The sequence below is a fragment of the Aegilops tauschii genome, chromosome 1 (assembly GCF_002575655.3).
Source record: "Aegilops tauschii subsp. strangulata cultivar AL8/78 chromosome 1, Aet v6.0, whole genome shotgun sequence".
NCBI classification, from domain to species: Eukaryota; Viridiplantae; Streptophyta; class Magnoliopsida; order Poales; family Poaceae; genus Aegilops; species Aegilops tauschii.
This window is the reverse complement of record NC_053035.3, coordinates 171,441,940-171,514,028: the sequence shown is the minus strand read 5'-3', so window position 1 is coordinate 171,514,028 and position 72,089 is coordinate 171,441,940.

The window sequence follows — 72,089 nt, the reverse complement described above, 5'->3', positions numbered from 1 at the left end:
TGCCCCCTCCGGCGGAGCGTCGGAAAAGGCCCCAAGATGGGATCTCACGGGTACAGAAGGTTGCGGCGGTGGAATTTGGTTTTTGTGGTGCTCCTGGATGGTTTCGGGGTACGTAGGTATATATAGGAGGAAGAAGTAGGTCGGTGGAGCCACGAGGGGCCCACGAGGGTGGACGGCGCGCCCAGGGGGGTAGGCGCGCCCCCCTGCCTCGTGGCCTCCTCGTTAATTGCTTGACATCCACTCCAAGTCCTCTGGATCACTTTTGTTCCAAAAATAACTCTCCCGAAGCTTTCATTCCGCTTGGACTCCATTTGATATTCCTTGTCTACGAAACAGTAAAATAGGCAAAAAAATAGCAATTTGCACTGGGCCTTGGGTTTATAGATTAGTCCCAAAAAAATATAAAAGTGTATAAATAAGCCCATTAAACATCCAAAACAGAATATATAATAGCATGGAGCAATCAAAAATTATAGATACGTTGGAGACGTATCAGTGCGTCGGCTTGCGAGCTCGAACGAGGGTGCCTCGCGAAGACCAGGAAAAACACTCACGAGTGCACCTGTCCAGCCCCCTCGAGGCATGTGAGGGATAGTACGGGCCAAAACAAAGAACCGAGGGAAGAAACAAAGGAAAAAGGCGATCGAACCAAGACGACAAGAAACACCAGAATGCGAACTTCCATTAAAGAGGGGCAAGCTAACTACGGAAAGCAAATGAAAAGCCGCGTCCGGCACCTAGTCTAGTCTTCTCACCAGCGCGGAGCTAAGTGCTGCCACTAGGACGTGGGAGGGAGCCCCCGAGGCCCGAGGGCGGCACTCCTGAGACTCCGGGGCATGTACAGCCCACTCATTATTATGTGAGAGTGTCACGGCGGAGACCTTCACAGGCACGGGGCCTTGCTTCACAGGCACTAGGCCTTGCTTCATGGGTAGAACTTCCGGAGGTGCTGGATGTTCTAGGCATTCTAGATGGGGACCCCGTCCTGCGTCTCCAGGCGCACGGCGCCAGGCCTGGAGACGTGGGCAACCCTAAACGGGCCCTCCCACATGGGCGAGAGCTTATGCGGCCCTTCCCTGGAGAGCACCCGCCTTAGGACGAGGTCGCCCACCTCGAGCGTCCTGGGGTGGACGCTGCGGCAGTGATACCGCCGTAGCGCCTACTGATATCTTGCCGCTCGAAGCGTGGCTTCGCGGCAGCGGTCCTCCCCCAGCACAAGGTCCATCCCCCGCATGGTGTCCTGCTGCGTCTCATCAAACGCTAGGACCCCCATGGAGCGATGCTTGACCTGGTGAGGGAGAACCGCTTCTGCTCCGTAGATGAGGAAGAATAGGGTCTCGCCTGTTGGCTTGGTGGACGTGGTGCGGATGGACCACAACACAGACTGGAGCTCGTCGTGCCAGCCCCTGGCGCAGGCCTCAAGCTTCTTCTTGAAGGTCCTGGTCTTGAGGCCCCTCAGGACTTCCGCGTTGGCGCGTTCGTTTTGACCATTGCTCCTTGGGTGTGCCACCGAAGCGTAGCATATCTGCGTTCCAAGGTTAGCAAAATAAGTCTTGAAGAGATTGGTAGTGAATTGCGAGCCGTTGTCAGTGATGATGCGGTTAGGGACCCCAAACCGGCTCACGAGACCCTTGATGAACTTGACCGACGACCTGGCCGGGATGGTGCAGACAGCTTCTAGCACAGCCCATTTGGTGAACTTGTCGATGGTGACGTAGAGGTAGCGGTAGCCCCCAGGTGCTCGGGGGAACGGGCCTAGGATATCCAGCCCCCAGACAGCAAATGGCCACGAGAGCGGGATGGTCTGGAGGCCCTGAGATGGCTGATGGATCTGCTTGGCGTGGAATTGGCAGGCCTCACAAGACTTCACCAGCTCGGTCGCGTCGTTGAGTGTCGTAGGCCAGTAGAACCCGTTGCGGAACGCCTTGCCGACGAGGGTTCGTGATGACGAGTGGTTCCCGCAGTCCCCGTCGTGTATGTCAGCTAGCAACTCGTTCCCCTGTTCCCTGGAGATGCATCGTAAGGAAACATCATTTGGTCACTTCCTGTATAGCTCAGCGTCCTACCTGCAGTATGCCGTAGCTTGTCGGGCCACGCGTTCCGTGTCCTCCTCTTTCTCCGGCAGTGTCCCTTTTGTCAGGTATTCCTTGAACTCCTTGGTCCAGCACCCCTCCTGAGGCTTGAGCGCCAGGAGTAGGCGCGCTCCTGAAGTCGGGCCGCAGGCCGGGGCTCCCAAGGTAGGTGGTTGGGGGAGTTCCTCCCGAGGCGGCACCGGCTCTTACAGCGGAGGTGCTGCCGGAGGCTTGAAGAGGCGCTCCTCGAAGACGCCAGGCTCTTGGGGTTGGCTCTTGGATGCCCTCTTGGCGATGTCGTCGGCCTCCTTGTTTGTGCCACAGGGTACGTGCTGCAACTCTAGGCCTAAGAACTGCTTTTCCATTTTGCATACCTCCGCGAGGTATGCCTCCATGTGCTCGTCCCTCGGTTCGTATACCATATTGGAGAAGTTGACCAGGAGCTGTGAGTCGCCCCTGATGGTGAGGTGCTTTACCACCAGGGCCACCGCAGCCTTAAGGCCAGCGATGAGGCCTTCATACTCCGCGATGTTGTTGGAGACCTTCTCGCCTTGCTGGAAGCAGAGCTGTACGGCGTAGTAGAGCTTCTCCTAAGTGGGCGAGATGAGCACTGCCCAGCTCCCGCGCCCTGGCGTGCGAACGCGCCATCGAAATACATGACCCAGCCATCTGGTGCTTCACTTCCTGGCGAGAGGGATCGGTCCCCGCCTGCTTCAAGCCCCGGGGTGTCACTCCATTCCGCCACGAAGTCGGTGAGCGCGACTCCCTTGATGAACCTGGTTGTGCTGAACTCTAGCTGAAATGCTTGCAGCTCGATGTTCCATTCGGCGACTCTTCCAGCAGCGTTGGGGTTCCTGAGTACCCTCTCCAGAGGGTAGGCCGAGATGACCTTGATTGGGTGACCTTGGAAGTAGTGACACAGTTTACGCAAGGCCACCAAGAGCGCGAGCAAGAGCTTCTGAGGCATGGGGTATCGTGCTCTTGCATCCCTTAGCACTGTGCTGATGAAGTACACCGGGTGCTCCACAAGCGCGGGAGCGTTGACGGGGTCCGAGGCCTCAAGATGCTGGGACACCTCTTGAGGCGAGGGGTCCTCATGAGCTTGATCACCTATCAGGGCATCCACAGGCCCTGCAGCGCCGTCTTGCGGAGCTTGGTCTTCTGCTGATGTTGTCGTGGCTCTGTTGGGGCTATCCTGGCTCTGTGCTATCTCGTCCGTAGGCGCGGCGTTACGCCGCGCACTCTTGACCTGGCGCTCTTCCCGGACCGCGACCAACGCCACACTCGCCGAGTAGGGCGTGGCGGCCAGGTAAAGCACCAGGGGCTCGAGGGGGCGAGGCGCTACCATTACCGGTGGGCTGGTCAGGTATTTCTTGAGGTCTTGAAACGCTTGGTCAGCCTCCGGGGTCCACTCAAACGGGCCCTTCTTCTTCATCAGCTTGAAGAGTGGCAGGGCACGCTCTCCCAGCTTGGAGATGAAGCGCCCCAGTGGGGTCACGTAGCCTGCAAGCTTCTGCATCTCCTGGAGAGTTTGTGGTGGGCTCATGTCTTCTATCGCCTTGACCTTCTCCGGGTTAGCCTCGATCACCCTGTGGGACACGAGGAAGCCCAGCAGCTTGCTGGAGGGGACACCGAACACGCACTTCTCTGGGTTGAGCCGCAAGTCCACCTGGCGGAGGCTTGCGAAGGTCTCCTGTAGGTCCTGAATCGAAGTTCTTGCCTCCCGAGATTTTACCACGATGTCGTCGACGTAGGCTTCAGCGTTTCTCCCGAGCTACCGACCTAGGGAAATGTGCATCAACCGTTGGAAGGCCGCTCCTGCGTTGCGCAGCCCGAACGGCATACATGTGTAGCAGTACACCCCACACGGGGTCCGAAAGGCCGTCTTCTCCACATCCTCTACTGCCATCTTGATCTGGTGATAGCCTGAGAACGCGTCCACGAAGCACAGCAGGTCGCACTCGGCGGTGGAGTCAACAATCTGGTCGATGCGCGGAAGTGGGAACGGGTCTTGGGGACAGGCCTTGTTGAGGTTGGTGAAGTCGACACACATGCGCTCCTTCCCGCCTTTCTTCGGTACAACGACGGGGTTCGCCAGCCACTCAGGGTACCGAACCTCACGAATGACACCTGCTGCCTCCAGCTTGCGGGTTTCCTGGACGATGAAGGACTACCTCTCCGTGGACTGTCGCCGCGCCTTCTGCTTCACGGGGTGCACATTGGGGCACACCCTCAAATGATGCTCGGTCTGTTGGAAATATGCCCTAGAGGCAATAATAAATTGGTTATTATTATATTTCCTTGTTCACGATAATTGTTTATTATCCATGCTAGAATTGCATTGATAGGAAACTCAGATACATGTGTGGATACATAGACAACACCATGTCCCTAGTAAGCCTCTAGTTGACTAGCTCGTTGATCAATAGATGGTTACGGTTTCCTGACCATGGACATTGGATGTCATTGATAACGAGATCACATCATTAGGAGAATGATGTGATGGACAAGACCCAATCCTAAGCCTAGCACAAGATCGTGTAGTTCGTTTGCTCAGAGCTTTTCTAATGTCAAGTATCATTTCCTTAGACCATGAGATTGTGCAACTCCCGGATACCGTAGGAATGCTTTGGGTGTACCAAACGTCACAACGTAACTGGGTGGCTATAAAGGTGCACTACAGGTATCTCCGAAAGTGTCTGTTGGGTTGGCACGAATCGAGACTGGGATTTTTCACTCCATGTAAATGAAGAGGTATCTCTGGGCCCACTCGGTAGGACATCATCATAATGTGCACAATGTGACCAAGGAGTTGATCACGGGATGATGTGAGTTACGGAACGAGTAAAGAGACTTGCCGGTAACGAGATTGAACAAGGTATAGGGATACCGACGATCGAATCTCGGGCAAGTAACATACCGATAGACAAAGGGAATTGTATACGGGATTGATTGAATCCCCGACATCGTGGTTCATCTGATGAGATCATTGTGGAACATGTGGGAGCCAACATGGGTATCCAGATCCCGCTGTTGGTTATTGACCGGAGAACGTCTCGGTCATGTCTGCATGGTTCCCGAACCCGTAGGGTCTACACACTTAAGGTTCGATGATGCTAGGGTTATAGGAAAAGTATGTACGTGGTTACCGAATGTTGTTCGGAGTCCCGGATGAGATCCCGGACGTCACGAGGAGTTCCGGAATGGTCCGGAGGTAAAGATTTATATATGGGAAGTCCTGTTTTGGTCACCGGAAAAGTTTCAGGTGATATCGGTAATGTACCTGGACCACCGGGAGGGTCCCGGGGGTCCACAAAGTGGGGCCACCAGCCCCAGAAGGCTGCGTGGGCCAAGTGTGGGAGGGGACCAGCCCCAGGTGGGCTGGTGCGCCCCCCCCCCCACCAAGGCCCAAGCGCATGGGAGAGTGGGAGGGGGCAAACCCTAGGTCCAGATGGGCCTTGAGGCCCACCCTAGTGGCGCCCCCCCTCTCCTCCCCTTGGCCGCCCCCCTTGGATGGGATCTAGGGCTGGCCGCCTCCTCTAGGGGTGCGAACCCTAGAGGGGGCGCAGCCCCCTCCCCCCTATATATAGTTGAGGTCTAGGGCTGCCCAACACATGAGTTTTCCGGTCTCTCTTGGCGCAGCCCTACCTCTCTCCCTCCTCCTCTCCCGCGGTGCTTGGCGAAGCCCTGCGGGATTGCCACGCTCCTCCATCACCACCACGCCGTCGTGCTGCTGCTGGACGGAGTCTTCCTCAACCTCTCCCTCTCTCCTTACTGGATCAAGGCGTGGGAGACGCCACCAGGCTGCACGTGTGTTGAACGCGGAGGCACCGTTCTACGGTGCTTAGATCGGAATCAACCGCGATCTGAATCGCTACGAGTACGACTCCCTCATCCATGTTCTTGCAACGCTTCCGCATCGCGATCTACAAGGGTATGTAGATGCACTCCCCTTCCCCTCGTTGCTAGAGTATTCCATAGATTGATCTTGGTGATGCGTACCAAATTTTGAATTTCTGCTACGTTCCCCTACAGTGGCATCATGAGCTAGGTCTATGCGTAGTTTCTATGCACGAGTAGAACACAAAGTAGTTGTGGGCGTCGATTTTTGCCAATTCTTCTTGCCGCTACTAGTCTTATCTTGTTTCGGCGGCATTGTGGGATGAAGCGGCCCGGACCGACCTTACACGTACGCTTACGTGAGACAGGTTCCACCGACTGCGATGCACTAGTTGCATAAGGTGGCTAGCGGGTGTCTGTCTCTCCCACTTTAGTCGGAACGGATTCAATGAAAATGGTCCTTATGAAGGGTAAATAGAAATTGGCATATCACGTTGTGGTTTTACGTAGGTAAGAAACGTTCTTGCTAGAAACCTATACAAGCCACGTAAAAACTTGCAACAACAATTAGTGGACGTCTAACTTGTTTTTGCAGCATGTGCTATGTGATGTGATATGGCCAGAAGATGTGATGAATGATATATGTGATGTATGAGATTGATCATATTCTTGTAATAGGAATCACGACTTGCATGTCGATGAGTATGACAACCGGCAGGAGCCATAGGAGTAGTCTTTATTTTTTGTATGACCTGCGTGTCATTGAATAACGCCATGTAAATTACTTTACTTTATTGCTAAGCGCGTTGGCCATAGAAGTAGAAGTAATCGTTGGCGTGACAACTTCATGAAGACACAATGATGGAGATCATGATGATGGAGATCATGGTGTCATGCCGGTGACAAAGATGATCATGGTGCCCCGAAGATGGAGATCAAAAGAGCAAAATGATATTGGCCATATCATGTCACTATTTGATTGCATGTGATGTTTATCATGTTATCCATCTTATTTGCTTAGAACGACGGTAGTAAGTAAGATGATCCCTTATAATAATTTCAAGAAAGTGTTCCCCCTAACTGTGCACCGTTGTGAAGGTTCGTTGTTTCGAAGCACCACGTGATGATCGGGTGTGATAGATTCTAACGTTCGAATACAACGGGTGTTGACGAGCCTAGCATGTACAGACATGGCCTCGGAACACATGCAAAACACTTAGGTTGACTTGACGAGCCTAGCATGTACAGACATGGCCTCGGAACACAAGAGATCGAAAGATCGAACATGAGTCGTATAGTAGATACGATCAACATGGAGATGTTCACCGATGATGACTAGTCCGTCTCACGTGATGATCGGACACAGCCTAGTTTGACTCGGATCATGTATCACTTAGATGACTAGAGGGATGTCTATCTGAGTGGGAGTTCATAATCAGATGAACTTCATTATCATGAACATAGTCAAAAAGGTCTTTGCAGATTATGTCATAGCTTGCGCTTTAGTTCTACTGGTTAAGATATGTTCCTAGAGAAAATTCAGTTGAAAGTTGGTAGTAGCAATTATGCGGGCTGGGTCCGTAAACTGAGGATTGTCCTCATTGCTGCACAGAAGGCTTATGTCCTTAATGCACCGCTCGGTGTGTTGGCCTCAGCGTGGTCTGTAGATGTTACGAAACATCTGACATACACGTTTTGATGACTACGTGATAGTTCAGTGCGTAATGCTAACGGTTTAGAATTGTGGCACCAGAGACATTTTTGAAACGTCGCAGAACATGTGAGATGTTCCGAAGACTGAAATTGGGATTTCAGACTAGTGCCCACGCCAAGAGGTATGAGACCTCTGACAAGTTTCTTAAGCCTACAAACTAAGGGAGAAAAGCTCAATCGTTGAGCATGTGCTCAGATTGTCTGAGTACTACAATCGCTTGAATCGAGTGGGAGTTAATCTTCCAGATGAGATAGTGATGGTTCTCCATAATCACTACCACCAAGCTATTAGAGCTTCGTGATGAACTATAACATATCAGGGATAGACATGATGATCCTTGAGCAACTCGCGATGTTTGACACCGCGAAAGTAGAAATCAAGAAGGAGCATCAATTGTTGATGGTTAGTAAAACCACTAGTTTCTAGAAGGGCAAGGGCAAAAGGGATACTTCATGAAATAGCAAGTCATTTGCTGCTCTAGTAAAGAATCCCAAGGTTGAACCCAAAACCCGAGACTAAGTGCTTCTGTAATGAGGGGAACGGTCACTGAAGTAGTACTACCCTAGATACTTGGTAGATGAGAAGGTAGGCAAGGTCGACAGAAGTATATTGGATATACATTATATGAATGTGTACTTTACTAGTACTCCCAGCAGCACCAGGGTATTAGATACCGGTTCGGTTGCTAAGTGTTAGTAACTCGAAATAAAAGCTGCGGAATAAATGGAGACTGGATAAAGGTGAGATGACGATGTGCGTTGGAAGTGTTTCCAAAGTTGATGTGATCAAGCATCGCATGCTCCCTCTACTATCGAGATTTGGTGTTTGCATTGAACATGATTGGATTATGTTTATCGCAATACGGTTATTCATTTAAGGAGAATAATGGTTACTCTGTTTATTTGAATAATACCTTCAATGGTCTTGCACCTAAAATGAATCTCGATTGCAATGATACACATGTTCGTGCCAAAAGATATAAAATAGTAATGATAGTACCACATACTTGTGGCACTTCCATTTGAGTCATATTGGTATAGAACGCATGAAGAAGCTCCATGTAGATGGATCTTTGGACTCAGTCGTTTTTGAAAAGATTGAGACATGCGAACCATGTCTATTGGTATATATGCATGAAGAAACTCCATGCAGATGGATCGTTTGGACTCACTTGATTTTCAATCACCTGAGACATGCAAATCATACCACATGGGCAAGATGACTGAAAGGCCTCGTTTTCAGTAAGATGGAACAAGAGAGCAACTTATTGGAAGTAACACATTTTGATGTATGCAGTCCAATGAGTGCTGAGGCATGCAGGATATCGTTATGTTCTTACTTCACAGATGATTTGAGTAGATGCTGAGTGTATTTACTTGATGAAACACAAGTCTGAATTATTGAAAGGTTCAAGTAATTTCAGAGTGAAGTTGAAGATCGTCGTGACAAGAGGATAAAATGTCTGTGATATGATCATAGAGATGAGTATCTGAGTTACGAGTTTGGCACACAATTAAGACATTGTGGAAAGTGTTTCACAATTAATACCGCCTGGAACACCATAGTGTGATGGTGTGTCCGGACATCATAGCTGCACCCTATTGGATATGGTGCATACCATGATGTTTCTTATCGAATTACCACTATCGTTTATGGGTTAGGCATTAGAGACAACCGCATTCACTTTAAATAGGGCATCACGCAATTCCGTTGTTACGACACCGTTTAGAGAAACCTAAGTTGTCGTTTCTTAAAAGTTCGGGGCTGCGATGCTTATGTGAAAAAGTTTCAGGCTGATAAGCTCGAACCCAAAGCGGATAAATGTGTCTTGATAGAATACGCAAAAACAGTTGGGTATACCTCCTATTTCAGATCTGGAAGCAAAAGTAATTGCTTGAAACAGGTCCTTTCTCGAGGAAAAGTTTCTCTCGAAAGAATTGAGTGGGAGGATGGTGGAGACTTGATAAGGTTATTGAACCGTCACTTCAACTAGTGTGTAGCAGGGCACAGGAAGTTGTTCCTATGGCACATACAGCAATTGAAGTGGAAGCTTATGATAGTGATCATGAAACTTCGGATCAAGTCACCACCAAACCTCGTAGGACGACGAGGATGCGTGCTACTTCAGAGTGGTACGTGATCCTGTCTGAGATATCATGTTATTGGACAATACTGAACCTACGAGCTATGGAGAAGCGATGGTGGGCCCATATTCCGACAAATGGTTAGAAGCCATGAAATCCGAGATAAATGGATCTTTGAGAAGAAGACGGACGTGGACAGTAATGTTACCGCTCGACTTGTGGCAAAGAGTATTTCACAAGTTCAAGGAGTTGACTACGATGAGATTTTCTCATCCGTAGCGATGCTTAAGTCCGTCAGAATCATGTTAGCATTAGCTGCATTTATGAAATCTGGCAGATGGATGTCAAAACAAGTTTCCTTACCAGTTTTCGTAAGGAAAGGTTGTATGTGATACAATCAGAAAGGTTTTGTCGATCCTAAGGATGCTAAAATATATGCTAGCTCCAGCGATCCTTCCATGGATTAGAGCAAGCATCTCGGAGTCAGAATATACGCTTTGATGGAGTGATCAAAGTTTTTGGGTTTATACAAAGTTTGTTAGAAACTTGTATTTACAATAAAGTGAGTGGGAGCGCTACAACATTTCGGATAACTATATGTGAATGACATATTGTTGATCCGAAATGATGTAAAATTTCTGGAAAGCATAAAGGGTTGTTTGAAAGGAGTTTTTCAAAGGAAGACCTGGATAAAAGCTGCTTACATATTGGGCATCAAGATCTATAGAGATAGATCAAGACGCCCGATGATACTTTCAAAGAACACACACCTTGACATGATTTTGAAAGATTTCAAAATAGATCAGCAAAGAAGGAGTTCTTGGCTGTGTTACAAGGTGTGAGTATTGAGTAAGACTCAAGACCTGACCACAGCAGAAGAGAGAGAAAGGACGAAGGTCGTCCCCTATGCTTCAGACGTAGGCTCTACAGTATGCTATGCTGTGTACCGCACATGGAGTGTGCCTTGCCATGAGTTGGTCAAGGGGTACAATAGTGATCCGAGAATGGATCACATGACAGCGGTCGAACTTATCCTTAGTATCTAGTGGACTAAGGAATTTTCTCGATTATGGAGGTGAAAAGGAGTTCATCGTAAACGGTTACGTCGATGCGAACTTTGACACTAATCCGGATGACTCTGAGTAGTAAACCGGATTCGTATAGTAGAGCAATTATTTGAAATGGCTCCAAATAGCGTGTGGTAGCATCCACAAGATGACATAGATATTCGTAAAGCACACACGGATCTGAAAGGTTCAGACCCGTTGACTAATAACCTCTCTCACAAGCATAACATGATCAAACCAGAACTCATTGAGTGTTAATCACATAGTGATGTGAACTAGATTGTTGACTCTAGTAAACTCTTTGGATGTTGGTCTCATGGTGATGTGACCTATGAGTGTTAATCACATGGTGATGTGGACTAGATTATTGACTCTAGTGCAAGTGGGAGACTGTTGGAAATATGCCCTAGAGGCAATAATAAATTGGTTTTTATTATATTTCCTTGTTCACGATAATCGTTTATTATCCATGCTAGAATTGTATTGATAGGCAACTCAGATACATGTGTGGATACATAGACAACACCATGTCCCTAGTAAGCCTCTAGTTGACTAGCTCGTTGATCAATAGATGGTTACGGTTTCCTGACCATGGACATTGGATGTCGTTGATAACGGGATCACATCATTAGGAGAATGATGTGATGGACAAGACCCAATCCTAAGCCTAGCACAAGATCGTGTAGTTCGTTTGCTCAGAGCTTTTCTAATGTCAAGTATCATTTCCTTAGACCATCAGATTGTGCAACTCCCGGATACTGTAGGAATGCTTTGGGTGTACCAAACGTCACAACGTAACTGGGTGGCTATTAAGGTGCACTACAGGTATCTCTGAAAGTGTCTGTTGGGTTGGCACGAATCGAGGCTGGGATTTGTCACTCCATGTAAACGAAGAGGTATCTCTGGGCCCACTCGGTAGGACATCATCATAATGTGCACAATGTGACCAAGGAGTTGATCACGGGATGATGTGAGTTACGGAACGAGTAAAGAGACTTGCCGGTAACGAGATTGAACAAGGTATAGGGATACCGACGATCGAATCTCGGGCAAGTAACATACCGATAGACAAAGGGAATTGTATATGGGATTGATTGAATCCCCGACATCGTGGTTCATCCGATGAGATCATCGTGGAACATGGGGGAGCCAACATGGGTATCCAGATCTCGCTGTTGGTTATTGACCGGAGAATGTCTCGGTCATGTCTGCATGGTTCCCGAACCCGTAGGTTCTACACACTTAAGGTTCGATGATGCTAGGGTTATAGGGAAAGTATGTACGTTGTTACCGAATGTTGTTCGGAGTCTCGGATGAGATCCCAGACGTCACGAGGAGTTTCGGAATGGTCCGGAGGTAAAGATTTATATATGGGAAGTCCTGTTTTGGTCACCGGAAAAGTTTCGGGTGATATCGGTAATGTACCGGGACCACCGGGAGGGTCCCGGGGGTCCACCAAGTGGGGCCACCAGCCCCAGAAGGCTGCGTGGGCCAAGTGTGGGAGGGGACCAGCCCCAGGTGGGCTGGTGCGCCCCCCCACCAAGGCCCAAGCGCAAGGGAGAGTGGGAGGGGGCAAACCCTAGGTCCAGATGGGCCTTGAGGCCCACCCTAGTGGCGCCCCCCCTCTCCTCCCATTGGCCGCCCCCCTTGGATGGGATCTAGGGCTGGCTGCCTCCTCTTGGGGTGGGAACCCTAGAGGGGGCACAGCCCCCTCCCCCCCTATATATAGTTGAGGTCTAGGGCTGCCCAACACATGAGTTTTCCGGTCTCTCTTGGCGCAGCCCTACCTCTCTCCCTCCTCCTCCCCCGCGGTGCTTGGCGAAGCCCTGCGGGATTGCCACGCTCCTCCATCACCACCACACCGCCGTGCTGCTGCTGGACGGAGTCTTCCTCAACCTCTCCCTCTCTCCTTGCTGGATCAAGGCGTGGGAGACGTCACCGGGCTGCACGTGTGTTGAACGCGGAGGCACCGTTCTTCGGTGCTTAGATCGGAATCAACCGCGATCTGAATCGCTACGAGTACGACTCCCTCATCCGCATTCTTGCAACGCTTCCGCATCGCGATCTACAAGGGTATGTAGATGCACTCCCCTTCCCCTCGTTGCTAGAGTACTCCATAGATTGATCTTGGTGATGCGTAGAAAATTTTGAATTTCTGCTACGTTCCCCTACACGATCACCCCCCTCGGGACCCCAACTAGCTGCTTGGGTTCCTAGGCGAATACATCCTTGTTCGCGCGCAGGAACCTCACCAATGCCCCCTCTTGATCCGGGTCGAGGTTGGTGCCTATGGTGAAGGTGGATCCTGAGGATCCATCTTCCTCGACCAGCACCTGCGTAGTTTCGGCCCGATCTTGAGTGAACAACTGCTTCTTCTTTGTTGGCGCGGCCTCCTTAGCTCCAGGGTGGCCCCGTCGGCCGGTCGCGCCACCGCGGAGGTTTTGAGGGCAAGCTTGAGCGCCGCCAGTGACTCCTTGGTGTCTCCAACTATGGTGAGGGCTTCCTTGCTCCCGGCCATCTTCATGAGGTTGTATGTCGGGTGGGTCGCCGCCATAAACTGAGCCAGAGCAGGGTACCCGAGGATGGCATTGTACGGAAGGCCGATGCGGGCGACATCGAAGTCGATCAGCTCGGTGCGGTAGTTGTCGCGAGTGCCGAAGGTCACAGGAAGGCGGATCTGCCCCAGAGGGCTGGCGGAGCCGCCGCCAACCCCGGAGAAGGGCTTGCTGGGGCGGAGCCGTTCAAGCGGTGTGTGAAGGAGGCTAAAAGCCTCCACGGAGAGCATGTTGAGGCCGGCACCGCCGTCGATGAGGGTCTTGGTGACGGCTACGTAGTGGATGGTGGGCGTAAAGCATTGGGAGCACTCCCGAGCCAATGGTGGTGACGGGGTGGTCCCCCGAGTCGAAGCTGAGATCGGCCTTGGGCGCCGCCCAACCCGGGAGAGCTCCTTGCTGCACGGAAGTGGCGCCGATCTGGCGGAAGAACTGCTTGGTGTGACGGTCCGAGGGCGGTGCTCGCGAGCCGCCGAGGAGGGCTGCGACGGCGCGAGGCACCGGTGCCGTGAAGCGCGCGACGAAGAGGCCGCGCAGATCCTCCCAAGATGCCACTGAAGATCCTGGGAGGGTGAGCAGCCAAGCGCGGTTCACCAGCAAGGTCCATGGGAAGCCAGCTGGCCATGACCTTGTCGTCGCCCCCAGCCTTCAGGACGGCCTCTTCATATGCCAGCAGGAAAGCCGACAGGTCCGACGCGCCATCGCAACGCAGCGGCATCTCCGGCTTGAACTTGGGCGACCATTGTGCCCGTCAGAAGGCGGGGGCAAAGACTCCGAGCACCCTGGCACCGTCGTGGGCATCCGTCATCCTAGCCGGAGGAGCGACGCCGGCCATGGGGACAAGGCACGGAGGCGGTGGAGCATGAATCGATGAAAGGAAAGCTTCCGCGCACCCCTACCTGGCGCGCCAAATGTTGGATTTCGGGTTCCGGGCACATCGAACTCGCAGAACATAGGACACAGGGTTTATACTGGTTTGGGCCACCGATGTGGTGTAATACCCTACTCCAGTGTGGTGTAGTGGATTGCCTCTCGAGCTGAGGAAGAACTAGTACAAAGGAAGAACAGCCTCGAGAGGAGAGGTGTTCTTGAGCTCGGAGAGCTTGTGTGGTTGAGGATGATCTGAATTATCCAAGATCCGTCCCCTCCTACTGTGCTGGCTAGTCCTATTTATAGAGGCCCTGGTCCTCTCCCCAAATGTAGGCGGGAAGGTATCCAACAATAGCCAAATTTGAAGGTAGACAACCAGTACAAGTTATCCTGACTAAAGGTGGTCTTCGCCTGCCAAAGGCTCTGGTGGTGACACTGTCCTGGGCTCCATTGTGACCTCCATCCTGCTAGTCTTGGTCTCGTTGCAACGATATGGAAACATTTGCCTGATGCCTCGGGACTCCTCGCCTGCACTTGCCTCTTTATCACCAAAGAGGAAACGAGTACACTGCGCGATGGCACCCGCCTGGCGCCCGCATGGCCTCAGTCGTCAGGCTTGCGTCATAGGGACCTTGTGAGGTGCCCCTTGCCTTCATCTCTCCGCCCCTCGCGAGCCAGCCTAGTGAGGCTGCCCCCGAGGAGGTCTTATGTCGTCCGCCTCGCTAGGCTTGGCCCCTCGCGAGGGTCTTGAGTGTTTGCTGATGAAGATGGGTCGTACAGGGCCGCTAGCGGAGCCACGTCGTGGGCCGCAGGCAGGCAAGTCTGGGGACCCCCGTTCCCAGGACGCCGACACTGGTGTACCGCGCGCCTGGCTACTCCACCTGTCGGGATCCTCTGTGGCTTCCTGGGAGGAGCTACGCGACATTTTCATCACAAGCTTCGCCGCCCCAGCACCGGTCTCCGTCGCAGCGCTTCTCGACGGCTCGCAGGCGCCACCCTTAGATCGCCACGTCAAGCAGTTCTTCCACCAGATCGGCTCCGCTTCCGTGCAGCATGGAGCGCCTCTAGGATGGGCGGCTCCCAGGGCCAACCTCACCTTCGACTCATAAGACCACCCCGCTACCACTGCTGGATCAGGCATGCTCCCAATGCTTTGTACGCCCACCATCCGCAACATCACCGTGACCAAGACCCTCATCGATGGCAGAGCTGGCCTCAACGTGCTCTCTGTGGAAGCCTTTGGCTTGCTGCATGTGTCGCACGGCCGGCTCCGCCCCACCAAGCCCTTCTCCGGGGTCAGTACCGGATCCACCAACCCCCTGGGGCAAATACGCCTCCCGGTAACCTTTGGTACAAGGGACAACTACCGCACCGAGCTGATCGACTTCGACAACGCCCGCATCAGCCTCCCATACAATGCCATCCTCGGGTAGCCGGCCCTGGCTCAGTTTATGGCAGCGACCCATCCAGCCTACAACCTCATGAAGATGCCTGGGAGCAACGACGTCCTAACCGTGAGGGGGACACCAAGGAGGCTCAGACGGCTATCAAGCTTGCCTTCAGGGCCGCCGCGGCGGATCGCCCGGCCGGCGAAGCCGCCCAGGAGCTAAGGGGGCCTGATGTGCTTCTTGGGAATGGGGGTAGCTAGTCCTATTTATAGAGGCCCTGTTCCTCTTCACAAATATTGAGGGGGAAGCGATCCCACAACGGCCAAATTCGAAAGGAGACAACTGGTACAAGTTATCCTGACTAAAGGTGGTCTTCGCCTGCCAAAGATCTGGTGGTGACGCCTTCTTGGGCTCCACGGTGACCTCCGTCCTGCTGTCCTCCTGGTCATGGTCTCGTTGCACCAATATGGCAACCTTTGCATGATGCCTCAGGACTCCTCGCCTGCGCTTGCCTCTTTAGCACCAAAGAGGAAACGAGGACACTGCGCGCTGGCGCCCGATTGGCGCCCGCCTGGCTACATTCATCATGCCTTGCGTCACAGGAACCTCGCGAGGTGTCCCTTGCCTTGATGTCTCCGCCCCTTGCAAGCCAGCCTGGTGAGGTCGCCCCCGAGGAGGTCTTGTGTCGTCCGCCTCGCGAGGCTTGGCCCCTCGCGAGGGTCTTGAGTGTTTTCTGGTGAAGATGGGCCGTACAGGGCCGCTAGCAGAGCCACACCATGGGCCGTAGGCAGGCAAGTCTGGGGCCCCCCGGTCCCAGGACGCCGACAGTAGCCCCCGGCCCCAAGGCGCGCTCGGACTTGGCGTCGAGGCGAAGCCAAGGGGTAAGTGCGGAGCACCGTGGGCCTCAACAGCCTGCGGCCCCGCTTGACGCGTGGTGATTGATTGGACGTGGGCATCTCCGCTTCCCCATGCTGTCTCGGCAACTGCCCGACTTGACGAGTCCCTGCTGCATGCAGAGAAAAATCATCATTATTTGCGATCATGGGGATCACTGGTTGGTCTTCTCCCGCTATAAATATGGAGGGGCGGAGCCCCCGTCGCTCATCTCTTCCTACTCCGCTCGCTTCTTCTGCCTTGCTTTATTGCTAGTAGCGACACCCATGGCGCCGATACGGAGGTTCTCGGCCACAGAGAAGGGAACCCCCCCCCCCCCCCCGCGACAAGCCTGGACCACTTCTGCCAAAGAAAAGGCTGGGCCACCGCCGCGACGTAGTCGTGAGGCCAGAGGTGTGGACGCCATGGTGCAAGTGGCCACCTCCCGGGTACCCGCTGCCTCTGTATGCTCAAGCTGAAGGCTCCAGAGGGAGAGGCGGCGAGCGCCGCCGCCCACGCCGTGGCTGTGGTCGCCGTGCCGTGGCGACGCACGCCCCACGAGCCCACGCCGCGGACTCCTCGCGCGAACTTGTGATGTGGGCGGTGATGCCTCCGTGCACTTGGATTCACTTCCCGCAGTTCTTCTCCGTCGAGATGCCGCCAAGGGGCCCCCTCGAGCTTTGGTTGCAGCACGCCGACTACGAGGCCCCGGCGACTGGAGCGAAGGTTGAAGCCGTCTTCCCAGGCAAGATCTTCATGACCTGCGGCTGGGGCGAGGTTGCTCTGGTCTGCCATGCGGAAGGCACCCTCGCCATCCACTTCGAGTACGACGGCGCCTCCACAATGTTCTTCAAGGTCTTCGATGCGGAAGGCTGCCGCTTGGAGTGCTGCCCTGGCGAGGGTCGTGGGGACGGCGCCACGACCAACGCCGAGCCTGCTGCTAGCTTCACCATCAGCTCTTCCAGCAGTAGCGGCGGCGCTTGGGAGTCCAACGACTCTCCCGAGCCCTACGAGACTCCGGAGACGAGCGACGACAGCTACGTTCCGCCGAGCTCTCGCCGGGCCCGGAGCAAGGCCGCAGCATCCGGCCACCGCCGTTGCTGATCTGGATGGGGTTGGCGCCGGCCTCCCGTGGCCCACTGTTGATGATGGTGTCGGCCGAGCTGGCGCGTGTAGGTAGGGCTCCTAGGAGCTCCCTTCTTTTGTTCCCTGCGAGGAATTGAGATGGACCTCGCGGGGGCTTGTAATGGGTCTGTAATGTCTTTTGTTGATATTGTCCTTATTATGCAAATTTGTGAATGCATGTCTTGTTTTGGCTCGGTCTCCCCTTTCCAACCCCGCGGCAGCATGGTGCTCTACGCCGACAGGTCCCGGTCCCCAGGCAGGCTGCAGCCGTCGCTGGTATGCCAGGTCAAGATGCCGTGGTCAAGGCCAAAAGGTGAGCGGCCCGAGGTCCAGTAAGAGCTCCTGAGGCGCGATGCTCAAGAGGTCCACTTTAGCGCGCAAGCAGCCACCGAGAGGTAGGAAAGGGAGGTGACATCGCCGTAACAAGGCTGCGACAAGTAAGGGTCTTATGCCGCAATGTTTTGATCGACCCGGGCGCGAAACTTATCTTGGCAGTCGAGACTCGGTTCCTTGTGCCGCGCCAGACTCGTGCGTCGACAGCTTGCGAGCCTCCCCCTCTTGTCCATGCTCTTCTGTGTTCTCTACGTCCTCAGGTCCCGGCCCTCGAGCGAGCTCAGCCGCCGCTGGTATGCCAGGTCGCGATGCCGTGGTCCAGGCCAGGGGGTGAGGACTAGAGAGCCAGTAAGAGCTCCTGAGTCGTGATGCTCAGGAGCCCCCCTTTTAACGTGCAAGCGAATCGCATGGGGGAAGAGGGAGCCCGTGGTACCGCTTGCTGTCGCCCTCATGAGGCCCTGCACATTAGCGCGAGGAGGGACGCAGATTGCCGGCCTGCCACTGGTCGCTCCGCAGGAGGATGAAGGCACTGAGGGCCTGGTGAGGTGACGTGCGAGGGGCGTGCCACGAGTCAGAGCTTGACCGCTCAGATTTTTCGACGTTGCAGGGGCGGACCCGAGCACAAGCATCGTGCTAGCGTGAGTAGTTCCCGTGGTGGGTGACAATAAAGCAGGTGATAACCATAGATAGATTATGCATGGAAAGCGAACTAACTTAGGTAAATGCGAGAACGATACATGCCACTGGGTCGGACCCGAGCGGCCTGGGGATGATGCAGCCCGAGGGGCGCCCCCAGCAGAATAAGTTAAAGAGGTAAAAGGATACATGCCGCAGGGACAGGCCCACGCGGCCTGGGAATGATGCAGCCCGGGGGGCGCTCCCAGCTAAATAAACTTGGAAAATGTCACCTGGTCCCGTTGTCGAAGGAATGTTGGGGTAGCTGAAGATGCGTGGCAAAGGGGTTGCTCCTCATGAGCCACCGGGCCCTGAGCCTCGGGAGGCTCTGGGGGTCCAGGCGGTTCCTCGAGGACCGTCTCCATCTCCGTCAGGGCTGCGTGATGCCCGGCCTCCTGAGCCGCCAGGACGCTCCGCAGGTTGCGCTGGAAGGCGGCTGCCATGCTCGGCAGGCCGAATGGCATGCGAACATAGCTGTGAGGTGGGCCCTCGCAACGTCCCATGCACGAAGGCCGGAAGAGCTCCTGAGATGCGGCCCTGTTGAGCACTAGGATGTCGATGCAGATGCGCAGCCCACCATCCTCACCTGGATGGGGAGCCACGCTAGGTGGGCGGCGATCGCCGCGCATGGCTCTTGCATCCTGCAGCTCCTGAGTGGTCTTGGCGATGAACTCCTGAGCGCCGGGCGCTCCTCGCCCAGTGTCCTCCTGAGGGAAACGTGCCGCAAAGCACGACTCCATGTGGTGCCCGAGCGCCTCCCTCATGATGTTGGCTAGGTCTGAGGCCCTCCAGAGGAGAGCCCCCGAGCCCTGCCCGAGGAGGGCGCCAGGCGCGCCTTCCTATGCGAGGGAGGGAGGCGGCCCAGGGGCGGGCGCTGATCCTGATGTGGCACCGCCAGAGGCGCCGCTCCCCTGAGGCCCTGTGCGGAGTAGTTGCTTCTTCTTCTTGGGGATGGCCTCAGGAGGGTACTGCGCAGCATTGTTGTCGGGGTCTTCGATTGTTGCGGCTTGGAAGGCGCGCTCGAGGGAGCACACCGCATCTCTCTCTTCACAGGGGACTGTGATGATCCCGCCGCTTCCTGGCATCTTGAGGACGTTGTAGCCGTGGTAGGTTACCGCCATGAACTTGGCTAGGGCCGGATACCCGAGGATGGCATTGTACGACAGACGGATGTGAGCGACGTCGAAGTCGATGAGCTCGGTGCGGTAGTTGTCGCGCTGTCCGAAGGTGGCAGGGAGGCGGACCTGCCCTGTCGGGGTGGTGGAGCCGTCGGTTACTCTGGAGAAGGGCTTGGTGGGCTGAAGCTAATCGTATGGCACTTGGAGGCTGTCGAACGTTTGGACGGACAGGACGTTAAGCCCCGCGCCGCCGTCGATGAGGGTCTTAGTGACTTGTACGTTGCTGATGACGGGTGAGCAGAGCATTGGGGGGGGGCGCCAGCAGCGGCCACGCACTTGAGCTGGTCCGCCGAGCTGAAGGTGATGGCGCACTTGGACCGCTGAGCGGGAGCGTGGCCTCAAGCCTGGGAAGGGCTGCGTTCACCTCGCGAGCAAACTGCTTGAAGATATGCTGAGAGGCTGGGGCCTGAGCTCCGCCCAAGATGCAGGCGATAGCACGTGGCTCCTGGAAGCCCCCAGCCCCCTCGTCCTGATGGTGGTCGTCATTCCTTCTTGGTGGCGGCGGCAGCAGAGGAAGATCAACGTTGCCCTGATGGCGGTCCTCGCGAGGCTGATCCCTCCAGGCGCCCTCACGAGGCTAGTCCTGCCAGCGGTCCTTGCAAGGCCGATCACGCCACTCCTGGCGGGGGCCGTGATCGTCCCAGCGTCCTTCGCCTCGTCCTCCTCCTCGGCCGTAGCTCCGGTCGTTGCGCTCGGGGCGTCGACCGAAGCATCCATCTCGAATGGCCCTGAGCTCTTGACAGTCGTTGGTGTTGTGGCTGTGTACGTTGTGGAAGGCGCAGAATGGTCAGCTTCTCTTGGACGACTCGAGATGGTCCCGGCCATGCTTCGTATCCGCCTCCGCCGCGAGCACGGCTCCTCCCTTGCGCTTCACGTCCTTGGCCTTGGCTTTCTTCTCCTCTCGGTCGGTAGCTGGGAGCTCGAGGAGGGAAAGGCGCCCCTCCGCAGCTCTTGCGCACTAGGTCCCCAGGTTGAACAACTCCAAAGCCGTGCATAGCTCCTCATGGATGGCGAGATCCTCCTTCATCTTTACGTCGCGGACGCCATCGGAAAACGCCGAAATGATGGCGGGATCTTGAGGTGAACGTTGTTGAAGCGCTGGACGTACTACTACAGGGTCTCTCTTGGTTGCTGCTTGATGCGGCGTAGGTCACCTGCGGCCGGAGGGCGGTCGCGAGTGCCCTCGAAGTTGAAGACGAAGCGGTCGCGCATCTCGTCCCAGGAGGAGATCGAGCCCGGGGCAAGTTCAGGAGCCATGAGCGAGCACCATCCTTGAGAGCCATGGGGAACCAGTTCGCCATAACTTTCTCGTCGCCGTTGGCCGCCTCAATGCTTAGCTCGTAGAGCTGCAAGAACTCTGCAGGGTCGGGGGTACCATCGTAGCGAGGAGGCAGGTCTAGCTTGAACTTTGCCCGCCCAGGTGACGCTACGCAGCTCGGGAGTGAAGGCACGACAGCCTGCGGTGGCCACCGGAGCCCTTTCCTGATGCGGAGCCTGCCCTTGATGCCCGCTCACCACCGCCGCAGGCGGCGCACGGTCTTGTCGCGGTGGCACTGGGAGCGCGGGAGCATTCTCTTGCGGCCGGGAACTTCTTGGCAGCTTCCTTCTTCTTGCGTGGGCGCCCGACGCGGTGGGTCGCGCCGGGGAGCCGCGCGCCTTGGCGCCAGAGTGTCGTCTTGGTGCAGAGGTGGTGGAGGTGCCCCGTGAGCCACGTCGCACGCAGTCTGCAAAGGGCGAGGCAGTGAGAGGGATGGCGCGGGGGAGCCCCTTGCGGCACTGACGAGCTCAGTGATGCGGTCCAGCCAGTCCTCGTAGAGGTCGTCGACCGGGCGATAGCGCAGGAGCTCGCGCTCCATGAGCAGCGCGGCCTGCGCGTCTATGGCAGCGTGACGAGCATGAGACGATGAGCCAGCCGGAGTCAGCGACAGGGTGGCGGTGCGGCCGCCCCGCCGCATTGAGGGGTGCAGCGAGGATGCTTGCTGCTCGTTTCCCGCCGGACCGGTGACGGCGTTGGCGGCAGGCGATGGGGAACGACGGGGAGGCCCGCCGACAGGAGCTGTCTGAGCGACACGGGTGAGGGTGGCCCGGTGGTCAGCGCGTGATCGACGAGCGTCCGCCATGGATGCGACAAAGCGATGGGACACGGATCGGCGAAAGGAAAGCTTCGGCGCACCCCTACGTGGCGCGCTAAATGTCGGATTTCGGGTTCCGGCAAACCCTTGAGGTTCAAACACTGGGGTGCGCACGAAGATCTCTCTCTCCCTAGCTCGCTATCGCAACGATCGCAAGGCCTAGCTCGACGAATCCAAAGAACGAGAGACATGAGAATTTATACTGGTTCGGGCCACCGATGTGGTGTAATACCCTACTCCAGTGTGGTGTGGTGGATTGCCTCTTGGGCTGAGGATGAACAATTACAAGGGAAGAACGGCCTCCTGAGGAGAGGTGTTCTTGTGCTCGGTGAGCTTGTGTGTGTGTCGAGTCGATCCCCCCTCTATGGTGATGGATATGGATGGAATGGCTCCGATCCCAGATCTGATGCCTCCTATGGCGGTAGCTAGTTCTATTTATAGAGGCCCTGGTCCTCTTCCCGAATATTGCGCGGGAAGGGATCCCACCACGGCCAAATTCGAAGGGAGACAACTAGTACAAGTTATCCTGACTAAAGGTGGTCTTCGCCTGCCAAAGCTCTGGTGGTGACGCCGTCTTGGGCTCCACGGTGACCTCCGTCCTGCCATCCTGCTGGTCTTGGTCTCGTTGCACTGATATGGCAACCTTTGCCTGATGCCTCGGGACTCCTCGCTTGCGCTTGCCTCTTTAGCACCAAAGAGGAAACAAGGACACTGCGCGCTGGCGCCCGACTGGCACCTGCCTGGCTACAGTCGTCATGGCTTGCATCACAGGAACCTCACGAGGTGTCCCTTGCCTTGATCTCTCCGCCCCTCGCAAGCCAGCATGGTGAGGCCGCCCCCAAGGAGGTCTTGTGTCGTCCGCCTCGCGAGGGTCTTGAGTGTTTGCTGGTGAAGATGGGTCGTACAGGGCCGCTAGCGGAGCCACGCCGTGGGCCGCAAGAAGGCAAGTCTAGGGACCCCCATTCCCCGGACGCCGACACAGGCTCCTGAGGTCCCATCACCTCAGGAGACGCCCCAACCTCTAGCAGCCTCAGGCTCCGTCGACGCTCCCGCCCTTGTCGACAACCCGGTGTACTTCGTCAGCACGGTGCTGCGGGATGCAAGGGCACGGTATCCCATGCCGCAGAAGCTTCTGCTCGCGCTCCTGGTGGCCTCACGCAAGTTGCACCACTACTTCCAAGGCCACTCGATCAAGGTCGTCTCAGCCTACCCATTGGAAAGGGTGCTCCGGAGCCGTAATGCCACGGAAAGGGTCGCCGAGTGGAGCATCGAGCTACAGGCATTTCAGCTCGAGTTCAGCACAACCAGGGTCATCAAGGGGGCCGCCCTCGCCGACTTCGTGGCCGAATGGACCGACGCCCTGGAACCTGAAGTCGGCGAGAGCCAATCCCTCTCGCCGGGAAGTGAAGCACCAGATGGTTGGGCCATGTACTTCGGCGGCGCCTTCGCACGCCAAGGCGCGGGGGCTGGAGCCGTGCTCATCTCGCCCACCCAAGACAAGCTCTGGTACGTTGTGCAGCTCTGCTTCTAGCGGGGCGAGAAGGTCTGCAACAACATTGCGGAGTACGAGGGGTTGATCGCCGGTCTCAAGGCAGCGGCGGCCTTGGGAGTTAAGCGTCTCACCATCAAGGGCGACTCCCAACTCCTCGTCAACTTCTCTAACAAGGTGTACGAGCCAAGGGACGAGCACATGGAAGCGTACCTCGCGGAGGTGCGCAATATGGAGAAGCAATTCTTGGGCCTGGAACTGCAGCATGTACCGCGCGACACCAAGAAGGAGGTCGATGAGATCACCAAGAGGGCATCGAGGCGCCAGCCCCAAGAACCCGGCGTCTTCGAGCAGCGACTCTTCAAGCCCTCGCCGGCTCCCCCTGCCGCCAAACTCGTGCCACCTCAGGAGGAGCTCCCCGCGCCACCAACCTCAGGGGCCCTCGCCTGTGGCCTGACCTGAGGGGCTCGCCTGCTCCTGGTACTCGAGCCCCAGGAGGGGAGCTGGACCGAAGAGTTCAGGGCATACTTGGTGCAGGGGACTCTGCCACCCGCGGGCCAGCGCTACGTTGCCGCGACGGAGATCTCCACCGTGACCCATGAGGCCTTGCTGCAGCAGCCGTCCGCCTGCAGCCAGAGGCCGCCGGAACCCGTGGTCGCCAGCTCACCGGCAAGGGAGCGCGAAAGCTGCAGCCAGGTACCGGTCTGGTTCTCCGACCACACAACGAACTCCGGCAGCACCTCCGGTGAGTGGAAGCATGGCCAGGCGGAGAGGCGCCGCCTCGGCTGCCCAGGGTAGCACCAGACCCTGAGGAGACTCGTCCTCGCCCACGAGGAACTACAGCGGGGGTCACGGCGTGCTTGTGAGGGTGACCGCGCCCCCTCTTGGGCGGAGGGGAGCCGGACCCCTCTTGGCGAGCCTTCCCCTTCTCCGCGGCCGAGAACCTCTTCATTGGCGCCATGGGTGTTGCTGCAAGATGGTGGAGTGAGGAAGAGGAAGAAGAAGCAGGAGGAACAGAGGAAGAGATGGGCGACGGGGGCTCCGCCCCCCCCTCCTCATTTATAGCCAGGAGGAGGCCAACCGACGACCTCCATGATCACAGGTAATGATGGCTTTTCTGCATGCACCAGGGACTCGTCAAGTTGTGCGGTTGCCGAGGCACCGTGGGGAAGCGGAGACGCCCACGTCCCATCAATCGTGATGCGTCAATTAGGGCCGCAGGCGGTTGGGTCCCGCGGTGCTCCACACTTGCCCCATGGCTTCGCGTCGAAGCCAAGTCCGAGCGCGCCTTGGGCCCGGGGGCTACTGTCGGTGTTCTGGGAACGGGGGTCCCAGACTTGCCTGCCTGCGGCCCATGGCGTGGTGCACTAACGGCCTGGTACGGCCCATATTCACCAGCAAACACTCATGACCCTCGTGAGGGGCCAAGCCTCACGAGGCAGACGACACAAGACCTCCTTAGGGGCGGCCTCACTAGGCTGGCTCGGGAGGAGCGGAGAGATCAAGGCGAGGGGCACCTCGCGAGGTTTCCTTGACATGAGCCATGACGACCAAGGCCATGCGAGCGCCAGCGGGCACAGTGTACCGGTTGCCTTTGGTGCTAAAGGGGCAGGTGCAGGCGAGGAGTCCCGAGGCATCAGACAAAGGGTTCCATATCGGTGCAACGAGACCAAGACAGCAGGACGGAGGTCATCGTGGACCCCACGATGGCGTCACCACCAGAGCCTTTGGTAGGTGAAGACCACCTTTTGTGAGGATAGCTTGTTCTAGTTGTCCCCCTTCAAATTGGCCGTTGTGGGATCCCTTCCCGCCTAATATTTGGGAAGAGGACCCAGGCCTCTATATATAGGACTAGCCTACCGTGGGAGGGATCGGATCTTGGACTGGATCCATTCCACCAAGGCCACCATATAAGCTCACCGAGCTCAAGAACACCTCTGCTAAGGAGGATGTTCATCCCTTGTACCTGTTCATCCTCAGCCTGCAAGGCAATCCACCACACCACACTGGAGTAGGGTATTACACCGCAACGGTGGCCCGAACCAGTATAAACTCTTGTGTCCCTTGTTCCTCGGGTTCGGCGAGCTAGGCTTTGAGATCGTGGCAAGAGCGTGAGCTAGGGGGAGAGAGATCTTCGTGCGCACCCCAGAGTTTGAACCTCAAGGGTTTTGCCGGAACCCGTAATCCGGCAATACCGACCATGAAACGCTTAAATACCTTAAGGGTAAAACTAACTTGAACAAGCGTCATGCTAAGTGGAGTGAATTGATTGAGTCATTTCCTTATGTCATCAAATATATTAAAGGTAAGGAAAATGTTGTGGCGGATGCTCTTTCCCGCATATGCATGCTTGTTACCAAACTTGAATTGAATGTCATTGGCTTTGAGCACAAAAAAGACTTGTATGCCCATGATTCTACTTTTGCTATTCCATATGCCCAATGTTTGATGCATACATCTTGGGAACTCTATTTTTTTTAGAAACCACTGCAGAACTTGGTTCCACAGCCTTGCTTTATTAATGAAAAGAATACATATATACAAATGTACAAAGCCCCAGAGGGAAACACAAAAAGCTACCTAACCAAAACTAAAAGTTACAAATAATCTTACCAAAGCTAAGAGTTACAAACTATGCATTCCCGAGTCTTCTCTTCATTTGTTACTTTTGCAAGAATCTCATGGAAGAGGACTAATGGGACACTTTGGAAGCGACAAGACATTCGCTACACTCTCCAAGAACTACTTTTGGCCCAAGATGTTCCACGACGTCTCACGCTTCACCAACTGATGCTCTACATGTCGCAAAGCTAAGTCTAAAGCTCAATCTCATGGCCTTTATATGCCCCTTACAATTCCATATCACCCATGGGAAGATATTAGCATGGATTTTGTCCTTGGTTTGCGTAGAACTGGAAATGGAAAGGATTCTGTGTTTGTTGTTGTGGACTGATTCTCTAAAATGGCCCATTTCATACCATGCAACAAGATAGACGATGCTTCACATGTTGCGAATCTTTTTTGTAGGGAAGTATTGCACCTACATGGAGTGCCAAAGACGATTGTCTCGGACCGTAACATCATGTTCTTAAGCTACTTTTGGCACACCTTATGCGCCAAGCTCGGAATCAAGCTCTTATTCTCTTCGGCTTACCATCCTCAAACCGACGGCCAAACGGAGGTGACCAACCATACGCTCTCCACTCTCCTACGCGTGTTGATCAAGAAGAACATCAAGGAGTGGGAGGAGTGCCTACCCATCGCCGAGTACGCCTACAACCGCGCAAGACATTTGACTACCAGCAAGTCACTTTCGAGGTCATCTACGGTTTCAACCCGTTGTCCCCATTGGACATTCTTCCTATACCAGTACAAGAGCGCACCAACATGGACGCGAGTGCCCGAGTTAACTACCTCAAGAAGATGCATGAAGATACAAGGCACACCATCGAGTGCCAAGTACAACGACTCGCGACCAAGCTCAACTTCAACAAGCAACCCATGGTATTCAACATTGGAGATCTTGTGTGGCTACACCTTCGCAAGGACCGCTTCCCCAACGATTGAAAGTCAAAACTTCTACCACGAGCCGATGGACCTTTCAAGGTGCTTCAACGCTACAACGACAATGCCTACAAGATCGACATTCCACGCGACATGTACTCCGTGAGTGACATCATCCACGTTAATGATCTTTCTCCCTACCATGGTGATGAAGATTTCGATCCGAGGTCGGATCTTTCCCAAGGGAGGGGAGATGATGCGGAGCATCCCATGGTCATCCCCATGGACCTACCATCGTCTCACCAAGTGCCAAGAGGACCTATGACACGAGCATGAGCTAGAGCTCTAGAGACCAAGGTGACTTCCTTCCTTAGTGATATCACATATGATCCACTCGAGACATGGCTACTACCTAAGTCCGGAATGTTGTGCATGATTAGGTACCAAGAGGACCCACCCGAAGATGCACGTGAAGACGGAAAAGGCCCCAAGTTCATGGATGAAGAGAACCAATGGAGGGGGTCAAGAACAGCTCCCAGGACCCGGACATCCGGCCACTACCCCAGACATCCGGCCCCTGGAACATCTACCACAGCAGCTGACCAGTAGAAGCTACAGGGCCCCGACATCCCACCCAGACCCTAGACATCCGGCCCGACGCCAGCCCGGACATCCAGCCTCCACCCGGAAATCTAGTGCCCATCACAGAACGTCACCGAAGCTGGACCCCGCCAGCCCGGACATCCGTCCAAGGGCCCGGACATCTGGCTCTTCCCGAGCCGCCGGACATCTGGCCCCCGGCCCGGTAATCCGAGCACTGCCTATACAGTGAGCTTCGAGGCCGATCCCGCTAGCCTGGACATCCAGTCCCTCGTGAAGGCCGAACATCCGGCCCGACGCCCCGACGTCCGGCGCCGCTTGTCTGCGCATAGTAAAGGTCCGAGGCCCATGTACCCCTTCGCCCACCTAGACTATATATACTCCTCCTCCTCCCTCTTTCTAGGGTTAGCGTTGTGATAGCTCATATGTGAGATAGAGCCTCGCTCATCCATCCGGATCTACTCCATCGAGAGAGACCGTCACCTGACCCCTAACGGGAAGACCTTCAAGACCTCCTCACGGAGAAGAACGTGCTACTTGTATCGTCCCTTGTTGGTCGTGGATCTTGTATCTCTTTTGTGTTTCGAGGATTTAGCATATGTGTGACCGAATCTTGTTGGTTTGAGTGTGTCTCTCATGTTTCCCTCGTGTTTTCCCTCGTGTTCTTCGTGTTCATCGCAGGATCCGCTCCTTTCGTGAAAGATCATGCGTCTAGGGTTCTACCCTACATCACAAAGTCTAAACGACGCTCTAAGGGCTGTATATATGGAGGAAGAGGGGGGAATTTCGTAGCCCTTGGAGGAGGGGTCTGAAACCAACCCTAACTCTTGTTTCCCCACACATACGGACTCAAAATACAGCCTATACTTAAGTATTTCGAAATTACATGGGCCTGGCCCAATAATAAGGTGACGCAACACCTAGAAGAGCCTCTGGACGAAATTTATAAAGTGGCATCTTGTATATTTCGTCCAAGGCTTCATGCACTCATTATGGTGGCTTCAAAGTCCTAAAATCATCATTTGCAACTCTGTTCTTGTTCCCCTTGTGCATGCCATCATCTCCATGCTTGGTCTTGCTCTAGTGTTCACCCCAGCTTATCCATGCCAGGCCCTTCATTTGTAACAAAAACAAATGTATCAAATTTAGGCAGCATCATATTCTCATGAACAATAGAATCATTACCAAGAAATGGAAATACCTGATAATTTAATTGGCATGCGCGAGCTGTAGTAATTGGTCCAGTATATGTAAGAGTAGGGGTTGTGGGTGTAACAATGGTATTGATGTCCTCATCACATGCTATGGGAATCACAAACTTCAACACAAGTATTTCTACAATCCACAATTACTCACTAGCATGACTTTAATATCACCATCTTTATATCTCAAAACAATCATAAGGAATCAAACATCTCATAGTATTCAATGCACCTTATATGAAAGTTTTTATTATATCCCTCTTGGATGCCCATCATATTAGGACTAAATTAATAACCAAAGAAAATTACCATGTTGTTTCAATACTCTCAAAATGGTATAAGTGAAGCATGAGAGTTCAATAATTTCTTCAAAATAAAATCACCGCCATGCTCTTAAAAGATATAAGTGAAGTACTAGAGCAACTAACAAACTACTCCAAAAGATATAAGTGAAGATCAATGAGTAGTCGAAACAATAAGCAAATCCTAGTAAAATAAAATGACGCTCCAAGCAAAACACATATCATGTGGTGAATAAAAATATAGCTCCAAGTAAGGTTACTGTTGAACGAAGACGAAAGAGGGGATGCCATCCGGGGCATCCCCAAGCTTAGGCTCTTTGTTGTCCTTGAATATTACCTTGGGGTGCCTTGGGCATCCCCAAGCTTATAGTGTCAACACTTCACCCAAAACTTGAAAACTTCAGAACACAAAACTCAACAAAAAACTCGTAAGCTCTATTAGTATAATAAAGCAAATCACCACTTAGGTACTGTTGTGAACTTATTCTAAATTCATATTGGTGTTATTTCTATTGTATCCCAACTTCTCCATGGTTCATAACCTCCGATACTAATCATAGATTCATCCAAATAAGCAAACAGCACATGAAAAACAGAATATGTTAAAAACAGAATAGTCTGCAGTAATCTGGAAACTTTCCATACTTCTGTAACTCCAAAAATTCTGAAAATTAGGACAACCTGGGCAACTTGTATATCAATCTTGTGTAAAATAGTTCAGATCAAAAGCATGTTAAGTCAACTATGACCATAGACCATCCCGAAGGTCTTACTTGGTACTTTATTGAAACAAATGCTATAAAACATTATTACTACAGTAGCTTAATCATGTGAACATGCAAAAACAGTAGGGGTAAATATTGGGTTGTCTCCCAACAAGTGCTTTTCTTTAATGCCTTTTTAGCTAGGCATCATGATTTTGATGATGCTGACATAAAAGATAAGAATTGAAACATAATGGGAGCATCATGAACCATATGAATAACACATTTAAGTCTAACCCACTTCCTATGCATAGGGATTTTGTGAGCAAAGAACTTATGGGACAAGAATCAACTTGCATAGGAAGGCAAAACAAGTGCAACTCCAGAAATTTCAACACATAGAGAGGAAAATTGATATTATTGCAATATGTAAGAGCACATGTTCCTCTCTCATAATAATTTTCAGTGGCATCATGAATGAATTCAACAATATAACCATCACATAAAGCATTACTTTCATGATCCATAAGCATAGAAATTTTACTACTCTCCACATAAGCAAAACTCTTCTCATTCGGAATAGTGGGAGTATCATAAGAAACTCAAATACAATAAATTGTTTCCACATTAAAAGAATAATGTTCAGAAAAAGGGTAATCATAATTATGGCAAGCTTTATAAATATAATCACCACTACTTTTTAGAGCATAAGTGTCATCGCAATAATCATCATAAGTAGCAACTTTGTTCTCATCATAATGAATTGAAACCTCTTCCAAGATAGTGGAATCATTACTAAATAAAGTCACGACCTCTCCAAATCCACTTTTATCATTATAATAAGATTCAACACCCTCCAAAATAGTGGGATAATTATTATCTAAAGTTGACACTCTTCCAAACCCACTTTCATAAATATTGCAATCATCATAAGTAGGAGGCATGTTATCATCATAATAAATTTGCACATCAAAACTTGGGGGACTAAAAATATCGTCTTCATTAAACATAGCATCCCCAAGCTTGGGACAAACATTAATTGTAGCAAACAAGCTCTCAAACATGTCATTCTCATCAAACATAGCATCCCCAAGCTTGGGCCTTTGCATATCATAAGCATAATCACTCTCATCATTGATAGTATGGATAGCACCAATAGTATAGCAATTACTATCAACACAATTTTCTTAGTTGGTGCCAAAAAGATTCTCAGGATTATAACAAGTATCATTACTTTCCCAATCATAATCATGACAATGAGTAATAGGCATAACAAAATCATCCTCAATAATTTCTTCAGACATAGTACCATAAGGCAGAGAATCAATATCATCATCCACATTTATTTTTTATTCACTCTCATGAGGCATAACAATAATAGGAGCAACATCATATGGGAGAGATACCTTTTTACCTTTGCTTCTCTGTCTTTTCTTTTACTTCTTCACATCATGTGTGGGTTTAATCACCTTTTTGAAGCTCCTTATTGATGAGATTGGTTGAATAAAAAGCTCCTCCTCGTTACCTAATTCAACATAAGAAAAATAGGAGGATATGAGGAAACCTCTTCCCCTTCATTAGTATTCTCTTCATCTTCTATTTGTTTTCTTATCTTTGAGTAATTGGCAATATAAGGATTCTCAATGCAATTTACCGCACAATACATATAAATTTCCTCTAGATCAAAATCAAGAAATCTCTTAAGGTGATATTCTGGAATATCCGTAGTTATACATTTCATTTCTTCGTATCCGAGAAGCAAACTAAGTTCATTATGATGCGCAAGGGAAATCAGGTCATCACAATTTTTGGACACAATTGCATCATGAAACCATTTGCATTGGAGAACTAAATGACCACGTTCATTGCAAAGTTCACAAGGATGGCGAGAAAAATTAAATTTTTCAGCACAAACATCTAGCCTCTCTTGCAACCATTTAGTTTCCAAATACTTATGCCTGTTGCAAAATCTATCTTCCCTTTTTGGTATGTAACTGCAAACTCTATGCACTCCACAGAAATTGACATGCTTATAAGAAATATTTTTATCATGACTAGTGCAATCATCATTAGTACTATGGATATTCAAAGAATTCATACTAACAACATTGCAATCATGCTCATCATTCAAATATTTAGTGCCAAACATTTTGTTGCCTTCTTCTTCTAGCACTTGAGAACAATTTTGCTTTCCATCATTTTCAAGAAAGACATTAAAAATATGAAGCATATGAGGAAACCTCAATTCCATTTTTTTGTAGTTTTCTTTTATAAACTAAACTAGTGATAAACTAAGAAACTAAAAGATTCAATTGCAAGATCTGAAGATATACATTCAAGCACTAACCTCCCCAGCAACGGCGCCAGAAAAGAGCTTGATGTCTACTATGCAACCTTCTTCTGGTAGACTCGTGTTGGGCCTCCAAGCGCAGAGTTTTGTAGGACTGTAGAAAATTTCCCTCAAGTGGATGACCTAAGGTTTATCAATCCGTGGGAGGCGTAGGATGAAGATGGTCTCTCTCAAATAACCCTGCAACCAAATAACAAAGAGTCTCTTGTGTCCCCAACACACCCAATACAATGGTAAATTGTATAGGTGCACTAGTTCGGCGAAGAGATGGTGATACAAGTGTAATATGGATGGTAGATATAGGTTTTTGTAATATAAAAATATATAAACAACAAGGTAGCAAGTAACAAAAGTGAGCAAAACGGTATTGCAATGCTTGAAAACAAGGCCTAGGGTTCATACTTTCACAAGTGCAAGTTCTCTCAACAATGATAACATAATTATATCATATGGCAATCCCTCAACATGCGACAAAAGTCACTCCAAAGTTCCTATCGCGGAGAACATAAGATGAAATTGCTTGTAGGGTACGAAACCACCTCAAAGTTATTCTTTTCGATCAATCCATTGAGCTATTCCTATAAGTGTCACAAACAGCCCTAGACACTACTGGAATTAGCTTATTTGCCGTCTGCCAGTTCTTTGCCGTCCGCTGGCTGACGGCAAAGAAGGTCTTTGCCGTCCGCTTACGGAAAACAGACGGCAAAGAACAGGCTGATGGCAAAGCAGGTCTTTGCCATCAGCCTATTCTTTGCCGTGCGCTAGCAGACGGCAAAGAATCTTTGATGTCCGCTGGCTGACGGCAAAGAGAGAGGTGGCCCCCACTAACGAGCTAATTAGAAAAAACATAACGGCGCCCCTCTTTGCCGTCTGCTAGCAGACGACAAAGAGAAAACAAAGCGGTCGGCAAAGGGTGGGCGGACGGCAAAGAAGTAACCTAACTAACGGCCGAGCCCCACCCCGCCCCTTCCTCTCTCTGTTTCTCTCCCTCTCTCCTCCCCGATGACCCCAGCCGCCCCCGCCGCCCGCCGCCGCCACCACCACCCGTCGCCGCCCCCGCCACCCGCCGCCGCTTGCCCCGTCGCCCCACCACCCCACCGCCCCCACGCGCCGACGCCCCGTCGCCCCACCACCCCGCCGCCCCGGCGCCCCACCACATCGCCGCCCGACCGCCCCGGCGCCCCGCCGCCCCCCACCACCCGCCCACCACCCCGGCGCCACCGCGGCCCCATCGCCCCCGCCTCCCTGCCGGCTCGGCACCGCTGCTCACCGCCCTGGCGCCCCCGTCACCACCGCCACGCGCCGCCGCTCCGGTGAGTTATTTTTTTTCTGTTTTTGTTGTTTAATTGTTAGTGTTAGATTTAGTGCTAGATATGTCTTACTGTTAGATTTAGTGTTAGATTCAGTTTAGTTTTAGTGCTAGAATATGTAGAAGTTAAGAAGAAGAAGAAGAAGAAGAAGAGGAGGGGAGAAGGGAGGAAGAGGAGGAGGGAGAAGAAGAAAGAAAAGAAGAGGAAGAGGAAACCCTAAACCCTAGTTTTAGTTATAGTTTTACTTTAGTTTTAGTTTCAGTTTAGTTTTAGTTTATTTTTAGTTTAGTTTATTTTAGATTAGTTTTAGTTTTAGTTCAGGAGAAGAAGAAGAGTAGAAGGAGGAGGAGGAGCGAGGAAGAGGAGGAGGGAGAAGAAGAAAGAAAAGAAGAAGAATAAGAAGAACAAGAAGAAGAAGAAGAAGAAGAAGAAGAAGAGGAGGAGGAGGAGGAGGAGGAGGGAGGAAGAGGGGGAGGAGAAGAAGAAGAAGAAAAGAAGAAGAAGAGGAAAAAGGAGAAGAGGAAGAAGAAGATGAAGATGAAGAAGAAGAAAAGAAGAAGAAGAGAAGAAGAAAAGGAAAAAAGAAAAAGAAGAAGAAAAAAAAGACACCCTGACACCCCGACATCCCGACACCCTGACCCCGACCCACACCCCGACCCCGACCCCGACACACCGACACCTCGACCCCGACCCCGACCCCGACACCCCGACCCCGACCCACACCCCGACCCCGACCCGCCACCCCGACACCCCGGCACGCCACCCCGACCCCAACCCCCGACACCCTGACACCACACCCCAACCCCGACACCCCGACCCCGAAATAGCACCCCGACCCCGACACGGCACCCCGACCCCGACACACCACCCCGACACCCCGGCACAATACCCCGACCCCCGACACCCTGACACCACACCCCGACACCCCGACCCCGAAACAGCACCCCGACCCAGACACGACACCCCGACCCCGACACGACACCCACGACACCAGAGGCCGACGGGGTCATATATTTGTGAATTATGAGTTAGGTCATATATTTTTTGATTTTGTTATGAGAAACATCATATATAATTGTGTTGACCGGGTAGATTTAAACATCATATATATTTTTCGATTTTGTTATGAAAAACATCATATATTATTATTCATGTTGGTATTTTTTTATGTTGTATTAATTTCGTTTACTCTTTGTCATGGCAGGTGTTGAAAGATGGTGGGCGCTGGTCCAGAGCGCTCCGAGGCCCCTTCTTCGTCGGCGCGTGGTGGGAGGTCTTCCATTCCACCCGCACAAATCCACCGAGCGTTGCTGGACAGTATGGTGACACCGCCGGGCCCTTCTTCATCGACCGCGGTGCCCAGCAGGGGACGAGGAAAGGGAGGGAAGGAGAGAGGAGCTGGAGCACGTGGTCGTGGGAGAGGAGGTAGGGTGACTGCTAGGGTGCCTTCCTCGCCACCACCCCCAGTTGTTTCACCCGAGCACATGACTGCTAGGGTGCCTTCCTCGCCGCCACCCCTAGCTGTTTCACCGAGCACGTGACTGCTAGGGTGGACTCGTCCGAGGAGGAGGCTACACGGACTCCGGTCCACGAGCCTCGGGTCCACGGGCCTTCGGCCCACGAGAGTTGGGCCCACGAGACCCCGGATGAGCACATGTCTGGATGGGGCACCTAGCCGGATCAGCCTGAGGGGCCGAGTGGCCATGCTGATGATGGCGGGGAGCCGACTGATATTGAGGAGGAGGGGGCACCGTCTACCAGCGTGGTTGTACACGACTCCCGTCCGTGCCGGCGACCCGCGAGCAGAGGTGGTTGATTTTCCCTGATGGGGAGAGGTAAGTGCATTTACTCTTTTTGTACCTTCTGCATTCATGTTTCTTCAAATATCTAATGTGTTGGCCTTGTCATGCTGCAGGGGTTGTGACCACCATGAAAGGTCCGCTGGCCCAACTCCATCCTTGGAGTGCTTTGCCGGCAAAACTTCCCGGGGTTTGTCACGTTGCCTGGTGAGGGCCGGCTTCCAGAGCTTGGATTGAGCTGGGAGCACTACTTGGCTGCCCCGGCCCCGCCGGGTGAGATTATCGACGGTGTCTTGTGCGACACGAGGGCAGACGTGGTGATCAGAAAGTTCTGGGTAATTTCTCCTTTACACAATTAAAAATCTTCAACTAGCTAGTTATTAATTGTACTAATCAATATTGTCTCATTTGATTGCAGACATTCTACAGGTGTGAGGAGGGATACGAGGACGAGGCGGCATATGTTATCGAGGACGTCTGCAAGCGCGTACTATAGAACTTACGGCACGAGGCTTGGGTGCAGGCTGTTCGAGGCTACTACGCCTTGCGTGGTATCAAGAAGCCCAAGCCGGCGTGCCGCGAGAAGTTCCTGAGTAAGGAGCAGTACATGAAGGTAATTCTTAAGGCCTTGTACTTACTTCCTTCATTTAGTTATTCATAGCCGTAGCGCCCAAGTTACTATTTGCTAACTTAGGCGCCTCCGAGATGGTGTGCGGATCAGATGGATTGTTGGGAGGTGTTGGTCAATGAGTGGTGCTCAAAAGAATGGCTAGCCGTCCACAATGTGGCCAAGGACAAACGTGCCCAAATGGAAGGTGTGCCACACCATCAAGGCAGCTCCAACTTATATCAGTTCGGGCGGAACTGGGTATGTGGTTTGCTTCATGATTCATGCAATTCATTCATCATGCTAGCTTGAGCCCTTTAATTACTTATTTACTTTGTTTCTCTCTTTCAGGCATGCTACAATAAGGCGGATAAGGTGCCAGAGGTGTACGTCCTCTATGCCATGGCCCATACTGCCTCTTACAAGAAAGTCAAGACATTCTCTCCGTCTGACCTCGATGATGCAAACAACTTCACCAACATCTCCTCCCACGACAAGCTCGTGAAATATAGAGATCAAGGGAAGGCGAGGAAAGGGGAGGACTTTAACCCTAGCCAGGGTCCCATTGATCCAGAGCTGGTGATGATAGCTGGTGGCGGGAGGTCCCATGGCTCGATAGCCATTGGAGATGGACTTATCCGTTGTCCTAGCACTCTCCCGGAGATCAAGGCGCGCCAGTCGAGATCCGCTCCTGAGATAAGGCCTCGTGAACGGCCAGTCCAACTCGCCTTCAAGGTTAGTTATACGTACTCCGCTATCTTTCTCCATTACATTGTGTGCGCTTCCATCAATGATTGCAAATGCTAACGAGGAGTGGTGTTGCAGGCTGCTATACAGAGTGAGAGAGATAGAACGGAGAAACTTCTGTCGGAGGCGGCGGAGAGGCAGCGGGAGTTGGTGGAGAGGACGACAAGGATGTTGGAGGAGGAGAGGGCACGGAATGAAATGCAGGCAAGGGCCATGTACGAGCTCCTTGTGGTAAGTTTCTTCTGATGATTAGCCAAAATATTCATGTAGTGTTTGTCTCATTACTAACTAGTATGAGTGAGTCGTCAAAACCAAATGTGCAGTCTGTGTGCGAGAAGTCCGGTCAGACCGATCTGTCGATGCCAGAGATTGCTCCTGGGACCACGGTGAGTTTAATTTGAATGGACACTACTTGCTAGTCTTAAAATTTGAGTGTCATCATGCTAACGAGACATTGGAAATGATCTTTGGTGCATCGTAACTCCAGACAAGCATCGCACGGTCCTTCTCCAGCTACCGGCACGAGCCAGCCGGCTCCCACACCTCCATGATCACGGTAAGTTTCTCTAGTGTTTTGCTTAACAAATGCATAAAAACCTAGACTTAGCTTTATTTCCTCCAAAATGACTTAATAAGCTTACTGACCTCCAAAACCATCCATTTTACCTAAGTTAGCTCTAAAACGATCTATACTTAGCTTTGTTTCCTCCAAAATGACCAAAGTTAGCTCTAATATGCTTAGTTAACTAGGTTTGCTCAATAATGACATGTACTTAGCTTACTTATGTCAAAAATGGCATAATTAGCTTAGTTAGCTTATAAACGATCCATTTTACCTAAGTTAGCTCTAAAATGATCCATTTTACCTTAGTTAGCTCATAAACGATCCATTTTACCTAAGTTAGCTCTAAAATGACCCATTTTACCTTAGTTAGCTCATAAATGATCCATTTTACCCAAGTTAGCTCTAAAATGACCCATTTTACGTAGGTTAGCTCCAAAATGACCCATCTTACCTAAGTTAGCTCTAAAATGATGCATTTTACCTAAGTTAGCTCATAAACGATCCATTTCACATAGGTTAGCTCATAAACGATCCATTTCACCTAAGTTAGCTCATAAACGATCCATTTCACCTAGGTTAACTCGTAAACGATCCATTTCACCTAACTTAGCTCATAAACAATCCATTTCGACTAAGTTAGCTCATAAACGATCCATTTCACCTAAGTTAGCTCATAAATGTCATATACTTCTTCTTCTTCTTCTTCATTTTCTTCTTCTTCTTCTTCTAATCTTCTTCTTCTAACTTTCTTATTTCCCATTTTGCAGAATTCATTCACTTCACGAAAGCTTGCATAGATGGAGTGCTTGTTTGGATGAACTATGTTTCTTTTGTATCGATGAACTATGCATGTATGGTTGGATGATACTATTGTAATATGTATGGTTGGATGCGTGCATGTGGAACTTGCTATGTATCGTTGATGGAACTATGCATGTATGATGAAATTATATGTGCTGGATATCTCATATGTTTGTTGTGAACTTGCCATGTGAAAAATATATATGTATCATATATTTGCTGTGAATTTTTTTGGATTTAAAATAAACAGAAAAAAAGAGGCCATGCAGGCTCTTTGCCGTCTGCCACCGACGGCAACGGGCTCTTTGCCGTCCGCCGCGGACGGCAAAGAAGCCACGTGGCAGCAACCTATGTTTCCTGGCAGCTGACCCATTTGGTCAGTTTGCCTACAGTGGCGGACGACAAAGACTTTGCCTACAGTGGCGGACGGCAAAGCCTTGGTGGGCAGTGATGTCCAGCTGACATCATTTGGCCGACGGCAAAGGCTTGATGCTCTTTGCCATCAGCCACGGACGGCAAAGACTGTCGTTAGCCACCTAACGGACTAATAGCGAATTTATTGCCGTCGGCTTTCTTTGCCGTCCGCCGCTGATGGCAAAGGCTCCTTTGCCGTCCGCTTCGGAAAGCAGACGGCAAAGAAGGTCTTTACTGATCGTATCTTTGCCGGCGCCATTTGCCGTCCGCGGCAGACGGCAAAGGCATTTGCCGTCCGCCTTCCATGCCTTTGCCGTCTGCCTCAAAGTAGCTGATTCCTGTAGTGAGAGTTCGTAGTAAAATAACACCATATGACACACATCAATCAACCCTAATGTCACCTAGATACTCCAATGTCACCACAAGTATCCGTGGGTCGATTATACGATATGCATCAAACAACTTTAGATTCATAATATTCAATCCAACACAAAGAACCTCAAAGAGTGCCCCAAGATTTCTACCAGAGAAAAAACTACGAAAACATGCATCAACCCCTATGCATAGATTACCCCAATGTCACCTCTGGAATCCACGAGTTGAGTGCCAAAACATACATCAAGTGAATCAATAGAATACCCCATTATCACAACGGGTATCCCACGCAAGACATACATCAAGTGTTCTCAAATCGATGATAGTATTCAATCCAATAATAGTGAAACGTCAAAGGTAAAACTCAATTCATCACAATAAGATAGAGGGGGAGAAACACCATATGATTCAACTATAATAGCAAAGCTTGCGGTACATCAAGAACACGAGAGACAGATCAAACACATAGCTACTGGGTACATACCCTTAGCCCCGAGGGTGGACTACTCCCTCCTCATCATGGAGAGCGCCGGGATGATGAAGATGGCCACCGGTGATGGTTGGCCCCTTCGGCGGGGTGCTGGAACGAGCTCCCGATTGGTTTTTCATGGCTACAGATTCTTGCGGCGGCGGAACTCCCGATCGAGGTTTATTTCTGGCGGTTTCTATATTTATAGGAATTTTTTGCGTCAGGAACAAGTCAGGGGGGTCCACGAGGCGACGACAAGACAGGGGCGCACCCTAGGGGGCGTCCTCCACCCTTGGGGAGGCCTCATGGCTCTTTTGGCCCAACTCATTTGGTTTGGGGGCTTCTTCTAGTGCATAAAACATCACAGTAAATTTTCAGCTTATTTGGACTCTGTTTGATATTCCTTTTCTGCGAAACTCAAAAACAAGGAAAAAAATAAACTGGCAATGGGCTCTAGGTTAATAGGTTAGTCCCAAAAATCATATAAAATAGCATATAAATGCATATAAACCATCCAAAACAGATAATATGATAGCATGGAACAATAAAAATTATAGATACGTTGGAGACGTATCATGGTGAGATCAGGGTGATCCTCTTCGTCAAAGATGATGGGCATGCGAGACCACTTGAGTGGCTTATGGGAATCTGCTGCTGGCTCCACATCATTGACTTCTCATGCCCACTATTTAAGTTGGCGGTGAGAGGAGTGCAAATATGCGCCTCCGTCAATGCACAGGGCGTCAGTGGCTTTCTAAAACTCCTCCTCATTGGTTTCCTCTTCATCCTCTTCATCGCTTTCATAATCACATTCCTTCTTCTCACGGCCTCTAGCGGGTTTCCCTTGATGCTGAGGGACCTTGCTGGGGCGGCCTCCCCTGCCACCTCGGCCCTTCCTGCCAATGCCAGCTTGGTCTATTTCCTTGTCATGCTTCTTGTACTCAGCTTTCTGCTTCTTGACGAGTTGCTCAACTTGATGACACTCTTGGAGATCATGGCCCTTGGTCTGATGGATCTTGCAGTACGGCCCGTCAGCCTTCCCAGCCTTCTCGGCCCCCGCAGCTTCCTGGCAGTCAGTGCACACGGCAACTTCCTTGCCGGGGCTTCGGTCTTGGCCTTCTTGCCGGTACTAGGAGGGACAGACCCCTCGAAAGCCAATACTGCCTTCTCCTTGCGCTTCTTGTTACGCTTCTTGTTCCTCTTCTTCTGGTTGGTAGCATCGTTGTGATCTTCTGAATCAACGTCGACGCCAACTTCTTCTCTGGGGAGTCGCCTCCCCTCCTCTATCCGTGCACACTTATCTGCCAAGGTGTAGAGCTCATTCACAGTCTTGGGCAACCGGACGTTAATCTTGGAATGTATCCTGCGGTTTCGTACGTTAGACTGGAATGCGACAATCAGAACTGTCGGGTGGATATCTGGAATGTTCCTGTCCACCCGGCTGAATCTCTCCTTACTTTTGTGGGAGGAGCTGCAAATCGCTGGGCCGCCCTGGTTCTTGATGGCAGCCCGTTAAGGCGCCAAAAAAACTCATTGTAGAGGTCAGCCCAGGTCGAGATGGAGTTCTCCGACAAGTGCATCAGCCACGACCTCACGTTCATCTTGAGTGCCAAAGGGAAGTAGTTGGCGAATACATTTTCATCTCTTCCTCCGGCGGCTTGAACGGCGATGGTGTAGATGCTCAAGAACTCTGCTGGGTCCAGTCTTCCATCATATTTTTCTGGTATCTCTGGCTTTAACACACGGGCAGATGGCCGACGGACTTGCCGCAACTCACGAGTGAAGGCAGGACACCCAACCTCAAAAGGAAGGTATCCATCTCCATTGGGCGCGGGCTCGTTGACGTCAGGGCCATTGCGCCTGTCAGACTGGTGTCGGGTTTCGCGATGCCCTTCTATGGTGGCGCGCACGTCTTCCCTCTGCATGTCCTCCAGGACCCGTCGCTGATCTCGACGGCCTCGAGGATCAGATGAAGCCATCCACACCTCATCGGGCTCTTGATCGCATGGCTCTCGTTGTAGCCCATGCGCTAGCTGTCGTTGAGGGGATTGCACCGTCGGGGTGACCCCTTCGACACAACCAGTGGCTCGGGCTATTGTCGCTGCTTGCGGGTGCTGTGGCGGACTTGCCCGCTGTGATCCTCCCACATCAACAAAACCAATCAAACCTTGGATGGTAGCCCTCCACTCATCCATTTAATTGGCCGCTGGCGGGAATCTCAGCAGGAGCAGGGCACGCGCCATGGCTTCCAAAGTAGTGCTTGGCATGGACGAAGATGCTGATCGCGATGTCGCCCGACTTCTGAGGGTACCGGTAGTGGCGGCGTCGTGTTCTCGTTGCTGTGAGCCAGTCGCCAGGTGGCGTGACGACGAGAAGGATGTGCTTGGGTGTTGATGACCCCATTCGGGGCTTCGTCTTGATTATCTTGCCCTGGGGGAGGCGCGTGCCCTGTAGCTACGCCCGCAGCAGGGGCAGCTAGGGGGTTGCGATTTGCGCCAGAGCGGGTGGCATCACTGCGGCCGCGTCCTCCGGTGAGGGGGAGAAGCGGAGACTGAATAGTCTCCCCACCCGCATCTTGTGGAGCATGGCCGCCAGGGTGCTGCTGACGTTGTCCTCCTCCGGCGCCTCCTGCTCCCACTTCGGCCGCAGGGGGGACGGTGACGGCGCCGCCTGCGTCGGTCGCGTTCCCCGCGGCGTCTGCATCCCCCGATGCCATTGCAGCTCCCATGGTATCAGTGGCTGCATGCGAGGGGGCCTTCGAGGTGGAAGGGTGAGCTGTTGCACCAGACTTTTTCTTGGGCGCCATGGATGATGAAGCCGTTGGTGAAGAAAATGATGATGAAGATTGACGCACCATTTACTACCTCGGGTTCGCACAAGCGATCCCCCCTACCTGTGATGCCAAAAATGTCGTGGCAGAACCCGATCACCTATGGGGCCATCAGCCCCTTGTGGTTCAGCAAGGGGGAAGGGCACGTTGCACAAAGAGCGGAGACCGTAGGGCAGCACGACAATGATGACGCTGGTGGTTTTTACCCAGGTTTGGGTCGTTGCAAAGCGTAAATCCTACTCCTGCTTTGGTGGATTGTATGGAGGACCATGATGAACACGCAGCTCTCAAGCCCAGCAAGGTCGCCTCGGGAGAGCAGCTACGCGCATAAGAGCTTACAAGGGTCCGAATCCTATTCTAGGTCGCCATGGCCCTCCTTTTATAGGCTAAGGGGTTACCATAGTGGCAAATCAGTCATTATACACTGATTAGATAGCCAACAGTGCTATCATACCTAGCTCTGGCAGTTGGGACAAAGCACATTAAATGCACTGCTAGGTGACATGCTGAGGATGAAGCCCGGCAAGCTTGTCACGCCGCTCAAACCACCCTCTTATCTCTCTACATGACACTCCTCTGGACGGGTGTCATACAAGATGAATCTTCTGTTCAAATGGCTGCCACGTGCCAAATGATAGCCACTTAATCTCTTGGGGGCTCGACACCCCACTGATAAGTGACTTTTGTCACTATGTGGTGGAGCGGTGGAGTCTTGGTGGGGTATCTTGGTCTTAGCGGCCCTGGCAAGCCTGCCGGGGAAATCTTAGGACTTGTCTTTGGTGAAGCCTCGACCTGACCAAGCTCGCCTTCCTGGCAAGGGAGGTTTTTCCTTAGTGATATCTTGTTGCTTTGGCTTGTCTTGGTCTTCTTGATCCACCCTTTGACTTCTCAAAGAGCTATCTATTCGGCTTGGTCTTGTCTTGCCACTTCAACCTTGCCCTTGTGCCTACGTACAGTCCGGACAACATACACCAAGGTTTGTTGCACCGACAAGCGGCAACAGCCTACTACTACCACGGGGTCCTGTTCATCCAACCCCAACCGAGAACTATTTATCCAGACCCAACAACGGTCACTGTTCATCAAGAGGCAAGTTCGATCGGCTTCAGTTAGCAGCAGTAGTGAAGGAATCGCTTAGGTTTAGTTAACAGCCAGGGATCGATCGCTTGGTTCAGTAACATAGCTAGTGCAATCGCTCGGGTTCAGTAAGAGAACGCCTCACTCGGGTTCAGTTAGACCCCAACGCCTCGCACACACGCGCGTACGTGTACGAGAGAAACGCACAATCCCTCCGTGCATCGCTCGGCCCCGACCACCCACTTTAACCGGGAACTCCCCAAAATTTTCCTCGCCCTCGCTTCTACCACGATTTTTTCCGTCATGGACGGCCCAAAGAATGTCATGCAGGTGTATCTGCAGCCCACCTAGGATGAGAAGGCCATTTTCTGTCAAGATTTTTTTTCATAGAAGTAGGAGCTCATCACATCTATGACGATACATGGTTTTGTCACAATTATCGCCATAGAAGTGTCATAAGCATGACAGAAAAAATTCATTCGGGCCAAAATGTCACGGATGTGTCTTTTTTTGTAGTGTATATTTATTTCATTCTATTGCCAAGCTTCATATGTCATATCCAATTATCCAGTTAAGAAGTTTGGTAAAATATGCCCATTAAGACATTCATGATAATCATGCTCGATATTGATGATATGATAAAATGATGCAGATGTTAAGTTAAACTTTAATAAAAAACCTGCTTAATCATCGATGGGAAGTAATAGTGCCACCAAACCAAGCTTTTTCCGTGCAGCCACATTTGCCTAGATGGCGAGGCCCTAATTCGGTCTATTATCGTGCCTCTCGCCGGTGCCTCCTACTAGCAAAGGTTATGTTCTCGCGCTACCCTGGCCCGGTAGGCAGAAATAACCTTGTGTGCCCAGGTTTTGTATTGAGCTCATGTCCCGTTTGGGACCATTTTTTGTTTGGCCACGACGGTGGCAGCCACAAAGGTGGCAGATGTCATGAGTTGACATCGGGGCCACCCATGACATAGTGGAGTTTGTCAGAGTGGCTTGGAGAGTGTCATGCAATAGATTGGTTTTGTTGGAACATTGTTGGTCCACCCGAATGGGAGCACGAGGCCATGAGTTCCATGGATTGAGTACAGTGTGCTAACCTCTGTAGAGTTTATAATCTATCGATAGCCGCATCATCAGATATGGACACAGTTCATACTAGGTCACACTATTGGGTCTTTTTCAACAAGTAGGATAAACCAGAAATAATTAATTTGCTAAAGAATGTGGTGACTTGGACAATCAGATAGTCATGAGAAGTCACGGAGTTGTTTCTGGCATAAACACGAGATGAGATCTCCGTGATTCATGATTTAGCCCAGAGGGGCAGTGGTAGTGAAACTGATTAATGAACAACATATTACTTTAACACTTCACAGGAGGTCAGTGTAGTTTACTTTTAAGCGCATATATCCATGTCTTGTAGATACAACTATGCCATGCCATGACATTCCATGATAGGCCATGACATTCCATGGTATTCCATGATATGCAATGACATTCTATGATATGCCATGATATGCTATGATATGTTCAAGTTTTGCTTGATCCATGTTCCTTGTTAATATCATGCCATGCTTATCTATTGCCATGAGGTAAATTCATGTATGAGCACAGGACTTGCTTTGTCATCTTCCTGTTTGGATGCTATGTATTTGGTTGTCTTGTGAGTACATTGAAAGTACTCACTTGGCCTTGCACGTGGCCAGATGTAGGAGAAGACTTGTCGAGCTAGACCGTAACCATGGCAGTCATGTGAGTTGTGGAGCCCAGCTAGAGTCGATGTGCCACTAAACCAAGAGTTTTGCCGCCATTTAGATAGCCTTGGAACTATCTAACCCATTGTATTCATCAATGATGTAATACTCTATGTCATGTAAATGATATATATTTTGTGCTTGGAGTGATTTACCATGTACCTATCAAGCGTCAGATATTATCCTGGGCTGACGTCGAAGGCTCCCTGCTCCAGACGAACTAGGGTGCCATAGGAAATGGTATTAGAGCAGCCAGGCTGGCAGTAGGTTACCCTATCATTAGATCACCGCTATCATCAACCCGTAATGACCCTAACATATTTGACCCATCCCTGGTATCTGGCATGGTCACTGTTGAGCAACAGGTGGTGCAGTAGGAACTGACAAGTCCCTACCCAGCTGCCTCCACCTAGTTTTCCTTGGATTGGACCACAACCCTATCCTTTTGTCAACTGTATTGGCACATCCTTCACCCTTAAGGATAAGGGACCATGCCATGCAGATGTGTCCCGACATAGTTGCCTATAAAATCCTGTCCTGGTAGCCGCAACACTCCTAGATCAGAAAGCCATGTCCTTGCAAAGAGTCCTAGCTAGTAGCCCCAGGTCAGAATCGACGGCCAGATCTCTCAGAGAACCCACCATTTACAGCCGATCCTTCGGGGTCGGTCATGCTGGCTTTCCACCCCTTCTTGCAAATGTGCTCACCCAAGCCCTTGATTGTAGTGCTAGCCCTGAGTACCTGGTGTTGCAATCGGAACCTATCCCTCATCTTTGTCGATACCAAGCAAAGGTGCATATCTATCCATATCTTGTGGAGGATTGTACGCCCTTGATTTTTCAGGGCAAACCCATGCCTAGTCCTGCATTGGTATTCAGACAGCTCTTGCGGAGGCTATCGTACGTCTTTGATCCCAGTTTCCGCAGGTAGCAGAGATGCGGAGTTCCGTTATTTCCCCCTTGTGGCAAGTTCAAGACGTGAGCACCCCATCACTGTCCAAGAAGATGACCCAGCTATCGCTCGCCTGGTGCAGTTAATCACTTCCCAAGGGATGCTGATTGGTAACATGCTTAAAGAGTTTAAATCATTGGACCACGACGCTACTCGAGTTGTCAGGGAAGCATACCGTGAGGCTTGTCAAGTTCCATCCCAGGCCACCGATCCCATGCCATCCAGCCCAGTGCTACCCTCTCAGCCTGTGTCGTGGCTGAGGCCAAACGTCGTCGACCTCAACTCCATCAATAGGGCTATTTGTCGTCTTCATCGTCAAGGCTTGCTTAGACAAGCTCCACCCGTGACTGGCTTGTGGGTAAGCAGTGGCGGGCTTCTCTTGGCACCCGGCACAACTCTATTTTGGCAAGCGCGCCAACTAAATCAAATTTTGGAAAAGTTTGTTGTGGCGGGTGCTCGTGATTGCCGGCCACTGCTCTCGACGAACAGTTCCCTTCCTCGCCCACCTAGCAACCATCCACACAAACTTTCATTTACATGGTTTCGTCTTTCTCTCTGCCATTTCCTCCCCCTTGTCCCCTTCCTCGCCATCCTGCGGCTCAACCGCCGCCGCCGTCCCTTCAACCAGTCAGCGGCGCCTTCCACACGTCGGACGTTGTGAGTGCTACCGGATCTGCTCGCCATTGCATTGTCTCCGTTGACCACCACCACGCTGTTCTCCGCCTCGACCGTGCATGGCCCCCATCCTCCGCCTCAACCGCTGTCGTTCTCCACCTCAGCCGATGCCTCGACCGCCGTCACGTCCGCGGCCAGAAAAGCGGCCAACGGTGTACTCAATCTTCGTGACTAAATTACGCTCTATGGTTTAGAATTTGCATCTTATTAATTTGTAGATTAACTAGTTGTACATCATATAAGAATTTGCAGTACTAAATAATTTCTAAATATGGCAAGTGGCAATGATGTTTGAATTTTCTTACATATGACAAGTGCATGGGCTTCTTGTTATTCACAAGGATATGAAAAAGAGTGACAGAGTTTTTCTGAAACATTGATTCATTTCCGTTTCTCCAAATTTCTGTCACTCCATACGTCAACTTTGTAAGAAAAGTTGATGCCGAATTTCATTTGCTATGACAATATTGTTTAGCTTTGAAAGCAAGGTTCATGCCGAATTTACATATGACAAGTGCATGGGTTTTGAAAATGAGTGCCACTGTTTTGATGAAACATTGATTAACTTCCGTTTCATCAAATTTCTGGTACTAAAAATATGTTCAATAATCAAAAAGTTACACGCCAAATTTACATATGACAAGTGCATGGGTTTAACAACAACGGAATGCAAAAGACCTTTCCCGTTCGATCTTGGACGAGCTCATTGAGTGGAAATTAGCTTTTAACAGGGTTGGAGGTTTACAGCGTTTTGTGAGACATTAGATTTTTATAACACTGGAGTGGGTGTTCCTACACTGATCTTCACATCACCGTATGGATTCTTGTAAATCTTTTTCTACTTCTTCTATAAAATTATGGTACTCAATTGCGTACTCTCGAAGAAAAAAAATTAGTGCCAACATTTTGATGAAACATTGATTATCTTCTGTTTCATCAAATTTTTGTTACTCAAAATATGTTCACTATTCAATAAAGGTTATGCCAAATTTTCTTGAACCCTTCTTATTCAATTCCTCCTCTCAAAATTACAATTAATAAGTTCTTCATAATGATTATTAGGAATCATGAGGCGTAAAATCTGCCATATCTGCAAATGTCCATGGATATAAAGATTGCACACAGTTTCTAAAAGCACAAACATGTGTGATAGTAGGGTGTATGTCCCACACGGTGACCAGCGAGAAACGCCTTAAAGGTGAGGAGGAAACTCTTATCAGCAAGGGGTAGGTTCCCATCTGCTAGCCAAGTCGAATAGATCGCACAAGTGTCCTGGGCTGGAGCAGTCTAAAGGATGGGTGACCGGGTGGGAAGTTGCGGTTGGAAGTTGCTATATCTCCATCTTCATTTAAGCGCCATGATACATTCATTACAGATATTTAGCACCCAATTGTGTCTGTAGTGACCTGTCACATTGATTATATAAACCTTGAGATCCTTGTTTTGGAAATTTTTAGAATGATGTTTCTTTTTGTTATTTCTTGTTTCAAAAAATCGGAGAATGATCAAGATCTATGGCCCACATGATCTATCCCTTCGACCCAATGTACAAGAAGGGTTTGACCATGACGGGTTCCTCTTGCTCTGTGTGGCATGTCACACCAAATTAAGTTTGAGCACATGCGTTGGATACCCCCCCTTGCCACCTCGAACTTGGGGAATCAGCATCATCCTTCTTGAACCTGGCATCCTGGGGGTACGGTGTTAGGTTTGTAATGTAGCTGGTGCCCCATTGAAGTTTTCATTGGGGATTTGAACACATCACACACCACCAATACCTTTTTTGGGCCGCATGTAGGGTATATGGGTCTTCTGATCGACCCCGTCTCCCTTGTGCGGTTTCCGATGACACGCCTATCTATGGGCTCCTAGGGTCTATATATATCATCCCTTTCATCGACAAAGAGGGGGTTTGGCCATGAATGGATTCCTCCTGGTTCGTGATAGGGCAGGTCATAGTGACATGTTCGAGCAAAGTTCGAGCTCATGCGTTCTTAGGATTCCATCCCACGCACTCAAATCGGTGGGTTGGACCGACACCCTACGTATGTCGTCCTTAATTACCTAGCTTTCATGGGGGTGTCCCTATCGAGAGATAGACGCCACATCAAAATTGTACATTATTTAAGACACATCACCCCTTCCAACTTACATCATTTTGGGCCGCATGCAAGTGGTGCTAGTTTTGTGGCCCCTTTTGTGCGGTTTTTGATGGTGGTCCAATCTATGGGCCCGATCGGTCTATTATATCCTTTTTGACTGACAACAACAGTGGTCGTTTGACCAAGATAAATTCACTTGGTCCGGCTTATGGTAGGTCATGGTGTCATCCATGTCCGACCAAAGTATGAGTACATGCATGCGTCCCACCGACACGAACTGGGGGTGGGGAAAGCACCCTAGTTACGACCTTAGCCTATCATTATAGATATATCCAACGGGGATTTCCGGTTTGCAAGGCAGGTGCCACCAAATTTTTGCATTGTGTATTTAAACATCATACCCTTTGTTCGTACATATATTTTGCCACTTCCAGGTGGTTGTTGTCTTCTGGCCCCTCTCACCCGATCTTCAACAACGCGCCCACCCGTGGGCCTGCACGGTCAAAGTTGTGCATTGGGAATTTGAACATCACACACCACCCTTTTAATACATATATATTTCGGACACATGTTGGTGTGGTTTTCTATTAACCATCTCTCGCGTGTTTTTTTGCCAAACGGTGCTAATAAAATAGCAGATGACTCGAATGAGACAACTTTGTGCGGACATACATGCAACGGACACGGGTGCATTGGCTTAACCTTGTGCGATGCTCGTGTCGTGTAAAACCGCCATGACTTTGCAAGCGTGAGCAAGGGTGAAGGGGGTAATGTGTACAGGATATTTAGGATGAATTACACGCCTGCGTCTGAAAATTAGGAAGAACCGTGTGTGATAAACTAGCTAGCTAGAAATCTCAAAAAAAAACTACCCGCCTTGAGCGATGCAAAAATCGGTGGTTTCGGGGCTTTTCCTTATTATCATGCAAAATTATTCTTTTTGGACCGTGTGTGATCTTGGTTCACTGGTACAGCGAGCAGCTATACAAACGGTTTTTAACCCCTTTCCACGACGGCATTTTGAACCGTCACCTAGTGAGTGTGGGCAATAGTGGGGTCCTTCCCACACGACCCAGAAACCGTCGGGGATAGGCCCTCCAGTCACACACGCTACACAAAATGAGCTCGTGTGCGATCGGGCTAGCCATCGCATACAATTATACAGGCCCAATCGTTTCCGTTCATAAGTACATCCCACACTGTGAATCCGAGAGAAACATTTCCCTTTGTATGTACATTCCACATAGTCAATAAATGAAATATGTTTCCATTTGTATGTACATCCCACGCAGTCAATCCAAGAAAAACATTTTCGTTCGTATATACATACCACATGATGAATCCCAGACAAACGTTTCCGTTCGCACCTATATCACAAACAATTTTCCCATCCAATCGTCTATGCCAGCGTTGCCATTGCAGACGATATTAATAACTTTATCGTTCGCGTTACTGAATGCATCACACACAGTGCGTAGAAGAAACTGTGTGGCATAGGCACATCACACACACTTTTTATCTGGAAAACATTTGCGCAAGACGGCCTAACGCAAACAATTTTCAAGAGGAAGTCGTGTGTGATTGTGCATTGATAAAAAAATGTTTTCTTCCTAGAAACTGTGTGCGTTGTCTGAGGTCATCGCCCGTCGTGTTTTCTCAATAACTGTTTGCAATAGAAAAACCCAATTAGCAGGCTAATTGGTCTATTATTAATAATCCATTTATTAATCAAATTGACATTCCATATTAAGCACACAATATATTTCATTTTCGTATTTGTCAAGACCCCGATCCTATGTCACACCGGTCTAGCAAGTAACACATCATATCACTTTGCAGCCTCACGCACGGTATTCCCACGGCTGCAGTCTTACCTTGGTTGGGACTGTTTGCGCCTTTTGGCTCACGTATATGATAATGTTGCTAGCATCCATATGATAGAGAACTTGGGCCGACATGACTAGTTGTAAACCCAAGGTGGCACAAGCTTACAAGGACAGGCATACATGACCCAACAATGCACGTGTCAGTCAGCAGCGAGTGTAACATGCCTATAGCAAGCTATCAGGACTCTGGAAAACACCGCGTGACATTTCCCCGTAGGGACAGTCACAGGAGCAAAGAAGGACGCATGCCGGTCAATCCATGTGTTCCGGTGGAAGCACTAGGAGATATTTCCCCATAAGGAAGGCTGCCAAGAAGAAACAACTAGGTGTTGGATCCCACATATACCAAAGCATTTCAATAACATACACACAATATGCTTGATATGTGCAGATACAACATGGCATCACAACATAACTCTACGACTCAAAGTATTTAATTAAAAGCCTCCGAGGAGCCATACATAGCAAGATATTACAAACATGGGCCTCATGACCCAACATACAAAGTCATAATAGAAACAAGCACATGCAGAAGCTAACCCTCTCTGAGTACACACAGTTGAAAACTAAGAAGGCTAGGAAGCCTGTCTATCTACAAGACTCTCCATAGGAGCCAGACCTCTGTCTGGGATTCCCAAGCTAATCAGTCAATGTCAAACTCACCGTAGGAATCTAGTGTGAGACTGAAGTTTCATCTGCAGAAGCATAAATTAAGCGAACATGAGTACAAATGTACTCAGCAAGACTTACATCAGAACTAGCTACATATGCATCGGTATCAACAAAGGTGTGGTGGAGTTTCACTGAAGCAAGCCAGCTTTGACTAAGCGGCGATCCTATACTACGACTACCAGTATTTTCTTTGGGGTGAGAAAGCACACACGGGTCCACATATTCAACATATCAATACACCACTATGGATCTGCTCCCGTCTCCCTACTAGAAGGCTATCCATAGCACTCACACTTATCTTGCGCATTTTAGAGTATCCACTTCCAGTTACCTATGAACCATATAAGATTTCCATATAGTCCATATCCGCGGACGCGGGTATTTGAATAGATCATTTATACCCCTGTAGGGGTGTACTACTTGACACACAATCTCACCACTTACCACCATGTACATGTCATGTATCTCGGCAACCTTCAAGGGGAAGCCTGGCGAGGGTGTGTAAGACCTTGGTTTTTTCCTTTTCTTTTTCTGATGATTTCCTTGGATTCGTTGATTTGATTCACTTTTCTGTGGCTATGTGGTTCTGAAACTTGGGAAGATCATGTCGTCCTAGGTTTTATAGTGGATTTCTATCCTCATCGTCATCCCAAGATCATGTCATTTTCATCCTTGACCTAATCCAATATTCTTTTTCTAGGGAATATATATTTTCTGTTAAAGGAATAACCCTTTAAACCCTAGGTTGTGGAGTGATAACCCACAAGTATAGGGGATCGCAACAGTTTTCGAGGGTAGAGCATTCAACCCAAATTTATAGATTCGACACAAGGGGAGCCAAAGAATATTCTCAAGTATTAGCAGTTGAGTTGTCAATTCAACCACACCTGGATAACTTAATATCTGCAGCAAAGTATTTAGTAGCAAAGTAATATGATAGTAGTGGTAACGGTAACAGAAGTAATGGTAGCAAAGTAATATTTTGGTGTTTTGTAGTGATTGTAACAGTAGCAACAGAAAAGTAAATAAGCGGAGAACAATATGTGAAAAGCTCGTAGGCATTGGATCGGTGATTATGCCGGATGCGGTTCATCATGTAACAGTCATAACATAGGGTGACACAGAACTAGCTCCAATTCATCAATGTAATGTAGGCATGTATTCCGAATATAGTCATACGTGCTTATGGAAAAGAACTTGCATGACATCTTTTGTACTACCCTCCCGTGGCAGCGGGGTCCTAATGGAAACTAAGGGATATTAAGGCCTCCTTTTAATCGAGTACCGGACCAAAGCATTAACACATAATGAATACATGAACTCCTCAAACTATGGTCATCACCGTGAGTGGTCCCGATTATTGTCACTCCGGGGTTGCCGGATCATAACACATAGTAGGTGACTATAGACTTGCAAGATAGGATCAAGAACTCACATATATTCTTGAAAACATAATAGGTTCAGATCTGAAATCATGGCACTCGGGCCCTAGTGACAAGCATTAAGCATAGCAAAGTCATAGCAACATCAATCTCAGAACATAGTGGATACTAGGGATCAAACCCTAACAAAACTAACTTGATTACATGATAGATCTCATCCAACCCATCACCGTCCAGCAAGCCTATGATGGAATTACTCACGCATGGCGGTGAGCATCATGAAATTGGTGATGGAGGATGGTTGGTGATGACGACGGCGATGAATCCCCCTCTCCGGAGCCCCGAACGGACACCAGATCAGCCCTCCCGAGAGGTTTTAGGGCTTGGCGGCGGCTCCGTATCGTAAAACGCGATGAATCCTTCTCTCTGATTTTTTTTCTCCCCGAAAGTGAATATATGGAGTTGGAGTTGAGGTCGGTGGAGCGTCAGGGGGCCCACGAGGTAGGGGGCGCGCCCCCACCCTCGTGGATAGGGTGTGGGCCCCCTGACATGGATTTTTCTTCCAGTATTTTTGATATTTTCCAAAAAGATGTTCCGTGGAGTTTCAGGTCATTCCGAGAACTTTTGTTTCTGCACATAAATAACACCATGGAAAGTTTGCTGAAAACAACGTCAGCCCGGGTTAGTTCCATTCAAATCATGCAAGTTAGAGTCCAAAACAAGGGCAAAAGTGTTTGGAAAAGTAGATTTGATGGAGACGTATCAACTCCCCCAAGCTTAAACATTTGCTTGTCCTCAAGCAATTCAGTTGATAAACTGAAAGTGATAAAGAAAAATTTTACAAACTCTGTTTGCTCTTGTTGTTGTAAATATGTAAAGCCAGCATTCAAGTTTTCAGCAAAGATTATGACTAACCATATTCACAATAACTCTTAGGTCTCATGTTTACTCATATGAATGGCATAATCAACTAGCGAGCAATAATAATAAATCTCAGATGACAACACTTTCTCAAAACAATCATAATATGATATAATAAGATGGTATCTCGCTAGCCCTTTCTAAGACCGCAAAACATAAATGCAGAGCACCCTTAAAGATCAAGGAGTGACTAGACATTGTAATTCATGGTAAAAGAGATCCAGTCATAGTCATACCCAATATAAATTAATAGTAATGGATGCAAATGACAGCTGCGCTCTCCAGCTAGTGCTTTTTAATGAGAGGGTGATGACTCAACATAAAAGTAAATAGACAGGCCCTTCGCAGAGGGAAGCGGGGATTTGTAGAGGTGCCAGAGCTCGATTTTAAAACAGAGATAAATAATATTTTGAGCGGCATACTTTCATTGTCAACATAACAACCAAGAGATGGCGATATCTTCCATGCTACACACATTATAGGCGGTTCCCAAACAGAATGGTAAAGTTTATACTTCCCCTCCACCAACAAGCATCAATCCATGGCTTGCTCGAAACAACGAGTGCCTCCAACTAGCAACAGTCCCAGGGGGAGTTTTGTTTGCAATTATTTTGATTTGATTTGCATAAAGCATGGGACTGGGCATCCCGGTGACCAGCCATTTTCTCGTGAGTGAGGAGCAAAGTCCACTCCTCTTGAGAATAACCCGCCTAGCATGGAAGATACGGACAGCCCTAGTTGATACATGAGCTATTCGAGCATACAAAACAGAATTTCATTTGAAGGTTTGGAGTTTGGCACATACAAATTTACTTGGAACGGCAGGTAGATACCGCATATAGGAAGGTATAGTGGACTCATGGAATAACTTTGGGGTTTAAGGGATTGGATGCACAAGCAGTATTCCCGCTTAGTACAAGTGAAGGCTAGCAAAAGACTGGGAAGCGACCAACTAGAGAGCGACAACAGTCATGAACATGCATTACAATTAATGAACATTGAGTACAAGCATGAGTAGGATATAATCCACCATGAAAATAAATATCGTAAAGGCTATGTTCATTTGTTTCAACTACATGCGTGAACAGGTGCCAAGTCAAGTCACTTAAATCATTCAAAGGAGGATACCACCCCACTATACCACATCACAACCATTTTAATAGCATGTTGGCACGCAAGGTAAACCATTATAACTCATAGCTAATCAAGCATGGCACGAGCAACTGTGATCTCTAATTGTCATTGCAAACATGTTTATTCATAATAGCTGAATCAGGAACGATGAACTGATCATATTTACAAAAACAAGAAAGGTCGAGTTCATACCAGCTTTTCTCATCTCAATCAGTCCATCATATATCGTCATAATTGCCTTTCACTTGCACGACCGAATGATGTGAATAATAATAAGAGTGCACGTGCATTGGACTAAGCTGGAATCTGCGAGCATTCAATAAACATGAGAAGACAAGGCAATATGGGCTCTTGGTTAAATCAACAATAATGCATATAAGAGCCACTTCAACAATTTAATTATGGTCTTCTCCCATCGACCCCCAAAGAAAAGAAAAGAAATAAAACTATTTACACGGGAAAGCTCCCAACAAGCAAAAAGAAGAACAGGATCTTTTTGGGTTTTCTTTTTAATTAATACTACTATAGGAAGAAAAGTAAACTAACTAAAAGCTACTACTAATTTTTTTTGTTTTTCTTAAGGTTGATCAAACACACAAGAAGAAAGCAAGAAAAATAAAATAAACTAGCATGGATATTACAGTGAAAGAGTATGAGCACCGACATCTAGCAATGAGTGTGTGAACATGAATGTAATGTCGGTGGGAAATACGTACTCCCCCAAGCTTAGGCTTTTGGCCTAAGTTGGTTTATTGCCACGGGTGGCCTGGTGGATATCCATAGTTGTAGCTGGGGTCGTACTGAGATGAAGAAGACTCTGATTGCCACTGGTTGGAAATCATCTCCGGATCCCACTGGTAGTTAGACTGTCATGGAGGCTCAAATTGTGGTTCCGGCTCCGTGGCTGGTGTAGGGTTCCGGTAGGCGTGAATGGACGCCCACGGAACGAGATACAGACCTGTTCGCGTTGGTCGCGGAGGAAGTCGGTGAGGCCTGCATTCTCAGCCAATTCATAAAAATCATTGTAAATCCCGGCTTCTCTCAAGAAATCATCGGAAGGCCATTCACACGGCAGAACCTCCGCGGTGTGAGGCAAATTATATTTGGGCCTCTATGCTTCTTCGTTTTGCTTTTCCTTCGAGCTTCGGCTCGATGAGCCCCTCAAAAATCTCTTCATTATTTTCTGAAAAATTCTGAAATTTTTAGTAACTTCAAATAAAAGTAAGCCAAGCTCAATCAAATTGATAGCAACTACACCTACAAGTGCCTAGAGCCCATATCATGCATTAGAACTACTTGGAACCATATAAATTTGACATGCAAGCTCAAGAACATGGTCACCTAGGCAGCACAAATTTGCAATGAATAGAGCACTAGAACAAAAACTAATTGGACCAATGGTGGAGTCACATACCAAGGAACAATCCCCAAAGCAGTTTTGTGAGAGGTGCTTTGAGCAAGGAGATTGAAAATCGCAGCAAAATGAGCTAGAACTCGTGCTTGAGCTAGATGGTGATTTTCTTGGGAGGAAGAAGAAGTGTGTGGGTGCAGGAATAAGTGGAGGGGGGCCACTGTGGGCCCACGAGGTAGGGGGCGTGCCCAGGGGGGTAGGGCGCACCCTCCACCCTCGTGGCCAGGTGCTTGCCCCTCCTGCTGTGTTCTCAGTGCCAGATATGCTCAAATATTCTAGAAAAAAATCATATTCCATTTTCAGGGCATTTGGAGAACTTTTATTTTTGGGGTATTTTTATATTGCACGGATAAATCAGAAAACAGACAGAAAAATACTATTTTTACTTTATTTGAACTAAATAACAGAAAGTAGAAAGAGGGTACAGAAGGTTGTGCCTTCTAGTTTCATCCATCTCATGCTCATCAAAAGGAATCCATTAACAAGGTTGATCAGGTCTTGTTAACAAACTCATTCCGAGTAACATGGAACCGGAGAAATTTCGAATAACACTATGTTACCTCAACGGGGATATGCACATCCCCAATAATAAGTATATCATATTTCTTCTTGATAGTAGGAAGAGGAAATTCAAAACCTCCAAAAATAATCGATGGAATTTTTCCAATAGAGTTGATACTATGAACTTGAGGTTGTTTCCTCGGAAATTGTACCGTATGCTCATTACCATTAACATGAAAAGTGACATTGCCTTTGTTGCAATCAATAACAGCCCCTGCAGTATTCAAAAAGGGTCTTCCAAGAATAATAGACATACTATCGTCCTCGGGAATATCAAGAATAACAAAGTCCGTTAAAATAGTAACGTTTGCAACCACAACAGGCACATCCTCACAAATACCGACAGGTATAGCAGTTGATTTATCAGCCATTTGCAAAGATATTTCAGTAGGTGTCAACTTATTCAAATCAAGTCTACAATATAAATAGAGAGGCATAACACTAACAACGGCTCCAAGATCACACAAAGCAGTTTTAACATAGTTTCTTTTAATGGAGCATGGTATAGTAGGTACTCCTGGATCTCCAAGTTTCTTTGGTGTTCGACCCTTAAAAGTATAATTAGCAAGCATGGTGGAAATTTCAGCTTCCGGTATCTTTCTTTTATTAGTAACAATATCTTTCATGTACTTAGCATAAGGATTCATTTTGACCATATCAGTTAATCACATATGCAAAAAGATAGGTCTAATCATTTCAGCAAAGCGCTCAAAATCCTCATCATCCTTTTTCTTGGATGGTTTGAGAGGAAAAGGCATGGGTTTCTGAACCCATGGTTCTCTTTCTTTACCGTGTTTCCTAGCAACAAAGTCTCTCTTATCATAACGTTGATTCTTTGATTGTGGGTTATCAAGATCAACAACAGGTTCAATTTCTACATCATTATCATTACTAGGTTGAGCATCATCATGAACATCATCATTAGCATTTTCATTATTTCATGTTCATTACCAGATTGTGTTTCAACATCAGAAATAGATATATCATTTGGATTCTCAGGTGGTTCAGCAATAGGTTCATTAGAAGTATGCAAAGTCCTATCATTTTTCTTTTTCTTCTTTTTAGAAGGACTAGGTACATAAATATTATTTCTCTGAGAATCTTGCTCAATTCTCTTAGGGTGGCCTTCAGGATACAAAGGTTCCTGAGTCATCTTACCAGTTCTAGTAGCCACTCTAACAGCATAATCATTATTCTTACTATTTAATTCATTGAGCAATTCATTTTGAGCCTTAAGTACTTGTTCTACTTGAGTGGTAACCATAGAAGCATGTTTACTAATGAGCTTAAGTTCACCCTTAACATTAGCCATATAATCACCCAAGTGTTCAATCATATAAGCATTTTGTTTTAATTGTCTACCAAAATAAGCATTGAAATCTTATTGCTTAGCCATAAAGTTATCAAACTCATCCAAGCATTGGCTAGCAATTTTAGTAGGAGGGATTTCAGCTTTATCATATCTATAAAGAGAATTTACCTTTACTACCTGTGTCGAGTTATCAAGACCATGAGTTTCTTCAATAGGTGAAGGATTAAGATCATATGTTTCTTCAACAGGCGGTATTAAGACCATGTATTTCCTCAATAGGAGGTAAATTCTTAACATCTTCAGCTTTAATGCCTTTTTCTTTCATAGACTTCTTTGCCTCTTGCATATCTTCAGGACTGAGAAATAGAACACATCTCTTCTTCGGAGTTGGTTTAGGAATAGGCTCAGGAGCTGGCTCAGGAAGTGTCCAATTATTTTCATTTGTCAACATATTATTCAATAGAATTTCAGCTTCATCCGATGTTCTTTCCCTGAAAACAGAACCAGCACAACTATCCAGGTAATCTCTGGAAGCATCGGTTAGTCCATTATAAAAGATATCAAGTATTTCATTTTTCTTAAGAGGATGATCAGGCAAAGCATTAAGTAATTGGAGAAGCCTCCCCCAAGCTTGTGGGAGACTCTCTTCTTCAATTTGCACAAAATTATATATTTCCCTCAAAGCAGCTTGTTTCTTATGAGCAGGGAAATATTTAGCAGAGAAGTAATAAATCATATCCTGGGGACTACGCACACAACCAGGATCAAGAAAATTAAACCATATCTTAGCATCACCCTTCAATGAGAACGGAAGTATTTTAAGGATATGAAGCTAGCGAGATTTCTCATCATTAGTGAACAGGGTGGCTATATCATTTAATTTAGTAAGATGTGCCACAATAGTTTCAGATTCATAGCCATGAAAAGGATCAGATTCAACCAAAGTAATTATATCAGGATCAACAGAACATTCATAATCCTTATCAGTAACACAGATAGGTGAAGTAGCAAAAGCAGGGTCAGGTTTCATTCTAGCATTAAGAGATTGCTGCTTCCATTTAGCTAATAACCTCTTGAGCTCGTATCTATCTTTGCAAGCTAAAATAGCTATAGCAGCTTCTTTTTCCAAAACATAACCCTCAGGAACAACAGGCGATTCATATTTATTAGGGGAGAGTCTTCATCATCACTTTCATCAATGTTATCAGTTTCAATAATTTCATTCTCTATAACCCTAGCAAGTTGTTCATCAAGAAATTCACCAAGTGGCACAGTAGTATCAAGCATAGTAGTTGTTTCATCATAAGCATCATGCATAGTAGATGTGGCATCATCAATAACATGCGACATATCAGAACGAATAGCAGAAGCAGGTTTAGGTGTTGCAAGCTTACTCAAAACAGAAGGTGAATCAAGTGCAGAGCTAGATGGTAGTTCCTTACCTCCCCTCGTAGTTGAGGGATAGATTTTTGTTTTCTCGTCTTTCAAGTTCTTCATAGTGACCAGCAGATATAAATCCCAAGTGACTTAAAGAATAGAGCTACGCTCCCCGGCAACGGCGCCAAAAAATAGTCTTGATAACCAACAAGTATAGGGATCGCAACAGTTTTCGAGGGTAGAGTATTCAACCCAAATTTATTGATTCGGCACAAGGGGAGCCAAAGAATATTCTCAAGTATTAGCAGTTGAGTTGTCAATTCAACCACACCTGGATAACTTAATATCTGCAGCAAAGTATTTAGTAGCAAAGTAATATGATAGTAGTGGTACTGTAACAAAAGTAACGGTAGAAAAAGTAATATTTTTGGTGTTTTGTAGTGATTGTAACAATAGCAACGGAAAAGTAAATAAGCAGAGAACAATATGTGAAAAGCTTGTAGGCATTGGATCGGTGATTATGCCGTATGCGGTTCATCATGTAATAGTCATAACATAGGGTGACACAGAACTAGCTCCAATTCATCAATGTAATGTAGGCATGTATTCCGAATATAGTCATACGTGCTTATGGAAAAGAACTTGCATGGCATCTTTTGTCCTACCCTCCCATGGCAGCGGGGTCCTAATGGGAACTAAGGGATATTAAGGCCTCCTTTTAATAGAGTACCGGACCAAAGCATTAACACATAGTGAATACATGAACTCCTCAAACTATGGCCATCACCGAGAGTGGTCCCGATTATTGTCACTTCGGGGTTGCCGGATCATAACACATAGTAGGTTACTATAGACTTGCAAGATAGGATCGAGAACTCACATATATTCATGAAAACATAATAGGTTCAGATCTGAAATCATGGCACTCGGGCCCTAGTGACAAGCATTAAGCATAGCAAAGTCATAGCAACATCAATCTCAGAACGTAGTCGATACTAGGGGTCAAACCCTAACAAAACTAACTCGATTACATGATAGATCTCATCCAACCCATCACCGTCCAGCAAGCCTATGATGGAATTACTCACGCACAGCGGCGAGCATCATGAAATTGGTGATAGAGGATGGTTGATGATGACGACGGCGATGAATCCCCCTCTCCGGAGCCCCGAATGGACTCCAGATCAGCCCTCCCGAGAGGTTTTAGGGCTTGGCAACGGCTCCGTATCGTAAAACGCGATGAATCCTTCTCTCTGATTTTTTTCTCCCCGAAAGTGAATATATGGAGTTGGAGTTGAGGTCGGTGAAGCGTTAGGGGGCCCACGAGGTAGGGGGCGCGCCCAGGGGGCAGGCGCGCCCCCACCCTCGTGGACAGGGTGTGGGCCCCCTGACGTGGATTTTTCTTCCAGTATTTTTGATATTTTCCGAAAAGATGTTCCGTGGAATTTTAGGTCATTCCGAGAACTTTTGTTTCTGCACATAAATAACACCATGGAAAGTCTGCTAAAAACAGCGTCAGTCCGGGTTAGTTCCATTCAAATCATGCAAGTTAGAGTCCAAAACAAGGGCAAAAGTGTTTGGAAAAGTAGATACGACGGAGATGTATCATGGAGCAACCTATAGTTCTGTCACTACCAAAATTCCCAAATAACTCTCATAAATTGTTTGGGTCACATCTTCCTCAAATATGTCAAAATCCTTCCTTGGCATCATCAAAGATAATTCACAAATATTCCTTTTCTCATTCTACCCTAAGTGGTTGTTTGAAAAGGAAGTGTCATTTAGCTTGATTGACTACAAACTTTTTGGACATCTTTTCCTGTCCATATAATTGCCGCATGCCAAAATTCAACTAAATTTGCCTAGTAAATATTCCTCAGCATTTTTTTGAAGTTCATGTGTGAGGGAAGCCTGTGTGAAGGAAGTACAAGCTAGGAATATCCAAATGAGTTGAAATTTTGCAAGGTCCTTCATATGATCAAATCATGACTCTCCACCAAATTTGAGCTCATGTAACTCATCTATGTGATCCCAGCTCCAAATCTTGGTTTCTGGTCAGATTTTCAGTTTGTGAAGCAACCACATTTTATATTGCTTCTTGTAAGCTGAAAATTTACCAGGACATTCTCCTATCCATATCAACTCTCTCCACCAAGTTTTGGCTCATTTCATCAATCCATTTGCCCTGTGCATTTTTTCCAAGTTTCTGTCCAGAGAAAAGCTATATGAAGCAAGTGCTAGTTTGGCTAATCCAAATGGCCTGAAACTTTTTGAGCATCTTCATATCTTCAAATAATTGGGCCATGCCCATTTTCAGCTCACTTCATGCACCTATGTGAGTGCACCTTCATGATCTTGATTCTGGACCAGATTATATAGTTGTTAAGCAACCATGATAAATCTTGGTCCATTTCCCCTCTAACTTCACAGGATCATAGTCCTTCCTAGCCTAAACACCCCAGACATCATGTCTTGCCATTGGCATCTGCCTGTGAAGCGCAGTGACCTGATCAAGTTTGATACAGCAAACTGCAGAGGATCATTACCACCTGACCACAGTGCTCTTCATCAATTCATCACCACATTTGTAACCTAGCTTGGAGGGACTACACGTGTGACATGGTTGGCCTGGCTAGAACACGTCGCTTGCACCCGTGCACTCAGTGATCACGCTTGCATCATGCTAATAGCAAGCTCTGGCTCATTCCGACCATTGTTCTCGCCCCCTCCCTCGTCATCTTGACGTCGAACCTTGTCCTGGAGCTCCCCTATGCTCGTCTGCATCGTCCCGTGCCCGGGCCCCCTCCTGGTTCGCCATGAATGCGTTGCAAAAGCCATGCATGTCCCGCGTCCGGCTCCTGTCCTCCATTAGAGCCACGTTGAAGCTCGCCTGTGAGCTCTAGAGCCTCCCCCGCGGCCTATTTAAGGCGTGCCTGAGTCCTCCGTAGCTCATCACTCCCTCCCTTGCCACTCTATTCCACCGGAGTGCCTCAATCTCGCCGTTCTTCTCGGATCACCGTAGCCCTCGTCAAAGTTCATCTTGCTTCCGGCCATCCTAGCCACTCCCTCGCCTCTCCTCCACCTCCTCGAGCTTCCCCATGCTCTGGCAGTGCGCCCCATCCCCTCGCCCGTCGCCAGGGTCCGCTGTGACCACGACTTCCACGAATGGCTGTCACCCCGACCTCTCTGCCACCACCTCGACCGAGCTACCCAGAGCTCCTCCCTCTCCTCCAACACGACCACAAGCTCCCCCATGCCCTGGAGGTCCTTCCCATGTTCTTCATTCGTCGTCGGAGGCCCGGAGTCCACCGTTCAAGATCCGGCCATCGCCGCCCGCCTCCTCTGTTTTCTCCTCACCGCAGCCGTCCCCGTCATCTCCGGAGCCTCCTTCACCTCTGGATGGGTGCGGTGCTCCGCCCTAAAGCCGCCGGTGCCCGCGCTTTGGCCTGAGGTGGCCTGAGCCGGCCGCCCCGTCGCCGGCAGCGAGGCCCCTCCCCTGCCTCCTCTGTCTCGCACGGGGGAGCAGTGCAAGGAAGACGACACCGCATCGGGCCCCCTCCTGCCCATGGGTCCTGCCCGTCAGTCGCCCAGCTGGCCTGGCTGACGTAGTAAGTGGAGGCGCATTTTCTGAAATGCGTTTCGATTTCGTTGAAAGCGTATTGAGGTTTTGTTTTGGCTCATAGTGCGCTTTCCCACAGCGAAGACGTATTTCTCCTAAATGTGTTTTCTGTTTTTCCACTCAGGGACCCGTTGGTGATAAATTTTTCACAGATTAGTCCCACTCTTTCATCAACTCGTATCTCCGCGACCGTAACTCCGACCGAGGTGAGACCAACGCCCACTTCTTCGTCTCGTCGAGTCCTTTCTGTTGGTATAATTTTCACTAGGTGGTCCCGCAGTAAAAATGACCATTTTGTCCTTGCTTCTAATCAGCCCCCGCCGAGAGAGAACCATCCGGCGTTTTGTTCCGTGGCTTCACCGCACTTCTTCCCGAGTCTTTGTGACTCCCAGGCAAGCCACAACAGCCACTTGCATGATAGCTATGTAGTAGCCATGATTTCTACTTGAATATTTAATAAATGTTTGCCCGTTAACTGCCTGCTTGGTTGCTACTACTATCATTTTTTCAGTTATGCTCGTGGTTTCATGTTCACCTTCATGTTATGTTTCGATGCATCTTGTTATCTTGTACTACTTGCTAGTATCATGATCACATGTCATGCTTGGTAGTACTAGTACATGCTGGTAGTAGTGGTGTTCATCCTGATGCATGCTTGTCATCTATTATCAAGTACCGTTGTTATGCATGTCCCTTTGAATCTAGTTGGCTACATGCTTACTTGGTAGTATGAGTGTCATATTCTTGCATGGTGTTTATTTATGATGCTAGTAGTCATGCTATGCTCAGGCTCGTCAATATGCCATGCTCATTTGGTTAAAGGCTTCATTGTGGTTATGCTCGATGATTATGTTGACCTCCAAGCTTATGTTGATATCATGCTCATGCATTATAGTTTGATCACATTTTAATATGGCTCAGCTCATTGCATTCAAGTTTAACAGGATAATAATGAAGTTGAACAACTGGTGGCTGAGTCATGGTGCCACCAAATCGAGCTAACCAGTGCAACCACATTTGCCTTTTATGGGAGGGCCCTAATGCGGTCTATTGTCATGCCTCTCGCGAGTGCCTCCATAGAGGGAAGGTTATGGGCTCGCGCTACCCTGATCAGGTAGGCGAACATAAACCCTGTGTGCCCGTAATTGTTGCAAGGATCCTTGTCCCCGTTTGGGACCGTTTATGTTTTGCCACGACGGTTGCTGGCCACGTAGGTGGCGGATGTCACGAGTTGACATCGGGGCCACCCAGGACTTAGCCCAAAGGCGAGTTTGTCGCAGTGGCTGGGAGGGTGTGATGGCAATAGATCGGTTTTGTCGGAATGCCGTTGGTCCACCCGAATGGGAGTGCGAGGCCATGGGTTCCGTGGTGTGGGTACGGCGTGGTAACCTCTGCAGAGTGTGTGTTTAAATCTATCGATATCCGCGCCCGCAAATATGGGCCCAATTCATAGTCGGTCACACTATGAGCCAACTATAATAATAATTTGATTAATAATAACCCCGGTTCGATGATGAGAATGAGATTGGTTGTGATCGGGAGAGGATCACGGAGGTATCATGGATACCGAAGTTGGTTGATCTTTATGTGATCGCGAGATGATCACGGAGATATCGTGGATACCGATGTTGGTAAGTTGATGCATGAGATGGTTACAAGGTAACCGCCGAATAAGATTAAGTTTGTCGCGGGATATCCGCGGCCACCTAGGGGACCGGGCAGCCCCTTGCTGGTTCGGCAGGGGACGTCGTGTTGCACAAAGAGCAGACCAGCGTGCGGCAACACGGCAGAGAGCACACAAGCAATTTACCTAGGTTCGGGCTGCCGCAAGGCGTAAGACCCTACTCCTGCTTTGGTGGTTTGATGGTGGGAATGAACATGGTGGTGAGTGGTACACTTGCCCGGCAAGGCCTGCCTCAGGGCTATGGTGACCACAAGCTTTTGGTGGCTTGGGTTTGTCAAGTTTCCAACCCTCTAACCCCTTCCTACAATTGCCATGGGCCTCCTTTTATAGATTATGGGGTTACAGTGGCAAAACAGTAATTACCCACTGATATGATAGCAAATAGTGCTATCATAGCTAACTCTGCGGGCTGGCATGGTGCATTAAATGCACCACTTAGTGTCACATCACTAGCTGTCCGGCAAGGCCCGTCGGTCTTATCTCGCCAGCTCCGCACCTGTTCTCTTGAAAGGTCTATGGACGGGTGTCACCTAAGGGTTTCTTCTGTAGGAGATGGCTGCCATGTGGCAAATGTTGCCACTTAATCGCCTTGCGGCTAGACACCGCACTGATTGACGACGTGGGTCGTACTTGCACGGTTGGTGGGGTGGTTCAGGCCCCGCAAGCCCCGGCAGGTGCTGCCGGGGAGTCTCAGTTGCTTGCTTCTGGCGGTGGCCTGGCCCCTTGCCGGGCTCGCCTGCCCGGAAAGGGAGGCCATTCTCTTGCCGATATCCTGTTCCTTTGGCTCGATCTCGATCTCTCCGAGCTGCATGTTGGTTCTTAAGGTCTCTTGGTTCTTCAACCTCTGGCTTAAGCCGGTGTTGCAATCTTGATCTCGTGCCTGTGCACAGTTGGGCAACATACCCGGGGTCTGTTGCACCGACAGAAGCCCCCGGGCCTGCCCCGATCACGCTGCGGAGCGTCAGCGGGGTAGGGCCTAATAAGTGCACAGGCAGGGCTACTGAAGGAGTTGGCCCCTTTGAAGTTTTCCGTTGCTACTGTGGTAGTCTTGATTCCCGGGCGGTTACCGATTTCCACGCGCGTGGTGCACGGTGTCGTGGAAGAACTTGGAACGTGGCCCACGGATTCTCCTTGCCCAATGACCACAGGGCGAAAACTACCATCTCACCAGCCCCCCGTCCCGCATGCGCCTCGCCACGTGTTCCGCATGCATTGGACGTGGTAGGTGGTGGATGCAGAGGGCACAGGGAGGAGCGTTGTAGCTGAAACCCGAGCGTCTATGGTTGGGGCAGAGGGGCGGCCTCGGCCCTCCGAGCCATAGTGGGTGCAGAGAGGCCGTATTAGAGAAGAGGGGTGGCCATCTCCCGCAGGAGGGGTCAGCCCCTTGCCCCGTTCCCCTATTGTCGGCGTTCTGGGAATGGGGGTCCCTAGACTCGCCTGCCTGCGGCCCACGGCATGGCTGCGCTAGCGGGCCTGTATGGCCCATCTTCATCAACAAGGCATTCAAGACCCTCGCGAGGGGCCAACCCTCGCGAGGCGGACGACGCAAGACCTCCTCAGGAGCGGTCTATCCAGGCTGCCTCACGAGGAGCAGAGATATCAAGGCGGGGCAAACCTCGCTAGGCTCTCGTGACGTGAGCCATGACGATCGACACTAGGCAGGCCCCAGCGCGCGCAGCGTCCTTGTTTCCTCTTTGGTGCCAAGGGAGCAGGTGCAGGCGCAGAGTACTGAGGCATCAAGCAAAGGTTTCCTTATTGGTGCAACGAGACCAAGACCAGTATGCCAGCAGGACGGAGGTGAGGATGGAGCCCAAGACGGCGTCATCACCAGAGCCTTTCGCAGGCGAAGACCGCTTTTGTCAGGATAGCATGTACTCGCTGTCCCCTTTCAAATTGGCCGCCATTGTTGGCTCCCTTCCCGCTCAATATTTGGGAAGAGGACCAGGGCCTATATAAGTAGAGCTAGCCACCACAGTAGAGGCAGGTTGAACTGACCGAGTCCTCACCCACACAAGTTCAATAAGTACAAGAACACCTCAACCTCAGGAGGCCGTTCTTCCCCTTGTACTGTTCATCATCAGCCCAAGAGGCAATCCAACACCACACACTGGAGTAGGGTATTATACCACAGCGGTGGCCCGAACTAGTATAAATCTTGTGTCCCTTGTGTTGTGAGTTCGTCGAGTTCATCCACGATATCTTATTGAGCTAGGGCGTGGATCGGTAGGAGGGAAAGAACCTCGCACGCACCCCAGAGTTCGGACCTTACCGGTTTTGCCGAAACCCCAAGATCCGACATTTGGCGCGCCAGGTAGGGGTGCGCCGTAGCTTCCCTTCCGTCGATCTGCGCTCCGCCCGCATGGAAGGCACCCCGTCATCGCCTCCGACGGCCGGCATCGACGACGGGGCTAGGGGGCTCCGAGCCCTGGCTCCCGCCCTGCGACGGGTGCGGTGGCCGACCAAGTTCAAGCCGGAGATGCCGCCACGCTACGACGGCGCGGCGGACCCAACGGTTTTCCTGCTAGCATACGAGGAGGCCCTCCTCGAGGCCGGGGGTGATGACAAGGTCATGGCCAACTGGCTCCCTATGGCCCTCGCCGGCGGGCCGCGCGCCTGGCTGCTCAACCTTCCCGGATCCACGGTGGCGTCTTGGGAGGAACTCCGCGACCTCTTCACTGCTCGCTACGTGGTACCGGCGCACCACGCAGTCGCGGCCCTGCTGGGCGGCTCTCAAGCACCACCTTTAGATCGCCACGTCAAGCCGTTCCTCCGTCAGATTGGTGCCGCTTCCAAGCGCCCAGGGGCTCCGCCAGGTTGGGCTGCGCCGGAGGCCGACCTCACATTCGGCTCAGAAGACCACCCCAATTCTACCACCGGCTCGGGCAAGCTCCCAATGCTCTGCACGCCCACCATTTGCAATGTGGCTGTTACCAAGACCCTCATCGACGGCGGTGCAGGCCTCAACTTGCTCTCCGAAGAGGTCTTCAGCCGTCTTCATGTGCCACTCGAGCGGCTCAGTCTCAGCAAGCCTTTCTCAGGAGTTGGTGGTGGCACTGCCCGCTCTCTGGGACAGATCCGCCTCCCCGTCACCTTCGGCACACGCGACAACTACCGCACCGAGCTGGTCGACTTCGACATCGCCCGCATCGGCCTCCCGTACAACGCCATCCTCGGGTACCCAACTCTCGCCCAATTCATGGCAGCGACTCATCCGGCCTACAACCTCATGAAGATGCCTGGGAGTAAAGGCGTCTTCACCATCAAGGGGGACACCAAGGAGGCCGTGACGGCCCTCAAGCTCGCCCTCAAAACCGCCGCGCCGACGCAGGCGCCTCCGAGCCCAAGGGAGCCATGCTGACCAAGAAGAAGCAGTTGATCACACAAGACATGGCGGAAACCAAGCAGGTGCCGGTCAGCGAGGACAGGCCCTCAGGAGCCACCTTTACCATAGCTGCCAGCCTCAACCGAGGGCAAGAGGAAGCATTGGTGAAGTTCTTGCGTGCAAACAAGGATATATTCGCGTGGGAGCCCAATCAGCTGGTAGGAGTCCCGAGAGAGGTGATTCGGCATCATTTGAGGGTATGCCCCAATGTACGCCCCGTGAAGCACCAGACGGTTGGGTCATGGACTTCGATGGCGCCTTCGCGCACCAAGGCACGGGGGCTGGAGCAGTACTCATCTTGCCCACTTAGGACAAGCTCTACTACGCCGTGCAGCTCTGCTTTCAGCATGGCGAGAAGGTCTCCAACAACATCACGGAATACGAAGGGCTCATAGCTGGCCTGAAGGCCACGACAACTCTGGGGGTGAAGCGCCTTACCGTTAGAGGCGACTCGCAGCTCCTTGTCAACTTCTCCAAGAAAGTATACGAGCCGAAGGACGAGCATATGGAGGCATACCTCGCGGAGGTGCGCAAGATGGAGAAGCAGTTCTTGGGTCTGGAGCTGCAGCACATGTCCCGGGCACCAACAAGGAAGCCGACGACATCGCCAGGAGAGCATCCAAGCGGCAGCCGCAAGAGCCCGGTGTCTTTGAGGAACGGCTCTTCAAGCCATCGGCGACACCACTACTTTCAAGCACAGCCCAGCCTCGGGAGGAACTCCCACAGCCTGCTGCCTCAGGAGCCCCGGCCTGTGGCGCGACCTCAGGAGCTCGCTTTCTCTTAGCGCTCGAACCTCAGGAGGGATGCTGGACAAGGAATTCAAAGAATATCTGATGCAAGGGGCGCTGCCAGGGAAAGAGGAGGATCCAGAGCGTGTGGTTCGGCAAGCCACGGTGTGCTACATCCAGGATGGTGAGTTGTACAGGAAGCGGCCAAACGACGACTCCCCGCGCTGCATTTCCTGGGACCAGGGGAAGGAGCTGCTAACTGACATACACGGTGGGGACTGCGGGTACCACTCGTCATCACGGACCCTCGTCGGCAAGGTATTCTGTAGCGGGTTCTACTGGCCCACTGCGCTCAACGATGCAGCTGAGCTGGTGAGGTCCTGTGAAGCCTGCCAGTTCCACGCCAAGCAGATTCATCAGCCGGCTCAGGGCCTCCAGACCATTCCGCTCACATGGCCGTTCGCGGTCTGGGGGCTGGACATCCTGGGCCTGTTTCCTCAAGCGCCTGGGGGCTACCGCTACCTCTACGTCGCCATCGACAAGTTTACCAAGTGGGCGGAAGTGGAAGCCGTCCGTACCATCCCAGCTGGCTCTGTTGTCAAGTTCATCAAGGGCCTCATGAGCCGCTTCCCCAACCACATCATCACCGATAATAGTTCACAGTTCACCAGTAACCTCTTCAAAACCTACTGTGCTAACCTTGGAACGCAGATTTGCTACGCTTCGGCGGTGCACCCCAGGAGCAATGGTCAGGCCGAACGCGCCAATGCAGAGGTCCTGAGGGGCCTCAAGACCAGGACCTTCAAGAAGAAGCTCGAGGCCCGTGGCAGGGGCAGGCACGACGAGCTCCAGTTCGTGTTGTGGTCCATCCGCACCACCGCCACAAAGCCAACGGGCGAGACCCCATTCTTCCTGGTCTACGGAGCTGAAGCGGTCCTTCCTCACGAGGTCAAGCATCGCTCCGCATGGGTCCTGGCGTTCGATGAAACGCAACAGGACGCCACGCAGGGGATGGACCTCGTGCTGGGGGAGGAACGTCGTCGCAAAGCTGCATTGAGGGCGGCAAGGTACCAGCAAGCGCTACGGCGATACCACTGCCGCAACATCCGCTCCAGGACGCTCGAGACGAGTGACCTCGTCCTAAGGCTGGTCCTCTCCAGGGAAGGGCTGCATAAGCTTTCACCCATGTGGGAGGGCCCGTTTAAGGTCGTCCACATCTCCAGGCCTGGTGTCGTGTGCCTGGAGATGCAGGACGGGATACCTATCCAGATCGCCTGGAACATCCAGCACCTTCGGAAGTTCTACCCATGAAGCAAGGCCCAGAGCCTGTGAAGAAAGGCCCAGAGCCCGTGAAGAAGGGCCGGTGCCTGTGAAGAATGGCCGCCCGTCACACTGTCACGTAATAATGTGTCGGGACCCCGATTCTAAGTCACACCGATCTAGCATGTAACACCTCATATCACTTTGCGGCCTCACGCACGGTATTCCCACGGGTGTCGCCTTACCATGGCCCGGGACCGTTTGCGCCTTTTGGCTCACGTATATGACAATGTCGCTAGCATCCATATGACAGAGAACCCGGGCCGACATGGCTAGTCGTCAACCCAAAGCGGCACTAACGTATGGGGACAGGCATACATGAATCAACATCGAACGTGTCGGTCAGCAGCGTGTGAATCCGGGCTGTAGCACTGGGCTAACAGGACTCCGGGAACCCGGGCTGTAGCAGGCTAGGCAGGACTCCGGATGTCACCGCGTGACATTTCCCCGAAGGGACAGACACAGGAACGATGTGAAACACATGCCGGCCAGTCAAGTGTCCAGAGCAGTAGTGCTGGGCTAGCAGGACTCCGGTGAACCGGGCTGTAGCGGACTACTATGGCTCAAGGAGGCACTAGACTACATTTCCCCATAGGAGATGCTGCCAAGGATAAACAACTAGATTGTCGGATCCCACACATAGCAATACACGTTACACGTACGCATAACATGCAAGTATGTGCTGTACAACATGGCATCACAACATAACGCGAACTCATATAGATAAAAGGCCCAGAAGAGCCACATAGCATTAAGTACAAAGAGGGGTCACATGACCCATCATTCAGAGCATACAAGCAACAGAAGCATTACATGTCTGGGTACAGACAACTACAAAGGAAAAAGGCTGAGAAGCCTGACTATCTACAAGACCCTCCCAAGGGTACAAGATCGTGGCTGAGGTACAAGCTACTCGTCGAAGTCCAAGCGGAGCTACTAGTAAGACTGAAGTCTCCGCTGCAAAAACATAAATAAAGCAACATGAGTACGAAGGTACTCAGCAAGACTTACATCAGATCCTATCTTACATGCATTTGTATCAAGAAGGTAGTGTGGGGTTTAGTTGCAGCAAGCCAGCTTTGACTTAGTGGCTATCCTGTTCTACGACTACGAGAAACTTCTTTGAGGTAAGAAGGCGCACACGAGTCCACTAATCACCACCTCAATACACCACTATGGATCCATTCCCGTCTCACTACGAGAAGCCATCCATAGCACTCACACTTATCTGGAGCATTTTAGAGTATCCACTTCAAGTTGTCTATGTACCACGTAAGCATCCAAGAAGTCCATAACCGAGGACACGGCTATTCGAATAGATCATGATAACCCTGCAGGGGTGTACTGCGTCACGCACGCTCTCGCCACTTACCGCCATGTACACGTCATGTACCTCGGCAACCTTCAAGCGGAAGCCTGGCGAGGGTGTCGGCCACGACCTGACTAACCACACAAGACTCTAGTCCAGGTTTATCGCCTATTCAGGTTCCATCCGCAAGGAGATCCGGCCGGGGTGTCGCTCACGACCCCAAACGATGTGTGCAGGGTTCCCGAGCCCACCATCCGGGTGCCACTCGGTACACCAGGCCACGTGTGCCTAGTCTGTCCCAAGCCCACCCTGCCGGGTGCCACTCGGTAGAAAAATAGCACTACCTACAAACACCAGAAACTATTTGCAACTCCTGGACAGAGATCAAGGCGGTTAATAAGTCGAGAGAGCTTGGAGCGCCCAGAGCCCAATGTGTGGTAGTAGCTAGTCATTGGACAACTTACACAGAACTCGGTTCTTAAGGACGGTCCCAATGAGACAACTCACCATGTACTCCTACATGGCCTCTCACCGCTACCTTTACCAAATCGTGTTCACACGCTTAACTCTCGGCACCAGAACATATCGTAACACTCCAATTCATTCCCAATGAACCAGACCTGACACAACTCTAAGCAATAGCAGGCAAGGCATGGTAGGAACACAACATGGCTCAAACAAATCCTACACATGCTAGTGGGTTTCAACTATTTACTGTGGCAATGACAGGTCATGCAGAGGAATGGGTTCAACTACCGCAGCATAAAGTAGCAGTTGAATCGTTGTTGTCCTAATGCAGTAAAAGAGAGCAGGAGCGAGAGAGTAGGTTTGTATCGGAATGAACAAAGGGGGTTTG